Raw genomic sequence first — 69,365 nt, forward strand, 5'->3', positions numbered from 1 at the left:
TCTTAGAAAAAACATGTATGAGAAATTAACTTCATGGCTTCATCAAATGATCAGAAATCAGTATTTAGTTTTCCAGGTGATAACTGGAAAAAAAATAGTCTGAGAAGGGGACTCTCAAAAACTACAACTTACCACACTGGGTAAGAACCCTTTCCACAACACAGGTTGTCGGAGGCAATGGTTGGAAGAAACCATGTATCATCGCATCCCTGTTGTGGAACACTCGATCTTGATGGACCTTGATGTCACACTGGCCACAGAGGAAAGGGTGTGGTCGGCAGTCACAACAGCGGATAACTGCTGGATGGTCTTTACACTGTTGGCAGACTCGAGTTGCCACATGTTGTCTGCCCACCATGGTGTTGACAAGCCTGGGTCTCTCTTTTGCCCACTACCCTGAGATCAGTGTGGCTGAAACATCACCTCAAGCCTCCACCAATCGGTGGAGGCTTGAGGTGATGTTTCAGCCACATACAGGTCCTTACCCAGTGAGCGCTCAAGCTCTTGAAGGATAGACTCTGTTAAGACAATGCACAATATTGAAAGCCAATGGCTTATAACAACAAAAGATAAAGGGCATTGAATAATGGTCGTTTTGAAATGTGTACTAGCTGCCATCTATTGCTCAAACGAAAGAAAGAAAGCGTTTAGGTTTGCTGCTCCCTCTGCCTGGAACATGTTGCAAAAAACTTTGAAACATAATGAGTTGGTGTCGTTGAACTCTTTTAAGGTGAAATTGGATGACCTGGAGGCAAAAACATCTGGTCGTAGATGTTTTGCCTGAGCCTGTTATTACTGTAGCTGACATTCAAATGTTGCTGTTTTGGATGCTGAGTGTTTTTTAATGTCTTTGTCTACCTTGTGTTTGTGTGTATGTATGAATATGCTGCTGCCTGTCTTGGCCAGAACACTCTTGTAAAAGAGATTTTTAATCTCAATGAGTCTTTTTCCTGGTTAAATAAAGGTTAAATAAAAAAATTTAAAAACCACATGTACAATCCCTTCGTGCCGGATTAGGAACTGTCATCCTTCTTGGGGAAATATGGAGAGGTGGTGTCAGCGGCACGGTATGTCAACGACCCTTTGGGGTTCTGGACTGGAATGCGCCAGTTCCATGTACTCCTTTACCCAGACCCGGATGGGCCCGGTGGCCTGAAGCATTCACCAGCCTCCTTTAGCCTTGGTGGGGATCAGGGCTATCTGTATTACCCGCGGCAACCAGCTTTCTGCTGCAAGTGCAGGCAGTCAGGTCACACAGAGGCAGGCTGCAAAGGGGTCTGCTGCCACCTCTGCGGACAGGGAGGTCACGAGGCCAAAAATTGCGCTTCACCTAAAGCCTGTCATGGATGTGGTGGGCCTGACCACTTGTACTGGAGCTGTCCCAGCTGTCCCAGGAAGACCTTTGCAGAAGTGGCCAAACTCCCCGGGGGTTTACTGTAAACATGGAACCAGGGAAAGGAGGCAATCCGGCAGGCGCTACGGCGGAGGAAAAGGGTGAACACAGCGATGTGGAACAGCGCAGAGATGTTCAGGCCCCTCTCGACAACACAGAGGGTGCTTTCCCTACCCCTGCTCCCGGTGTGTTCTCCTCTAAGCCCAAGGATGGGGCACGGAGGGGCTCACAGGTGTTTGGGGCCAAGTTCTCACCCGACAAAGCAGTGTGGGGGGGCTTAGCAAAAAAGCAAAGGGTGAGGGGAAGGGGAAGATGGGGTTGCCTCTAGAGGAAAGGATAGGTGAGGGTGTAGGGTCTGAGGGAGAGGAAAAAGGTAGGCCTGTAGAGGATACAATTGCAGCAATAGAAGGAAGGTTACAGGGACAGGGGACGGGAGAAGCAGGGCAGGAGGTGGTGAACGCAGTGTTGGACCAGATGAGGGAGTTCTCGGAACAACTGCTTCCTGCGGGCAAGGGGTTAGAGTTTGATCTCTCACCAGGCCTGCTCATGCTGTCAACTCCAGTAATGGACAACGCTTATGAGTGACCCAGCAGGCTATCATAATCGCCAAACCATGTGCCATTTTACTGGGCCGAGCAGGTGGACAGCGAGGACCCTTACTCGTAGTAGGGACTGTCGAGTTTGTAAATACCTCTACCCTTGTTCATGTCTTCCTTTAAGGTTTTTTCTCTTAACGTAAGAGGACTAAGAGACTCAGTCAAAAGAAGAGTTGTTTTTGACCTTGTAAAGTCTCTGCATGTTTCTGTCTGTTTTCTGCAAGAGGTTCATTTAAGGTGAAATATAATGGTAAAATCAAAAATAGTAAAAAACGGCCAATTATACCCCAGACCCCAGAGGGTTAATGGGCCACTGTGTGACCGTTTTGAAGTGAAGCAATTACAAAATATCCAAATTTGGATACTATCTGGACTACTATTTTGAACATCTCAGACTGAATAATTTCCAAAGGGGACTGATATAAGAAAAAGGCCAGCAAAGTTCCCATAGCATCAGGTAAGAAAACTGATCGCCGTCGTTGTTGAATTTCCTCAAACATTAATGGAATTTCAATTTCCTCCACTTCTTCGCAGATGAAGAAGGCAAACACCGCAAGCTCAGCCATGTCTCGCCACGTCTACGGGATGAGAGAGTGTCCGACATCATAGCAGCATTTTTAGCCTTGCCCCTGCAGTGTCCAGCAGATCTCGCTGCTGCAGACAGTCAGCAGGAGTTCAACTTGAATGCGCCTACTGTCGACAGAAAACACTTGAGTGCTCGTCTCCAGCGCTTTCAGCCGAGACAGCCTAAGAGCTCTGTCGGACAGCTGGTTTGGGTTCCTTGCGTTCGCATTTCAATCCGTGCTGAAAGCCCCAGTGCTGCCGCACACTGGTGTCTGCTTGTCTCTGGTAGCATTCAGACTGGGCAGAGACATGGTGCCAAGCGGCCATTGGGACAGGTCGTTATTTTATTTCATTTTGCCGAGCGATGGATGGCTGGAAAAAGGAAACAAAACAGCCAGCCTTTCTGTGGACCAGTCACCCTTGTCCAATTTGCACCACTGTTTACACATTGGCAGCAACTTTTAGTGCCCAATGAGGATGAAAAAATTGCCAAAGGCACCTAACTCTGCTGTCATCAACCCATAGGCACTGTCAGCCAGGGGGCTGAGCCCAGGAATGGCCACCCTGTGTCAGACTGTTCCAACTCATACTTATCTGGCCTGGCAGGGGAGACACCATGATCAAGAAGGTGGTTCACCCAGGGCAAGGCTCAGCCATTGCATTCCGGATGTGCTGACCCCTGCGAATTACCCAAATGTGGGAATCTCGACTGCATAATTTGTGGTAGTGGTGGACTGCGTTTGCGCTCTCCCCTGATGACGATGTCGACAGAAAACACTCGATTTCTCGTCTCCCGTGCTTTCTGCTGAACCAGCCTTAGAGCTCTGCGGGACAGCTGGTTTGGGTTCCTTGCACCACCCTGTGTTAAACTGTTCCAACTCATACTTACCTGGTCGCGACCAGGCAAATTTGCCTCTTTTTTCTGACTGAGCAGAAGCGCAATGCTCGCTGCGTTTTTTTCAGCCCTCTTCTCGCTGCTGATTCTGTGTCACATTTTCCCCCCCGACTGATCTCTGAGACTGGGAGCCAACCATGGCTCCAGGAGCGACGCCAGAATGCCACCCGGGAATGTTGCCTCAAGCCCAGTCTCTTGGGCCGGTGCCAAGTTGGCCGTCACCTTTGGTCTGCATGAGTGATTGATTTTCAACAAGGAAGGAGAGGGGTGCACCGTTCCCGGCGGCACTGCAATACCGGGTCGATGCATGGAGTGAATGGAGCAAGCCCCTTTTTCAGCTCCCAAGGCTAAAATTCCATTTAATATGTTGTCCCCATATAGAGGACATATCAGATATTAAACTGGTGAGAACAGATTTTTTTTATTTATTATCAAAATAAATCCAAAAATACATCTTTACATTCAAGCCAGCAAAGGCCATGTACAAGACAATAATAAACAATCAGTACTATGCGTGGAATCAGAAACAACCCTTTAGGCGCCAGAGTCGCAAATTTGCGACACCCCGCGGTACTGAACAAAACAGCTGTTTTCTCTGAATAGAGTGTTACATGTCATTCATACTCCCCACCACTAGTTGGCAGACATCCCATACTAAGACCTTAGCTCAGAAATACATCATGCTTCAACGAAAAATGTTCGAGGAAGTCACATCCAAACTGTGGGGTGAGAGACCGGAGACAGTGCGCCACAGAGCCAGATTGCGGAAGCGGTGTTGCTGGATTTGAGCACGTAATAAACGACAATGGCAAGCAAAAAGTTGACACGTAGGGAAGTGATTGAGCTCCTATTTGCTGATTCTGATTCTGAAGGGGAAAATCTAACTTTGGGAGATGACGGTCGGTTGATTAGTGAGCTTGCTAGTCGCGGTGCGTCTTTGTTTAGCAATGGCGGTGCCGCGCAGAGCAAGGAAAATGCACAAGCACAAACACAGGACCCTTTGCCCAACATAGGTGGGAGTGGAAATGATACACACACTCGTAGTATCAGTAAGGGAGTGAATGGATGTGGTAGAAGTAGCGGGGGTGGCGAGAACAGCGCTGGGACCAACGTTAGTGTTCACTCTTTCCACCGCAACGGTCACGTAGCCTCCATCCGCGGCAGCATCGAAGCAATGCAAAAATCATAAAAAACGTCTACTGTTTACATGAGTTTTGTGGTGTAGTAATAGTTCTAGTTTATGGGGGGGGGGGGGTCTCAATATTGTTCATATTGTCTCTGTGCCTTGCAATGAGAGGTTCCACACTCTACAAATACTACACATGGGCACAGATAAGGCCTCTGCAGCTAAAAGACGCCTACTGTTATTTTTATTATCATCATATAATACTACTACTACTACTACTACTACTGATGATGATGATGATGATGATGATGATAATAATAATAATAATAATAATGATAATTATTATTATTATTATTATTATTATTAATAATAATTATAATAATAATAATAATTATTATTATTATTATTATTATTATGATAATAATAATTATTATTATCATCACCATCATCATCATCAATAATAATAATAATAATAATAATAATAATAATTATAATTATTATTATTATTATTATTATTATGATTAGATTATGATTATTATTATTATAAAGAAGAGAAGAGAAAACAAGAAAAATGGAAGAAAAAAAGAAAAGAAAAAGTGTCCTCCAGTGAGGGGGGTGGTGGGTAAAAAAAAAAAAAACGCATAGTGTTTACATGAGTTTTGTGGTGTACTAATAGTTGCAATTTACTTTTTCCCTGTTCATTTGATGTGTGGACAACATAATAAATGGATGGAGGGGATGAATCTGATGAAATAAGTTCACTTCTCTTTCAAAATATCAGGTATTTCATGGAAATTACATAATCCAATATGGCCACCGCCATATGACGTCATAATATGCAAATTAGATGGGAACATTTACTCCCTAGATAAACTTTAGGTCATTCTCAATATTTGTCTCATTTACACTTTGTCTCTATCTCAAGCCACTTTCAAGCCAGAGCCTTATGAAATTTAGATGTCAAAACCCGGCGCCTAAAGGGTTAAACATAGAACACTGATACCAGGCATCCTCACATCAATCGAGTTGAGAGGCAATCATAAGTCTGTGCCTATGGCAAAAAAATACTCAAGAAGGAAAATATTACTGTATACCTACCTACCATAGCCCACCCACACACATCTTTCCACCTCTCCAAGGCAGCGTGCTTCCCCCACTTGCGGATGTCCCTTTCTCTTCTCCCTTTGACCTCCATTTGCACACTCCTCACCACCCCTTCCATGCTGCTTTCCATGTTACTTTTTGTCAGTTCCTGCCTAGCCAACCACAAAAATCTCTTGGTCAGGCTAATAATTATCCACATGGGGGAAACCACCTTCCCTGCCCCTGACCCTAACCCTCTTTTAACCTTATACCATGTCAGATTATACCCCTAGCCATTGTCCCACTTTGCCCCATACACCCTCTGCAAAGGGACAGTCCCACATGACATGCCTAACCATCTCCTACCCTGAACAGCCGTTCCTAGGACACACAGGGGATTTTGTCAAACAATGCCGATACATTGCTTCGCGTACTGGCAGGCATTTATGGAGGCACAACCAGTTTAAGTCCTTTAGTCTATTTTCCAGACCCTTTGGTTGAATCCCCCTCCAAATGCTTGCGGGGATTCCTACCACTGGAGGCGCAACCACTCTCTGGCTAACTTCTTTATAAAGGGCCCTGTGGTTTATTCTAACAGCTGATTCAGTTGCCTCTGGATGAGCCTTCAGCCACCTCGCTGCCTGGTGGAAGTGCCATGGCTGCTGCTCCACCCGGGGCGCTAGATTACTCCAGACCATTACCATGGCCTGGTAAGCGAAATAAAGTCTCAGAAAATAGCCTGAGGGATGCACAACTGGAGTGGATAATTCCCTGCACAAGAATGAAACAAAAATGCAGTCCAACTTCAGCGGGAGGTGTAGCACATCTCTCCCCCCTACTTCAACCCCAGCCAGCATGCGAGACCTCGCCACATACTGATATCTCCCAACCCATAGGAAACCGAACACAAGGCGCATAAGAGGCCTCCTCATACTGACTGGCATTGGGTATATGTAGGCCAACTATAACAGGGAAGGCAGGATGTCTTCAGAACAAGTACCCTCCCTATTTTAGGGTAAGGGGTTTCAGGACTTAAAGCCGTAATCCTAAGCTAGCGAAGCCGTAAAAAAAAAAAAATAGTTTCCCTGCCTCCCCATTCAGTTTGCGAAGTGCGGCACTTTGGGGTCCATTGCACTGGTTGACATTAGGGACTTCCCACTGACTTGTATTGGGGCGTCCCGAATGTCAAGATCGTGCAATTATGGTCCTAGTTAGACACCAGGAATGGGTGAAGTTCACCAAGTGGCCACCAGGTGGCGCCATTTCACCAAGAAGGAGGCCATAAGTACAAGTTTCGAAGCTGTAATTACAAGGACAGTTATAGTCCATCCCTGGTTCTTTACCCAGGATGAGAGCTCTATGTGTGGGCTACAGATCTCACTCAGATTCCCACCTCCCTCTGGTTGTGTTCTTATGATCCCGGCTTCCAAACTTGTATTCATCGACTCTGGCTCCCCACCAACAGCCCCCAAGAAGCCTCAAGATTCTTTGCCCAGTATCTGAGGACTCTGTGTGGGCTACAGACCTCCAGATTCCCCCCTCTCCATCCATGGTTCTTTGCTCAGGATCTGAGGACTCTGTGTACGCTACAGACCTCCAGATTCCCCCCTCTCCATCCCTGGTTCTTTGCTCAGGATCTGAGGACTCTGTGTGGTCTACGGACCTCCAGATTCCCCCCTGTCCATCCCTGGTTCTTTACCCAGGATGAGAGCACTCTGTGTGGGCTACAGACCTCCACATTCCCCCCTGTCCATCCCTGGTTCTTTGCCAGGGATCAGAGCACTCTGTGTGGGCTAAAGACCTCCACATTCCCCCCTGTCCATCCCAGGTTCGTTGCCAGGGATCAGAGCACTCTCTGTGGGCTATAGACCTCCACATTCCCCCCTGTCCATCCCTGGTTCTTTACCTAGGATGAGAGCACTCTGTGTGGGCTACAGACCTCCAGATTCCCCCCTCTCCATCCCTGGTTCTTTACCCAGGATGAGAGCACTCTGTGGGCTACAGACCTCCCCCAGATTCTCTCCTCCCTCTGGTTGTGTTCTTCTAATCCCGGCTTCAAAACTTGTATTCATGGTCTCTGGCTTCCCACCAACAGCCCCCAAGAAGCCTCCAGCAAGCCCCAGGAGACCAGGCTTGGTTCCTGGCAGCCTTAATCCCAACCAGCCACCTCCAGGGACCTTGCACACCAGCCGGACCTGTGCACCCACTCTTAAGCACCCCTCCCCTGGCTACACACCAATAACCACTCCCCCCAGAGTTTCGTGCCCCTGGTACTCCATTCTGAGTCCACTGACTCTGAGTGAGAGTGGCTTTTGAGACCTGCAGATTCCCCCCTCTCCATCCCTGGTTCTTTACCCAGGATGAAAGCACTCTATGTGGGCTACAGACCTCACCCAGATTCCCCCCTCCCTCTGGTTGTGTTCTTGTAATCCCTGCTTCAAAACTTGTATTCATTGTCTCTGGCTCCCCACCAACGGCCACCAAGAAGCCTCCAGCAAGCCCCAGGAGACCAGGCTGGGACCAGCCTTGATCCCAACCAGGCCCCCTCCAGGGACCTTGCCCACCAGCCAGACCTGTCCACCCACTCTTAAGCACCCCTCCCCTGGCTACACACCAATAACCGCTCCCCCCAGAGTTTCGTGCCCCTGGTACTCCATTCTGAGTCCTCTGACTCTGAGTGAGAGTGGCTCTTGCTCAAGGCTGCTTGGGGGCTATGGTACAGATGCCAATCCGTAAATACAACTTTAAAGGCCGTAATTATTAGGAAATATTTCCAGCAAACTTGCAATCATGGCCCATGGCTCTTGACTCCCCCTGTTGGTCAAACAGTAGAATGCAGTTTTTTTGGAAAGCCGTAATTAAAACTAGTAAAGGCGCAAAACGGCCTGACAACCCCTAATTACGGGCCATGTTTTCTATGCAGGACAACCAAAAACCTGCAGGAAATGTGGCTCGTCATCCCACCTGGCAGCAAATTGTAATGCCATCATCTGCAGAAACTGCAAGAGCACTGCTCACAATACCAAGGACTGTAACCAGCCAATGAGGTGCAATCTTTGTAGCTCAACTACCCATACATTCAGAGGGTGCCCTCAGTCATATGCTAACTGAGCCAGACTTAACAATCCTTCATCTGACCATCCTGAGCCTCCACTAACAGAAGAAACGGAGGAACAGCCTGATTCCTAAGAGCTGGACAGAAATGTGATTGACCTAGGAACTGACAATCAGAAACAACCAGATCCTGGTGACCAGCAGCTGCAGGGTCCCGTGGTCCACGATCAACCTGAAGTTACTGGTGATGAAGATCAGCAGGGATCCATCCATCCATCCATTGGACCATCTTAAGTCTGGTGGTGAGGAGATTACACCAATCACTACTATGAACTGTAAAAACGGGTACTCTGGCACTGTAGACCATTCAGCCCCACAGGATTATGCAAACAAAAGGCAGGAACCCTCGAGAACTGGCCTCCAAGAACAACTAGACCAGCCAACCCCAGAATGCCAGGAGATGCAGCAGTCCCAAAACATACTTTCAGTTGGGCAACGAGTGCAGACCCTGATAGAGATTGCTCCTGTTTCATCGGAGGACTGCAGAGACATCCTAGACCTTAATTTTGCAAACTTACCATCTCCTGTGAGCGCAACCATGGACCCTCCGGTGGCCAACAAGTTTCCGGGCGATGAAGGGGAGGTGCCCCCCTCTTTTCCCCTGCCCCTCGACCTTCCCCTGGAGTGTACACCATCTCGAAAGCGGCCCAAAGAACCATCAGGTGACTCGTCTATTAACAGCCCGGACCAAAAGGTATGGCCTGACCCCTTGTCCATCTCTTCTCCTTTACTGGACCCTCAGTGCTTGTCTGCTTTCTCCATCACGACCCAAATGAACAGTGGTGTGGAGGAGACAGAGGGCAACCCACGCACCCAAAAAAAGAAGAAGAAAAAGGGCAAATCCCCCCATTGGCTTGAACTTTAGCCTAGACCTCTGACTCTCTCTTCTATCAAAACTGCAATGTCACCCCTCAAAATTGTCACCATTAACACTACAGATCTCAATGACCCCATAAAGTGCCAGTCGGTTTTCAGGTTTTTACACAGAAGTGGGGGGGACATAATCCTACTTGAGGAGTGCTGCATTGGATACAAAGACAATTACAAGCTGTACGAAGACAGATGGGAATATGGGCAGTCAGTGTGGTCGGGGGACAGTAAAAACAGAGCCTCCGGAGTGGCAATACTCTTTAACAACCACCTTATAATATTCAGAGGGTTGTAAGGGTGATAGATGGCAGAGTGTTACTGGTAGATGTAGAGGGAAAAGGAGGTAAATTTAGAATCATGAATATCTATTGCCCCACTGAAACTCAAGACCGAAGAGACTTCTTGTTCACAACACCAGGAGTCACACCGCTTGGCTGTTCAACAGAAGCAGTCCCTTTCTCAGACCATCACAAACTTGACTGCTCGCTAGAAATCCAGGGCTCATACAGGCTTGGTCCAGGCACCTGGAAACTTAACACAAGCCTACTTGAAAAACCAGGAGTGGTGAAAATATATAGGGTAAAACTTAACCAGTGGTCTACCCTGCAGCCTTTGTTTAATTCTTTGGGAGATTGGTGGGAAGATGTGAAAAGTAAAACAAGAAATTACTTTATGGCTGAAGGTAAAAAAGCAGCTGTAAAGAAACAAGTCCTCCAAAAGAGACTGCAAGCTAGGTTGCAACGCTACTATCTCCTTCTACTCTCTGGTTTTGAATCTTTTGGTTTTCAATCTGTGCTGAAAGCCCCAGTGCTGCCGCACACTGTTTTCTGCTGCGTTGCGCGCAGATTACCCCCGTTTCTCGCCAAAAGGGCAGAGTGGGCAGGGCCGGTGAAAGCCGGCACAAACTCAACTGAGCCTCCTCCTCTCCGAGACATTGCATAAGAAATGTGGTCTGGCTGCGTCCGTTGCGGGAATGCTGGGTCATAAATCTTCTGGTTACTTACTTACCTGGCAGGGGAGACAGCATGATCAAGAAGGTGGTTCACCCCCCAGTCTGACTCTATTGTTGTCGTGCAGTGTATGGGGCACAATAAAGTAATTTTTATTACCCGACGGGAGCACCGACATGGCACCGGCACCTAGTCACGCCAACCGCAGGAATGCAGTACACTTCGATCTTTTGGAAGATCTACAGATGGACCGGTTGCAGTTCAGCAGACAAATCCTGCAGAAAGAACTCGGCATCTCCAACAACCAGCTTGACTATCTTTTTGCCTTTCCTGTAAAGAGGAGGAGGATCACCATATCACCCTTGGCAGACATAGACCTCAAAAGTGTACATGTCATGATCTTCTCAGAAAGAGTCAGAAACCAAAATGTCTGGACATGGATGGCACGATACTGTGAGGTAATCAATGCCATGGAAGTGACGGACATCGATGGAATCAAGACAGGCACCAGGCGACTCCAAGTTCGGCTCATAAGGCGACAGGGGGTCCTACAGCATCTTCCAAATACCATCCAGTTGGGAGCCTTCAGAGGGTCTGTATTCTACCCTGGTCAGTCCAAAGAATGCCGGAAATGTGGCAGCCTAGACCACCTGGCTGCTGCATGTACCATGGACATCTGCAGGAATTGCAAAGCTTCAGACCACACAACAGCACAATGTCCAACTCCAGTGAAATGCAACTTCTGCTCCTCAGCCAACCATAGCTTTAAGGACTGCCCTCAAGCACACTCCAACCGGGTGAAACTGTCTACACTTAGATCAACGGTATCTTTAAGCCAGGATGACATGGGTGAAATACCAGTTGATGATGACCAGGCACCCATTCCTCAAGCAAACCAGGTGCAGCAGCCACCAAGCACTGCTCTCCAACAACCAAGTGAACAGCCAGCGTTTGACCTTGAAGAGGATGTGCAAGATGGGGCACAGGTCGTGGACTGGAGTGCTGAACAAACCCGAGAGTGACAGTGAAGTGTCCAACTCCTCCTCCTCCACAATGGCCCCCCTCGCCTTGCATCAAGCAGAGCACCTCTCAAGCTCAAAGATAGAATTGACACCTGCGACACTGCAGGAGGTAGGGAACCGCCTGGATAACCTGCTGGCTAGCATCCCCCTTCAAGAGTCAACGGCCGATCTTCTTTTTCAGGAATCAGAGGGTTCAACATCCCAGCTGCAGAGCATCACCATCCACCCAACACCAGGCTCATCTGCCTCCTCATCAGTGAACAGCCAACCTGTGATGTCGACATCTGCAGCCAATCTGGCAACAGTATCCAATCTCACCCCCCAGATTTCCACAGATCAGGCTGAAGAAGCCCCCCTATCAACACAAGCCTCTTTGCTCCTTCCCATCACCACCTCCTTGATACCAGACTCGGTAGGCTCTCCTACAAGGAAACGCCAAATGATTCTACAATATCAGGTGAATCTTCTCCCTTGAACCCTTCTGTGATTCCTCGTACCAACTGGCATGTTTCCTCTCCTACCTCAAACCCCTTTTTTGTGGTATTTGCCTTCTCTTCTACACAGATCAAAGACATGTCGAGAAATGCAGAAAAAGCTGCAAAACCAAAGAAAAAGAAGCTCATCAGGAAAAAGTAGATGTCCCATAATTTGTCATTGATCTATCCCTCTTGACCCCCTGAACTGCATCCCATGGCTCCTCTTTCGATAGCATCCCTCAATACTAGAGGACTCAATGACCCAGTAAGGTGTTCGTCAGCCTTAACTTTTCTACATTCAGAAGGGAATGATCTATTTTTACTTGAATGTAATTTATCCTTCAGGGAGAATTACAAGGTCTTTGAGGACAAATGGAGGCATGGCCTGTCAGTATGGTCAGGCGACAATAAAAACAGATCCTCAAGAGTTGCAGTATAATTTAGAGGGCAAGATTTTATCATTCAGAGGGTACAACGTGTAATTGATGGGAGAATTCTTTGTATTGATGTTTCGTGGTTCGGCAGCAAGTTTAGAGTAATCAATGTGTATTGTCCAGTGGAGCTTCAAGAGCGGTTAGCAGTACTCAGAGAATTACAGCCCCTTTTGTTGTGCAGCAGAGAGGTAATTCTGGGCAGTGACTTCAACTGCTTGGTAAACAAAAAGGATAAACTAACTACCTCCACAGTAAGGCTTGATTCCAGATCTGAAATCCTACAAAACTTCATTAAAGATTTTCGATTGACAGATGCTTACCGCTCAAAAAATCCGATTTTACCTGGGTACACCTGGTCCAATGGCAGAACCCATTCCAGAATAGATTTTCTGCTGACATCAATGGGGCTGCAGGTTGTCGACGCAGCAACTACTCCAGTCTTCTTCTCTGACCACCATAAAATTGAATGCTCTGTCATGCTTAAAGACATCATACAAAAAGGTAGAGGCTCATGGAAGCTGAATATATCGCTACTGCAAGATGAAAAGGTGGTCAGTGAATTTCGGGTCAAACTCAACCATTGGCTCTCCCTTAAGCCCTTCTTCAACCTAGCGGGAGAATGGTGGGAAGAAATAAAGATTAGAGCAAAACACTTCTTTATAGATTGGGGTAAAAGGACAGCAAAAAAGAGACGTCTGAAGCTACTGAAACACGAGGCAAAATTACAGAGATTTTATGTGATGTCTTATTCTGGTCTTGATGTGGCTGAGGATATAGTTAAATTAAAGGGAGAGATGTCTCGCCTCTCCACAGAGGCCAGTCGGGGACTGCTGATACGCAGCCGAGTCCACCACATTGAGAACAATGAAAAATGTTCTAGATATTTTTTTAGGAAACTAACTAAGCAAAAACATTTTATAGAGGGACTAAAGGATAAAGACGGACAAGAAAAAACAGAATTACATGATATACTCAACTGTGTCCACGCCTTCTACTCTGATCTCTACAAAAGTGAAGACTTAGATAAGGCAGCTTTAGAAAACCTTCTAAGTAAATAAACATGTTGATGAAACTAAAGGTAAACTTGATGATAAAATATCTCTGCATGAGCTCAAAAAAGCATTAGAAAGTATGCAAAAGAACAAGGCCCCTGGGGCTGATGGTTTGCCAAAAGAATTTTATACTACCTTCTGGGCAGAGTTAAAGGAGCCTCTCTTAGAGATGTACAATGAGAGCCTCCAATTGGGGTCACTGCCACCATCCTTGAAGGAAGGCACCATCTCCCTACTCTTTAAAAAAGGTGAGAAAAAAGATCTTAAAAACTGGCGCCCCCTTACACTCCTTGGGGTTGACCGTAAGATTATTGCCAAAGCTATTTTTCTTCGAATACAAGAGGTGATAGAGAGGTTGGTTGGGGTGGAGCAGACCTGTGTGGTCCCTGGTCGCTCCATGTGTGACAATCTTGCTTTAATAAGAGATTCGTACTTATATGCCATAGATCGCAATGTACCACTCTGTATTGCTGGCCTGGATTTAGAAAAGGCCTTTGATAGGATAAGTCATGAATATCTAAAGCAAGCACTGGTGAGGTTTGGGTTTGGCCCACAGTTGAGGGCATGGATGGATTTACTGTATTTTGACTGCACGAGTAGAGTCAACATTAACGGCCATTTCACTGAACCTATTAAGATTCAATCAGGGGTCAGACAAGGTTGCCCGCTATCTGTCAGCCTGTTTGTCCTAGCCATGGAGCCTCTAGCCTGTGGGATAAAACAGGACACTGATATTAAGGGCCTTCCTGTCCCTGGTAGTAATGGGAAGGAGGCTAAATTGTCGTTGTATATGGATGATTTGACAATCCTTTGTACCAGTAATAAGTCAATGGTTAAAACTCTCCAGTGGTGTGAGCAATTTTCTCAAGCGTCAGGGGCCAAAATGAACCGGGCCAAGAGCGAGATCCTCTACCTTAATTGGCGAGAAACCAACCTGATACAGGGTTAATAGAAAAAAAAGAGAGGGTAAAAATTTTGGGAGTGGAAATTGGAAAGGGGATGGAAACTCTAAATTGGGAAACAAGACTACCAGCTATCAGGGGAAAATTGCTGCAGTGGGAGGAGAGGGATCTAACGTTCACTGGCAAAATTCTGGTTATTAAGGCCGAGGTTCTGGCGTCCTTGACGTTTCTGGCGGCCACACTACCAGTGCCCAAGACCTTTCTCACCTCTTTGAGACGCGTAATGTTCCAATTCATCTGGAGCTCTCAGCAAGAACATGTTAAAAGAGACATCATGTACAAACCTCTGGTAAAAGGAGGGAAAGCTGTACCAGAGTTAGGAGCCAAACTTGATTCCTTTTTCTTAACACCAATTCTGAATGCTGTTTTAACTGAGAGTAACACCAGTCTCTGGTCTTATTTTGCCAAGTTTTGGGTGGGTCACATGATGTATAGAGGCATGGGTAAAAGGGTTTCTCTTTGTACACCCTATGCGGAAAGTAGACCAGCAATATACGAGAAGGCTCTAACACTCTTCAAGGATGCTAGGCTAGAATGGTCAACGGGTGGTAAAATAGATAGGGTTGATGTGGAGGGTAGCCTTTCACCTCTTAACTCTAGGCTTGTGCCGGTAGGCATCCTACCAGAAAACCAATGCATCAGTGTATGGAAAAATGTAAACTTAGAGTTTTTGTCAAATGTACATAAAGACCTGGCATGGAAGATAGCCCAAAGTTGTGTCCCTACAAGAGCCTTCTTGCTAAGACGGCGCTGCACACGTAGTGCAAAATGTCCAATGAGTGATTGTAATAATGACGAGGATGTGGCCCACCGGTTTTGGTCATGCTATGTTTCAAAGGCGGTGTGGGAGATTGTGAAACCATGGTTAACAGACCTTTTCAGAGCCCCAACTGAAATGGATGTTCTATATGGAAACATTGACACAAATGAAAAGGACAAAAATGAAAGGTGGTGGGCAGTAATCAACTGTATTAAAGAAGGCATCTGGAAATGCAGAAACCTAACTGCTTTTAAAAAGTTCCCTGTTCCAGCAGATTCTGTGGCAAAGGTTGGCATATCAAGTGTCAGGGATTACATCATCAGAGACAGACTTAAGTATGATGATCAAATAATGGAAAACTGGTGGAAAATAGAGACAATTCCTGTTGCTTTGATGGACATTTTTAAAATGAGAGAAAGAAAAGGAGAAAAAAAAAAAAAAAAAAAAAAAAAAAAGCTGCATGGAATGTCTATTTGATTTATGTGTCTGTCACTGAAATGTGTATTGGCAGATGTAAATGTGACTCACTGATTAGAAATTTTATGGGTGACTGGATATTGTCATTAAGTAATCCATGTATGGCTTGAACTCTTTTCATATTTCTTAGCCGGAATGCAACTGTTAACTATTGAATAGAAGTTCTGTTGGTGACGGGATATTGTTATTGTGTGATTTATGTATGACTGTAATGGCTTTGAATGAAATTAATAAAGGCTTCTAAAAAGTGAAAAAAAAAAAAAAGTGGTTCACCCAGGGCGAGGCTCAGCCATTGCACTCCAGTTGTGCTGACCCCTGCGAATTCCCAAATGTGGGAATCTCGACTGCATAATTTGTGGTAGTGGGGGACTGCGTTCGCGCTCTCCCCTGATGACAATGTCGACAGAAAACCCTCGAGTGCTCGTCTCCCGCGCTTTCTGCCGAGCCAGCCTTAGAGCTCTGCGGGACAGCTGCTTTGGGTTCCTCGCGTTCGCGTTTCCATCCGTGCTGAAAGCCCCAGTGCTGCCGCACACTGTCTTCTGCTGCGTTGCGCGCAGATTACCCCCGTTTCCCGCCGAAAGGGCAGAGTGGGCGGGGCCGGTGAAAGCCGGCACAGACTCAACTGAGCCTCCTCCTCTCCGAGACATAGCGTGAGAAATGTGGTCTGGCTGCGTCCCTTGCGGGAATGCTGACTGTTGGGCGGCACATTGTCTCTGGTCGTGTTCAGACTGGGCGGAGTCATGGTGCCAAGCGGCCATTGGGACAGGGTGTTATTTTTAGTTCATTTTGCCGAGCGATGGATGGCTGGAAAAAGGAAACAAAATGGGCGGCCTTTCTGTGGACCAGTCACCCTTGTCCAATTTGCACCACTGTTTACACATTGGCAGCAACTTTAAGTGCCCAGGGAGGATGAGAAAATTGCCAAAGGCGCCTAACTCTGCTGTCATCAACCCATAGGCACCGTCAGCCAGGGGGCTGAGCCTGGGAATGGCCACCCTGTGTCAGATTGTTCCAACTCATACTTACCTGGCAGGTGAGACACCATGATTAAGAAGGTGGTTCACCCAGGGCGAGGCTCAGCCATTGCACTCCGGTTGTGCTGAACCCTGCGAATTCCCAAATGTGGGAATCTCGACTGCATAATTTGTGGTAGTGGGGGACTGCGTTCGCGCTCTCCCCTGATGACAATGTCGACAGAAAACCCTCGAGTGCTCGTCTCCCGCGCTTTCTGCCGAGCCAGCCTTAGAGCTCTGCGGGACAGCTGCTTTGGGTTCCTCGCGTTCGCGTTTCCATCCGTGCTGAAAGCCTCAGTGCTGCCGCACACTGTCTTCTGCTGCGTTGCGCGCAGATTACCCCGTTTCCCGCCGAAAGGGCAGAGTGGGCGGGGCCGGTGAAAGCCGGCACAGACTCAACTGAGCCTCCTCCTCTCCGAGACATAGCGTGAGAAATGTGGTCTGGCTGCGTCCCTTGCGGGAATGCTGATTGTTGGGCGGCACATTGTCTCTGGTCGTGTTCAGACTGGGCGGAGTCATGGTGCCAAGCGGCCATTGGGACAGGGTGTTATTTTTAGTTCATTTTGCCGAGCGATGGATGGCTGGAAAAAGGAAACAAAACGGGCGGCCTTTCTGTGGACCAGTCACCCTTGTCCAATTTGCACCACTGTTTACACATTGGCAGCAACTTTAAGTGCCCAGGGAGGATGAGAAAATTGCCAAAGGCGCCTAACTCTGCTGTCATCAACCCATAGGCACCGTTAGCCAGGGGGCTGAGCCTGGGAATGGCCACCCTGTGTCAGACTGTTCCAACTCATACTTACCTGGCAGGGGAGACACCATGATCAAGAAGGTGGTTCACCCAGGGCAAACTTGATTCCCTTTTCTTAACACCAATTCTGAATGCTGTTTTAACAGAGAGTAACACCAGTCTCTGGTCTTATTTTGCCAAGTTTTGGGTGGGTCACATGATGTATAGAGGCATGGGTAAAAGGGTTTCTCTTTGTACACCCTATGCGGAAAGTAGACCAGCAATATACGAGAAGGCTCTAACACTCTTCAAGGTTGCTAGGCTAGAATGGTCAACGGGTGGTAAAATAGATAGGGTTGATGTGGAGGGTAGCCTTTCACCTCTTAACTCTAGGCTTGTGCCGGTAGGCATCCTACCAGAAAACCAATGCATCAGAGTATGGAAAAATGTAAACTTAGAGTTTTTGTCAAATGTACATAAAGACCTGGCATGGAAGATAGCCCAAAGTTGTGTCCCTACAAGAGCCTTCTTGCTAAGACGGCGCTGCACACGTAGTGCAAAATGTCCAATGAGTGATTGCAATAATGACGAGGATGTGGCCCACCGGTTTTGGTCATGCTATGTTTCAAAGGCGGTGTGGGAGATTGTGAAACCATGGTTAACAGACCTTTTCAGAGCCCCAAATGAAATGGATGTTCTATATGGAAACATTGACACAAATGAAAAGGACAAAAATGAAAGGTGGTGGGCAGTAATCAACTGTATTAAAGAAGGCATCTGGAAATGCAGAAACCTAACTGCTTTTAAAAAGTTCCCTGTTCCAGCAGATTCTGTGGCAAAGGTTGGCATATCAAGTGTCAGGGATTACATCATCAGAGATAGACTTAAGTATGATGATCAAATAATGGAAAACTGGTGGAAAATAGAGACAATTCCTGTTGCTTTGATGGACATTTTTTAAAATGAGGGAAAGAAAAGGAAAAAAAAAAAAAAAAAAAAAAAAGCTGCATGGAATGTCTATTTGATTTATGTGTCTGTCACTGAAATGTGTATTGGCAGATGTAAATGTGACTCACTGAATAGAAATTTTATGGGTGACTGGATATTGTCATTAAGTAATCCATGTATGGCTTGAACTCTTTTTCAAATTTCTTAGCCGGAATGCAACTGTTAACTATTGAATAGAAGTTCTGTTGGTGACGGGATATTGTTATTGTGTGATTTATGTATGACTGTAATGGCTTTGACTGAAATTAATGAAGGCTTCTAAAAAGTGAAAAGTGTTCACCCAGGGCGAGGCTCAGCCATTGCACTCCGGTTGTGCTGACCCCTGCGAATTCCCAAAATGTGGGAATCTCGACTGCATAATTTGTGGTAGTGGGGGACTGCGTTCGCGCTCTCCCCTGATGACAATGTCGACAGAAAACACTCGAGTGCTCGTCTCCCGCGCTTTCTGCCGAGCCAGCCGTAGAGCTCTGCGGGACAGCTGCTTTGGGTTCCTTGCGTTCGCGTTTCCATCCGTGCTGAAAGCCCCAGTGCTGCCGCACACTGTCTTCTGCTGCGTTGCGCGCAGATAACCCCCGTTTCCCGCCGAAAGGGCAGAGCGGGCGGGGCCGGTGAAAGCCGGCACAGACTCAACTGAGCCTCCTCCTCTCCGAGACATTGCGTGAGAAATGTGGTCTGGCTGCGTCCCTTGCGGGAATGCTGACTGTTGGGCGGCACATTATCTCTGGTCGTGTTCAGACTGGGCGGAGTCATGGTGCCAAGCGGCCATTGGGACAGGGTGTTATTTTTAGTTCATTTTGCCGAGCGATGGATGGCTGGAGAAAGGAAACAAAACGGGCGACCTTTCTGTGGACCAGTCACCCTTGTCCAATTTGCACCACTGTTTACACATTGGCAGCAACTTTAAGTGCCCAGGGAGGATGAGAAAATTGCCAACTTTAGAGCTCTGCGGGACAGCTGCTTTGGGTTCCTTGCGTTCGCGTTTCCATCCGTGCTGAAAGCCCCAGTGCTGCCGCACACTGTCTTCTGCTGCGTTGCGCGCAGATAACCCCCGTTTCCCGCCGAAAGGGCAGAGTGGGCGGGGCCGGTGAAAGCCGGCACAGACTCAACTGAGCCTCCTCCTGTCCGAGACATTGCGTGAGAAATGTGGTCTGGCTGCATCCCTTGCGGGAATGCTGACTGTTGGGCGGCACATTGTCTCTGGTCGTGTTCAGACTGGGCGGAGTCATGGTGCCAAGCGGCCATTGGGACAGGGTGTTATTTTTAGTTCATTTTGCCGAGCGATGGATGGCTGGCAAAAGGAAACAAAACGGGTGACCTTTCTGTAGACCAGTCACCCTTGTCCAATTTGCACCACTGTTTACACATTGGCAGCAACTTTAAGTGCCCAGGGAGGATGAGAAAATTGCCAAAGGCGCCTAACTCTGCTGTCATCAACCCATAGGCACCGTCAGCCAGGGGGCTGAGCCTGGGAATGGCCACCCTGTGTCAGACTGTTCCAACTCATACTTACCTGGCAGGGGAGACACCATGATCAAGAAGGTGGTTCACCCAGGTCGAGGCTCAGCCATTGCACTCCGGTTGTGCTGACCCCTGCGAATTCCCCAAATGTGGGAATCTCGACTGCATAATTTGTGGTAGTGGGGGACTGCGTTCGCGCTCTCCCCTGATGACAATGTCGACAGAAAACACTCGAGTGCTCGTCTCCCGCGCTTTCTGCCGAGCCAGCCTTAGAGCTCTGCGGGACAGCTGCTTTGGGTTCCTTGCGTTCGCGTTTCCATCCGTGCTGAAAGCCCCAGTGCTGCCGCACACTGTCTTCTGCTGCGTTGCGCGCAGATAACCCCTGTTTCCCGCCGAAAGGGCAGAGTGGGCGGGGCCGGTGAAAGCCGGCAAAGACTCAACTGAGCCTCCTCCTCTCCGAGACATTGCGTCAGAAATGTGGTCTGGCTGCGTCCCTTGCGGGAATGCTGACTGTTGGGCGGCACATTGTCTCTGGTCGTGTTCAGACTGGGCGGAGTCATGGTGCCAAGCGGCCATTGGGACAGAGTGTTATTTTTAGTTCATTTTGCCGAGCGATGGATGGCTGGAAAAAGGAAACAAAACGGGCGACCTTTCTGTCGACCAGTCACCCTTGTCCAATTTGCACCACTGTTTACATATTGGCAGCAACTTTAAGTGCCCAGGGAGGATGAGAAAATTGCCAAAGGCGCCTAACTCTGCTGTCATCAACCCATAGGCACCATCAGCCAGGGGGCTGAGCCTGGGAATGGCCACCCTGTGTCAGACTGTTCCAACTCATACTTACCTGGCAGGGGAGACACCATGATCAAGAAGGTGGTTCACCCAGTTTGACTCTATTGTTGTCGTGCGGTGTATGGGGCACAATAAAGTAATTGTTTGGGTTTTTATACCAAACACCCCCCACCTGACTGGAGGACCAACATGGCATCGGCACCTAGTCACGCCAATCGCAGGAATGCAGTACGCTTCGATCTGTTGGAAGATCTACAAATGGACCGGCTGCAGTTCAGCAGACAAATCCTGCAGAAAGAACTCGGCATCTCTACCAACCAGCTTGACTATCTTTTTGCTTTCCCTGGAAAGAAGATCTTTGAGGTAATATTCACCACCACGCAACACTATGAAAGTTGTCTCGAGAAGTTTGAGAAGAAGAAGTCAGCGCCAAGCTTCAGGAGGATCACCATATCACCCTTGGCAGACATAGACCTCAAGACTGTACATGTCATGATCTTCTCAGAAAGAGTCAGAAACCAAGATGTCTGGACATGGATGGCACGATACTGTGAGGTAATCAATGCCATGGAAGTGATGGACATCGATGGAATTAAGACAGGCACCAGGCGATTCCAAGTTCGACTCATAAGGCGACAGGGGGCCCTACAGCATCTCCCAAACACCATACAGCTGGGAGCCTTCAGAGGGTCTGTCTTCTACCCTGGTCAGCCCAAAGAATGCCGGAAATGTGGCAGCCTAGACCACCTGGCTGCTGCATGTACCATGGATGTCTGCAGGAATTGCAAAGCTTTAGACCACACTACAGCACATTGTCCAACTCCAGTGAAATGCAATCTCTGCTCCTCAGCCAACCATCGCTTTAAGGACTGCCCTCAAGCATACTCCAATCGGTTGAAGCTGTCTACACTTAGATCAGCGGTATCTTTAAGCCAGGAGGTCATGAGTGAAATACCGGATGATGACCAGGCACCCATTCCACACGCAAACCAGGTGCAGCAGCCACCAACCACTGCTCTCCAACAACAAAGTGAACAGCCAGCATTTGACCTTGAAGAGGATATGCAAGATGGGGCACAGGTCGTGGACTGGAGTGCTGAACTATCCGAGGATGACGATGATGTGTCTAACTCCTCCTCCTCCACAACGGCCCCCCTCGCCTTGCATCAAGCAGAACACCTCTCAAGCTCAAAGATAGAATTGACACGGATGACACTACAGGAGGCAGGGAACCGTCTGGAGAACCTGCTGGCTAGCATCCCCCTTCAAGAGTCAGCGGCCGATCTTCCCTTCCAGGAGTTAGAGGGTCCAACATCCCAGCTGCCAAGCATCACCATCCACCCAACACCAGGCTCATCTGCCTCCTCATCAGTGAACAGCCAACCTGTGACGTCGACATCTGCAGCCAATCTAGCAACAGCATCAAACCTCACCCCCCAGATTTCCACAGAACAGGCTGAAGAAGCCCCCCTATCCACACAAGCCTCTTTGGTCCTTCCCTTTGCCACCTCCTTGATACCAGACTCGGTAGATTCTCCCACAAGGAAACGCCAAAATGAGTCTACAATCTCAGGTGAATCTTCTCCCTTGAACCCTTCTGTGATTCCGCGTACCAACTGGCCCGTTTCCTCCCCTACCTCAAACCCCTTTTTAGAACAAGATGTGGTAGTTGCCTTCTCATCGACTACACAGATCAGAGACATGTCGAGGAATGTAGAAAAAGCGGCAAAACCAAAGAAAAAGAAGCTCCTTAGGAAAAAGTAGATGTCCCATAATTTGTCACTGATCTAACCATCTTGAACCCCCTGAACTGCATCCCATGGCTCCTCTTTCAATAGCATCCCTCAATACTAGAGGACTCAATGACCCAGTAAAGTGTTTGTCAGCCTTCACTTTTCTACATTCAGAAGGGAATGATATATTTTTACTTCAAGAATGTAATCTATCCTTCAGGGATAATTACAAGGTCTTCGAGGACAGATGGAGGCATGGCCCGTCAGTATGGTCAGGCGACAATAAAAACAGATCCTCAGGGGTTGCGGTATTATTTAGAGGGCAAGATTTCATCATCCAGAGGGTACAACGTGTAATTGATGGGAGAATTCTTTGTATTGATGTTTCGTGGTTCGGCAGCAAGTTTAGAGTAATCAATGTGTACTGTCCAGTGGAGCTTCAAGAGCGGGTAGCAGTACTCAGAGAATTACAGCCCCTTTTGTTGTGCAGCAAAGAGGTAATTCTGGGCGGTGACTTCAACTGCTTGGTAAACAAAAAGGATAAACAAACCACCTCCACAGTAAGGCTTGATTCCAGTTCTGAAATCCTACAAAACATCATTAAAGATTTTCGATTGAGGGATGCTTACCGCTCAAAAAACCCGATTTTACCTGGGTACACCTGGTCCAATGGCAGAACCCATTCCAGAATAGACTTTCTGCTGACATCAATGGGGCTGCAGGTTGTCGACGCAGGAACTACTCCAGTCTTCTTCTCTGACCACCATAAAATTGAATGCTCGGTCACGCTTAAAGACATCATACAAAAAGGTAGAGGCTCATGGAAGCTGAATATATCGCTACTGCAAGATGAAAAGGTGGTCAGTGAATTTCGGGTCAAACTCAACCATTGGCTCTCCCTGAAGCCCTTCTTCAACTTAGCGGGAGAGTGGTGGGAAGAAATGAAGATCAGAGCAAAACGCTTCTTTATAGATTGGGGTAAAAGGACAGCAAAAAAGAGACGTCTGAAGCTACAGAAACACAAGGCAAAATTACAGAGATTTTATATGATGTCTTATTCTGGTTTTGATGTGGCAGAGGATATAGTTAAATTAAAGGGAGAGATGTCTCGCCTCTCCACAGAGGCCAGTCAGGGACTGCTGATACGCAGCCGAGTCCACCACATTGAGAACAATGAAAAATGTTCTAGATATTTTTTTAGGAAACTAACTAAGCAAAAACATTTTATAGAGGGACTAAAGGATAAAGACGGACAAGAAAAAACAGAATTACATGATATACTCAGCTGTGTCCACGCCTTCTACTCTGATCTCTACAAAAGTGAAGACTTAGATAAGGCAGCTTTAGAAAACCTTCTATCTAAAGTAAATAAACATGTTGATGAATCTAAAGGTAAACTTGATGATAAAATATCTCTGCATGAGCTCAAAAAAGCATTAGAAAGTATGCAAAAGAACAAGGCCCCTGGGGCTGATGGTTTGCCAAAAGAATTTTATACTACCTTCTGGGCAGAGTTAAAGGAGCCTCTCTTAGAGATGTACAATGAGAGCCTCCAATTGGGGTCACTGCCACCATCCTTGAAGGAAGGCACCATCTCCCTACTCTTTAAAAAAGGTGAGAAAAAAGATCTTAAAAACTGGCGCCCCCTTACACTCCTTGGGGTTGACCGTAAGATTATTGCCAAAGCTATTTTTCTTCGAATACAAGAGGTGATAGAGAGGTTGGTTGGGGTGGAGCAGACCTGTGTGGTCCCTGGTCGCTCCATGTGTGACAATCTTGCTTTAATAAGAGATTCGTACTTATATGCCATAGATCGCAATGTACCACTCTGTATTGCTGGCCTGGATTTAGAAAAGGCCTTTGATAGGATAAGTCATGAATATCTAAAGCAAGCACTGGTGAGGTTTGGGTTTGGGCCACAGTTGAGGGCATGGATGGATTTACTGTATTTTGACTGCACGAGTAGAGTCAACATTAACGGCCATTTCACTGAACCTATTAAGATTCAATCAGGGGTCAGACAAGGTTGCCCGCTATCTGTCAGCCTGTTTGTCCTAGCCATGGAGCCTCTAGCCTGTGGGATAAAACAGGACACTGATATTAAGGGCCTTCCTGTCCCTGGTAGTAATGGGAAAGAGGCTAAATTGTCGTTGTATATGGATGATTTGACAATCCTTTGTACCAGTAATAAGTCAATGGTTAAAACTCTCCAGTGGTGTGAGCAATTTTCTCAAGCGTCAGGGGCCAAAATGAATCGGGCCAAGAGCGAGATCCTCTACCTTAATTGGCGAGAAACCAAACCTGATACAGGGTTAATAGAAAAAAAAGAGAGGGTAAAAATTTTGGGAGTGGAAATTGGAAAGGGGATGGAAACTCTAAATTGGGAAACAAGACTACCAGCTATCAGGGGAAAATTGCTGCAGTGGGAGGAGAGGGATCTAACGTTCACTGGCAAAATTCTGGTTATTAAGGCCGAGGTTCTGGCGTCCTTGACGTTTCTGGCGGCCACACTACCAGTGCCCAAGACCTTTCTCACCTCTTTGAGACGCGTAATGTTCCAATTCATCTGGAGCTCTCAGCAAGAACATGTTAAAAGAGACATCATGTACAAACCTCTGGTAAAAGGAGGGAAAGCTGTACCAGAGTTAGGAGCCAAACTTGATTCCCTTTTCTTAACACCAATTCTGAATGCTGTTTTAACAGAGAGTAACACCAGTCTCTGGTCTTATTTTGCCAAGTTTTGGGTGGGTCACATGATGTATAGAGGCATGGGTAAAAGGGTTTCTCTTTGTACACCTTATGCGGAAAGTAGACCAGCAATATACGAGAAGGCTCTAACACTCTTCAAGGTTGCTAAGCTAGAATGGTCAACGGGTGGTAAAATAGATAGGGTTGATGTGGAGGGTAGCCTTTCACCTCTTAACTCTAGGCTTGTGCCGGTAGGCATCCTACCAGAAAACCAATGCATCAGAGTATGGAAAAATGTAAACTTAGAGTTTTTGTCAAATGTACATAAAGACCTGGCATGGAAGATAGCCCAAAGTTGTGTCCCTACAAGAGCCTTCTTGCTAAGACGGCGCTGCACACGTAGTGCAAAATGTCCAATGAGTGATTGTAATAATGACGAGGATGTGGCCCACCGGTTTTGGTCATGCTATGTTTCAAAGGCGGTGTGGGAGATTGTGAAACCATGGTTAACAGACCTTTTCAGAGCCCCAAATGAAATGGATGTTCTATATGGAAACATTGACACAAATGAAAAGGACAAAAATGAAAGGTGGTGGGCAGTAATCAACTGTATTAAAGAAGGCATCTGGAAATGCAGAAACCTAACTGCTTTTAAAAAGTTCCCTGTTCCAGCAGATTCTGTGGCAAAGGTTGGCATATCAAGTGTCAGGGATTACATCATCAGAGACAGACTTAAGTATGATGATCAAATAATGGAAAGCTGGTGGAAAATAGAGACAATTCCTGTTGCTTTGATGGACATTTTTAAAATGAGGGAAAGAAAAGGAAAAAAAAAAAAAAAAAAAAAAAAAAAAAAAAAAAGCTGCATGGAATGTCTATTTGATTTATGTGTCTGTCACTGAAATGTGTATTGGCAGATGTAAATGTGACTCACTGATTAGAAATTTTATGGGTGACTGGATATTGTCATTAAGTAATCCATGTATGGCTTGAACTCTTTTCAAATTTCTTAGCCGGAATGCAACTGTTAACTATTGAATAGAAGTTCTGTTGGTGACGGGATATTGTTATTGTGTGATTTATGTATGACTGTAATGGCTTTGACTGAAATTAATAAAGGCTTCTAAAAAGTGAAAAAAGTGGTTCACCCAGGGCGAGGCTCAGCCATTGCACTCCGGTTGTGCTGACCCCTGCGAATTCCCCAAATGTGGGAATCTCGACTGCATAATTTGTGGTAGTGGGGGACTGCGTTCGCGCTCTCCCCTGATGACAATGTCGACAGAAAACACTCGAGTGCTCGTCTCCCGCGCTTTCTGCCGAGCCAGCCTTAGAGCTCTGCGGGACAGCTGCTTTGGGTTCCTTGCGTTCGCGTTTCCATCTGTGCTGAAAGCCCCAGTGCTGCCGCACACTGTCTTCTGCTGCGTTGCGCGCAGATTACCCCCCGTTTCCCGCCGAAAGGGCAGAGTGGGCGGGGCCGGTGAAAGCCGGCACAGACTCAACTGAGCCTCCTCCTCTCCGAGACATTGCGTGAGAAATGTGGTCTGGCTGCGTCCCTTGCGGGAATGCTGACTGTTGGGCGGCACATTGTCTCTGGTCGTGTTCAGACTGGGCGGAGTCATGGTGCCAAGCGGCCATTGGGACAGGGTGTTATTTTTAGTTCATTTTGCCGAGCGATGGATGGCTGGAAAAAGGAAACAAAAGGGGCGACCTTTCTGTGGACCAGTCACCCTTGTCCAATTTGCACCACTGTTTACACATTGGCAGCAACTTTAAGTGCCCAGGGAGGATGAGAAAATTGCCAACTTTAGAGCTCTGCGGGACAGCTGCTTTGGGTTCCTTGCGTTCGCGTTTCAATCCGTGCTGAAAGCCCCAGTGCTGCCGCACACTGTCTTCTGCTGCGTTGCGCGCAGATTACCCCCGTTTCCCGCCGAAAGGGCAGAGTGGGCGGGGCCGGTGAAAGCCGGCACAGACTCAACTGAGCCTCCTCCTCTCCGAGACATTGCGTGAGAAATGTGGTCTGGCTGCGTCCCTTGCGGGAATGCTGACTGTTGGGCGGCACATTGTCTCTGGTCGTGTTCAGACTGGGCGGAGTCATGGTGCCAAGCGGCCATTGGGACAGGGTGTTATTTTTAGTTCATTTTGCCGAGCGATGGATGGCTGGAAAAAGGAAACAAAACGGGCGACCTTTCTGTGGACCAGTCACCCTTGTCCAATTTGCACCACTGTTTACACATTGGCAGCAACTTTAAGTGCCCAGGGAGGATGAGAAAATTGCCAAAGGCGCCTAACTCTGCTGTCATCAACCCATAGGCACCGTCAGCCAGGGGGCTGAGCCTGGGAATGGCCACCCTGTGTCAGACTGTTCCAACTCATACTTACCTGGCAGGGGAGACACCATGATCAAGAAGGTGGTTCACCCAGGGCGAGGCTCAGCCATTGCACTCCGGTTGTGCTGACCCCTGCGAATTCCCCAAATGTGGGAATCTCGACTGCATAATTTGTGGTAGTGGGGGACTGCGTTCGCGCTCTCCCCTGATGACAATGTCGACAGAAAACACTCGAGTGCTCGTCTCCCGCGCTTTCTGCCGAGCCAGCCTTAGAGCTCTGCGGGACAGCTGCTTTGGGTTCCTTGCGTTCGCGTTTCCATCCGTGCTGAAAGCCCCAGTGCTGCCCCACACTGTCTTCTGCTGCGTTGCGCGCAGATAACCCCCGTTTCCCGCCGAAAGGGCAGAGTGGGCGGGGCCGGTGAAAGCCGGCACAGACTCAACTGAGCCTCCTCCTCTCCGAGACATTGCGTGAGAAATGTGGTCTGGCTGCGTCCCTTGCGGGAATGCTGACTGTTGGGCGGCACATTGTCTCTGGTCGTGTTCAGACTGGGCGGAGTCATGGTGCCAAGCGGCCATTGGGACAGGGTGTTATTTTTAGTTCATTTTGCCGAGCGATGGATGGCTGGAAAAAGGAAACAAAACGGGCGACCTTTCTGTGGACCAGTCACCCTTGTCCAATTTGCACCACTGTTTACACATTGGCAGCAACTTTAAGTGCCCAGGGAGGATGAGAAAATTGCCAACTTTAGAGCTCTGCGGGACAGCTGCTTTGGGTTCCTTGCGTTCGCGTTTCAATCCGTGCTGAAAGCCCCAGTGCTGCCGCACACTGTCTTCTGCTGCGTTGCGCGCAGATTACCCCCGTTTCCCGCCGAAAGGGCAGAGTGGGCGGGGCCGGTGAAAGCCGGCACAGACTCAACTGAGCCTCCTCCTCTCCGAGACATTGCGTGAGAAATGTGGTCTGGCTGCGTCCCTTGCGGGAATGCTGACTGTTGGGCGGCACATTGTCTCTGGTCGTGTTCAGACTGGGCGGAGTCATGGTGCCAAGCGGCCATTGGGACAGGGTGTTATTTTTAGTTCATTTTGCCGAGCGATGGATGGCTGGAAAAAGGAAACAAAACGGGCGACCTTTCTGTGGACCAGTCACCCTTGTCCAATTTGCACCACTGTTTACACATTGGCAGCAACTTTAAGTGCCCAGGGAGGATGAGAAAATTGCCAAAGGCGCCTAACTCTGCTGTCATCAACCCATAGGCACCGTCAGCCAGGGGGCTGAGCCTGGGAATGGCCACCCTGTGTCAGACTGTTCCAACTCATACTTACCTGGCAGGGGAGACACCATGATCAAGAAGGTGGTTCACCCAGGGCGAGGCTCAGCCATTGCACTCCGGTTGTGCTGACCCCTGCGAATTCCCCAAATGTGGGAATCTCGACTGCATAATTTGTGGTAGTGGGGGACTGCGTTCGCGCTCTCCCCTGATGACAATGTCGACAGAAAACACTCGAGTGCTCGTCTCCCGCGCTTTCTGCCGAGCCAGCCTTAGAGCTCTGCGGGACAGCTGCTTTGGGTTCCTTGCGTTCGCGTTTCCATCCGTGCTGAAAGCCCCAGTGCTGCCGCACACTGTCTTCTGCTGCGTTGCGCGCAGATAACCCCCGTTTCCCGCCGAAAGGGCAGAGTGGGCGGGGCCGGTGAAAGCCGGCACAGACTCAACTGAGCCTCCTCCTCTCCGAGACATTGCGTGAGAAATGTGGTCTGGCTGCGTCCCTTGCGGGAATGCTGACTGTTGGGCGGCACATTGTCTCTGGTCGTGTTCAGACTGGGCGGAGTCATGGTGCCAAGCGGCCATTGGGACAGGGTGTTATTTTTAGTTCATTTTGCCGAGCGATGGATGGCTGGAAAAAGGAAACAAAACGGGCGACCTTTCTGTGGACCAGTCACCCTTGTCCAATTTGCACCACTGTTTACACATTGGCAGCAACTTTAAGTGCCCAGGGAGGATGAGAAAATTGCCAAAGGCGCCTAACTCTGCTGTCATCAACCCATAGGCACCGTCAGCCAGGGGGCTGAGCCTGGGAATGGCCACCCTGTGTCAGACTGTTCCAACTCATACTTACCTGGCAGGGGAGACACCATGATCAAGAAGGTGGTTCACCCAGGGCGAGGCTCAGCCATTGCACTCCGGTTGTGCTGACCCCTGCGAATTCCCCAAATGTGGGAATCTCGACTGCATAATTTGTGGTAGTGGGGGACTGCGTTCGCGCTCTCCCCTGATGACAATGTCGACAGAAAACACTCGAGTGCTCGTCTCCCGCGCTTTCTGCCGAGCCAGCCTTAGAGCTCTGCGGGACAGCTGCTTTGGGTTCCTTGCGTTCGCGTTTCCATCCGTGCTGAAAGCCCCAGTGCTGCCGCACACTGTCTTCTGCTGCGTTGCGCGCAGATAACCCCCGTTTCCCGCCGAAAGGGCAGAGTGGGCGGGGCCGGTGAAAGCCGGCAAAGACTCAACTGAGCCTCCTCCTCTCCGAGACATTGCGTGAGAAATGTGGTCTGGCTGCGTCCCTTGCGGGAATGCTGACTGTTGGGCGGCACATTGTCTCTGGTCGTGTTCAGACTGGGCGGAGTCATGGTGCCAAGCGGCCATTGGGACAGGGTGTTATTTTTAGTTCATTTTGCCGAGCGATGGATGGCTGGAAAAAGGAAACAAAACGGGCGACCTTTCTGTGGACCAGTCACCCTTGTCCAATTTGCACCACTGTTTACACATTGGCAGCAACTTTAAGTGCCCAGGGAGGATGAGAAAATTGCCAAAGGCGCCTAACTCTGCTGTCATCAACCCATAGGCACCGTCAGCCAGGGGGCTGAGCCTGGGAATGGCCACCCTGTGTCAGACTGTTCCAACTCATACTTACCTGGCAGGGGAGACACCATGATCAAGAAGGTGGTTCACCCAGGGCGAGGCTCAGCCATTGCACTCCGGTTGTGCTGACCCCTGCGAATTCCCCAAATGTGGGAATCTCGACTGCATAATTTGTGGTAGTGGGGGACTGCGTTCGCGCTCTCCCCTGATGACAATGTCGACAGAAAACACTCGAGTGCTCGTCTCCCGCGCTTTCTGCCGAGCCAGCCTTAGAGCTCTGCGGGACAGCTGCTTTGGGTTCCTTGCGTTCGCGTTTCCATCCGTGCTGAAAGCCCCAGTGCTGCCGCACACTGTCTTCTGCTGCGTTGCGCGCAGATAACCCCCGTTTCCCGCCGAAAGGGCAGAGTGGGCGGGGCCGGTGAAAGCCGGCACAGACTCAACTGAGCCTCCTCCTCTCCGAGACATTGCGTGAGAAATGTGGTCTGGCTGCGTCCCTTGCGGGAATGCTGACTGTTGGGCGGCACATTATCTCTGGTCGTGTTCAGACTGGGCGGAGTCATGGTGCCAAGCGGCCATTGGGACAGGGTGTTATTTTTAGTTCATTTTGCCGAGCGATGGATGGCTGGAAAAAGGAAACAAAACGGGCGACCTTTCTGTGGACCAGTCACCCTTGTCCAATTTGCAACCACTGTTTACACATTGGCAGCAACTTTAAGTGCCCAGGGAGGATGAGAAAATTGCCAAAGGCGCCTAACTCTGCTGTCATCAACCCATAATTTGTGGTAGTGGGGGACTGCGTTCGCGCTCTCCCCTGATGACAATGTCGACAGAAAACACTCGAGTGCTCGTCTCCCGCGCTTTCTGCCGAGCCAGCCTTAGAGCTCTGCGGGACAGCTGCTTTGGGTTCCTTGCGTTCGCGTTTCCATCCGTGCTGAAAGCCCCAGTGCTGCCGCACACTGTCTTCTGCTGCGTTGCGCGCAGATAACCCCCGTTTCCCGCCGAAAGGGCAGAGTGGGCGGGGCCGGTGAAAGCCGGCACAGACTCAACTGAGCCTCCTCCTCTCCGAGACATTGCGTGAGAAATGTGGTCTGGCTGCGTCCCTTGCGGGAATGCTGACTGTTGGGCGGCACATTATCTCTGGTCGTGTTCAGACTGGGCGGAGTCATGGTGCCAAGCGGCCATTGGGACAGGGTGTTATTTTTAGTTCATTTTGCCGAGCGATGGATGGCTGGCAAAAGGAAACAAAACGGGCGACCTTTCTGTAGACCAGTCACCCTTGTCCAATTTGCACCACTGTTTACACATTGGCAGCAACTTTAAGTGCCCAGGGAGGATGAGAAAATTGCCAAAGGCGCCTAACTCTGCTGTCATCAACCCATAGGCACCGTCAGCCAGGGGGCTGAGCCTGGGAATGGCCACCCTGTGTCAGACTGTTCCAACTCATACTTACCTGGCAGGGGAGACACCATGATCAAGAAGGTGGTTCACCCAGGGCGAGGCTCAGCCATTGCACTCCGGTTGTGCTGACCCCTGCGAATTCCCCAAATGTGGGAATCTCGACTGCATAATTTGTGGTAGTGGGGGACTGCGTTCGCGCTCTCCCCTGATGACAATGTCGACAGAAAACACTCGAGTGCTCGTCTCCCGCGCTTTCTGCCGAGCCAGCCTTAGAGCTCTGCGGGACAGCTGCTTTGGGTTCCTTGCGTTCGCGTTTCCATCCGTGCTGAAAGCCCCAGTGCTGCCGCACACTGTCTTCTGCTGCGTTGCGCGCAGATAACCCCCGTTTCCCGCCGAAAGGGCAGAGTGGGCGGGGCCGGTGAAAGCCGGCACAGACTCAACTGAGCCTCCTCCTCTCCGAGACATTGCGTGAGAAATGTGGTCTGGCTGCGTCCCTTGCGGGAATGCTGACTGTTGGGCGGCACATTGTCTCTGGTCGTGTTCAGACTGGGCGGAGTCATGGTGCCAAGCGGCCATTGGGACAGGGTGTTATTTTTAGTTCATTTTGCCGAGCGATGGATGGCTGGCAAAAGGAAACAAAACGGGCGACCTTTCTGTAGACCAGTCACCCTTGTCCAATTTGCACCACTGTTTACACATTGGCAGCAACTTTAAGTGCCCAGGGAGGATGAGAAAATTGCCAAAGGCGCCTAACTCTGCTGTCATCAACCCATAGGCACCGTCAGCCAGGGGGCTGAGCCTGGGAATGGCCACCCTGTGTCAGACTGTTCCAACTCATACTTACCTGGCAGGGGAGACACCATGATCAAGAAGGTGGTTCACCCAGGGCGAGGCTCAGCCATTGCACTCCGGTTGTGCTGACCCCTGCGAATTCCCCAAATGTGGGAATCTCGACTGCATAATTTGTGGTAGTGGGGGACTGCGTTCGCGCTCTCCCCTGATGACAATGTCGACAGAAAACACTCGAGTGCTCGTCTCCCGCGCTTTCTGCCGAGCCAGCCTTAGAGCTCTGCGGGACAGCTGCTTTGGGTTCCTTGCGTTCGCGTTTCCATCCGTGCTGAAAGCCCCAGTGCTGCCGCACACTGTCTTCTGCTGCGTTGCGCGCAGATAACCCCCGTTTCCCGCCGAAAGGGCAGAGTGGGCGGGGCCGGTGAAAGCCGGCACAGACTCAACTGAGCCTCCTCCTCTCCGAGACATTGCGTGAGAAATGTGGTCTGGCTGCGTCCCTTGCGGGAATGCTGACTGTTGGGCGGCACATTGTCTCTGGTCGTGTTCAGACTGGGCGGAGTCATGGTGCCAAGCGGCCATTGGGACAGGGTGTTATTTTTAGTTCATTTTGCCGAGCGATGGATGGCTGGAAAAAGGAAACAAAACGGGCGACCTTTCTGTAGACCAGTCACCCTTGTCCAATTTGCACCACTGTTTACACATTGGCAGCAACTTTAAGTGCCCAGGGAGGATGAGAAAATTGCCAAAGGCGCCTAACTCTGCTGTCATCAACCCATAGGCACCGTCAGCCAGGGGGCTGAGCCTGGGAATGGCCACCCTGTGTCAGACTGTTCCAACTCATACTTACCTGGCAGGGGAGACACCATGATCAAGAAGGTGGTTCACCCAGGGCGAGGCTCAGCCATTGCACTCCGGTTGTGCTGACCCCTGCGAATTCCCCAAATGTGGGAATCTCGACTGCATAATTTGTGGTAGTGGGGGACTGCGTTCGCGCTCTCCCCTGATGACAATGTCGACAGAAAACACTCGAGTGCTCGTCTCCCGCGCTTTCTGCCGAGCCAGCCTTAGAGCTCTGCGGGACAGCTGCTTTGGGTTCCTTACGTTCGCGTTTCCATCTGTGCTGAAAGCCCCAGTGCTGCCGCACACTGTCTTCTGCTGCGTTGCGCGCAGATAACCCCCGTTTCCCGCCGAAAGGGCAGAGTGGGCGGGGCCGGTGAAAGCCGGCACAGACTCAACTGAGCCTCCTCCTCTCCGAGACATTGCGTGAGAAATGTGGTCTGGCTGCGTCCCTTGCGGGAATGCTGACTGTTGGGCGGCACATTGTCTCTGGTCGTGTTCAGACTGGGCGGAGTCATGGTGCCAAGCGGCCATTGGGACAGGGTGTTATTTTTAGTTCATTTTGCCGAGCGATGGATGGCTGGAAAAAGGAAACAAAACGGGCGACCTTTCTGTGGACCAGTCACCCTTGTCCAATTTGCACCACTGTTTACACATTGGCAGCAACTTTAAGTGCCCAGGGAGGATGAGAAAATTGCCAAAGGCGCCTAACTCTGCTGTCATCAACCCATAGGCACCGTCAGCCAGGGGGCTGAGCCTGGGAATGGCCACCCTGTGTCAGACTGTTCCAACTCATACTTACCTGGCAGGGGAGACACCATGATCAAGAAGGTGGTTCACCCAGGGCGAGGCTCAGCCATTGCACTCCGGTTGTGCTGACCCCTGCGAATTCCCCAAATGTGGGAATCTCGACTGCATAATTTGTGGTAGTGGGGGACTGCGTTCGCGCTCTCCCCTGATGACAATGTCGACAGAAAACACTCGAGTGCTCGTCTCCCGCGCTTTCTGCCGAGCCAGCCTTAGAGCTCTGCGGGACAGCTGCTTTGGGTTCCTTGCGTTCGCGTTTCCATCCGTGCTGAAAGCCCCAGTGCTGCCGCACACTGTCTTCTGCTGCGTTGCGCGCAGATAACCCCCGTTTCCCGCCGAAAGGGCAGAGTGGGCGGGGCCGGTGAAAGCCGGCACAGACTCAACTGAGCCTCCTCCTCTCCGAGACATTGCGTGAGAAATGTGGTCTGGCTGCGTCCCTTGCGGGAATGCTGACTGTTGGGCGGCACATTGTCTCTGGTCGTGTTCAGACTGGGCGGAGTCATGGTGCCAAGCGGCCATTGGGACAGGGTGTTATTTTTAGTTCATTTTGCCGAGCGATGGATGGCTGGCAAAAGGAAACAAAACGGGCGACCTTTCTGTAGACCAGTCACCCTTGTCCAATTTGCACCACTGTTTACACATTGGCAGCAACTTTAAGTGCCCAGGGAGGATGAGAAAATTGCCAAAGGCGCCTAACTCTGCTGTCATCAACCCATAGGCACCGTCAGCCAGGGGGCTGAGCCTGGGAATGGCCACCCTGTGTCAGACTGTTCCAACTCATACTTACCTGGCAGGGGAGACACCATGATCAAGAAGGTGGTTCACCCAGGGCGAGGCTCAGCCATTGCACTCCGGTTGTGCTGACCCCTGCGAATTCCCCAAATGTGGGAATCTCGACTGCATAATTTGTGGTAGTGGGGGACTGCGTTCGCGCTCTCCCCTGATGACAATGTCGACAGAAAACACTCGAGTGCTCGTCTCCCGCGCTTTCTGCCGAGCCAGCCTTAGAGCTCTGCGGGACAGCTGCTTTGGGTTCCTTGCGTTCGCGTTTCCATCCGTGCTGAAAGCCCCAGTGCTGCCGCACACTGTCTTCTGCTGCGTTGCGCGCAGATAACCCCCGTTTCCCGCCGAAAGGGCAGAGTGGGCGGGGCCGGTGAAAGCCGGCACAGACTCAACTGAGCCTCCTCCTCTCCGAGACATTGCGTGAGAAATGTGGTCTGGCTGCGTCCCTTGCGGGAATGCTGACTGTTGGGCGGCACATTGTCTCTGGTCGTGTTCAGACTGGGCGGAGTCATGGTGCCAAGCGGCCATTGGGACAGGGTGTTATTTTTAGTTCATTTTGCCGAGCGATGGATGGCTGGAAAAAGGAAACAAAACGGGCGACCTTTCTGTGGACCAGTCACCCTTGTCCAATTTGCACCACTGTTTACACATTGGCAGCAACTTTAAGTGCCCAGGGAGGATGAGAAAATTGCCAAAGGCGCCTAACTCTGCTGTCATCAACCCATAGGCACCGTCAGCCAGGGGGCTGAGCCTGGGAATGGCCACCCTGTGTCAGACTGTTCCAACTCATACTTACCTGGCAGGGGAGACACCATGATCAAGAAGGTGGTTCACCCAGGGCGAGGCTCAGCCATTGCACTCCGGTTGTGCTGACCCCTGCGAATTCCCCAAATGTGGGAATCTCGACTGCATAATTTGTGGTAGTGGGGGACTGCGTTCGCGCTCTCCCCTGATGACAATGTCGACAGAAAACACTCGAGTGCTCGTCTCCCGCGCTTTCTGCCGAGCCAGCCTTAGAGCTCTGCGGGACAGCTGCTTTGGGTTCCTTGCGTTCGCGTTTCCATCCGTGCTGAAAGCCCCAGTGCTGCCGCACACTGTCTTCTGCTGCGTTGCGCGCAGATAACCCCCGTTTCCCGCCGAAAGGGCAGAGTGGGCGGGGCCGGTGAAAGCCGGCAAAGACTCAACTGAGCCTCCTCCTCTCCGAGACATTGCGTGAGAAATGTGGTCTGGCTGCGTCCCTTGCGGGAATGCTGACTGTTGGGCGGCACATTGTCTCTGGTCGTGTTCAGACTGGGCGGAGTCATGGTGCCAAGCGGCCATTGGGACAGGGTGTTATTTTTAGTTCATTTTGCCGAGCGATGGATGGCTGGAAAAAGGAAACAAAACGGGCGACCTTTCTGTAGACCAGTCACCCTTGTCCAATTTGCACCACTGTTTACACATTGGCAGCAACTTTAAGTGCCCAGGGAGGATGAGAAAATTGCCAAAGGCGCCTAACTCTGCTGTCATCAACCCATAGGCACCGTCAGCCAGGGGGCTGAGCCTGGGAATGGCCACCCTGTGTCAGACTGTTCCAACTCATACTTACCTGGCAGGGGAGACACCATGATCAAGAAGGTGGTTCACCCAGGGCGAGGCTCAGCCATTGCACTCCGGTTGTGCTGACCCCTGCGAATTCCCCAAATGTGGGAATCTCGACTGCATAATTTGTGGTAGTGGGGGACTGCGTTCGCGCTCTCCCCTGATGACAATGTCGACAGAAAACACTCGAGTGCTCGTCTCCCGCGCTTTCTGCCGAGCCAGCCTTAGAGCTCTGCGGGACAGCTGCTTTGGGTTCCTTACGTTCGCGTTTCCATCTGTGCTGAAAGCCCCAGTGCTGCCGCACACTGTCTTCTGCTGCGTTGCGCGCAGATAACCCCCGTTTCCCGCCGAAAGGGCAGAGTGGGCGGGGCCGGTGAAAGCCGGCACAGACTCAACTGAGCCTCCTCCTCTCCGAGACATTGCGTGAGAAATGTGGTCTGGCTGCGTCCCTTGCGGGAATGCTGACTGTTGGGCGGCACATTGTCTCTGGTCGTGTTCAGACTGGGCGGAGTCATGGTGCCAAGCGGCCATTGGGACAGGGTGTTATTTTTAGTTCATTTTGCCGAGCGATGGATGGCTGGCAAAAGGAAACAAAACGGGCGACCTTTCTGTAGACCAGTCACCCTTGTCCAATTTGCACCACTGTTTACACATTGGCAGCAACTTTAAGTGCCCAGGGAGGATGAGAAAATTGCCAAAGGCGCCTAACTCTGCTGTCATCAACCCATAGGCACCGTCAGCCAGGGGGCTGAGCCTGGGAATGGCCACCCTGTGTCAGACTGTTCCAACTCATACTTACCTGGCAGGGGAGACACCATGATCAAGAAGGTGGTTCACCCAGGGCGAGGCTCAGCCATTGCACTCCGGTTGTGCTGACCCCTGCGAATTCCCCAAATGTGGGAATCTCGACTGCATAATTTGTGGTAGTGGGGGACTGCGTTCGCGCTCTCCCCTGATGACAATGTCGACAGAAAACACTCGAGTGCTCGTCTCCCGCGCTTTCTGCCGAGCCAGCCTTAGAGCTCTGCGGGACAGCTGCTTTGGGTTCCTTGCGTTCGCGTTTCCATCCGTGCTGAAAGCCCCAGTGCTGCCGCACACTGTCTTCTGCTGCGTTGCGCGCAGATAACCCCCGTTTCCCGCCGAAAGGGCAGAGTGGGCGGGGCCGGTGAAAGCCGGCACAGACTCAACTGAGCCTCCTCCTCTCCGAGACATTGCGTGAGAAATGTGGTCTGGCTGCGTCCCTTGCGGGAATGCTGACTGTTGGGCGGCACATTGTCTCTGGTCGTGTTCAGACTGGGCGGAGTCATGGTGCCAAGCGGCCATTGGGACAGGGTGTTATTTTTAGTTCATTTTGCCGAGCGATGGATGGCTGGAAAAAGGAAACAAAACGGGCGACCTTTCTGTGGACCAGTCACCCTTGTCCAATTTGCACCACTGTTTACACATTGGCAGCAACTTTAAGTGCCCAGGGAGGATGAGAAAATTGCCAAAGGCGCCTAACTCTGCTGTCATCAACCCATAGGCACCGTCAGCCAGGGGGCTGAGCCTGGGAATGGCCACCCTGTGTCAGACTGTTCCAACTCATACTTACCTGGCAGGGGAGACACCATGATCAAGAAGGTGGTTCACCCAGGGCGAGGCTCAGCCATTGCACTCCGGTTGTGCTGACCCCTGCGAATTCCCCAAATGTGGGAATCTCGACTGCATAATTTGTGGTAGTGGGGGACTGCGTTCGCGCTCTCCCCTGATGACAATGTCGACAGAAAACCCTCGAGTGCTCGTCTCCCGCGCTTTCTGCCGAGCCAGCCTTAGAGCTCTGCGGGACAGCTGCTTTGGGTTCCTTGCGTTCGCGTTTCCATCCGTGCTGAAAGCCCCAGTGCTGCCGCACACTGTCTTCTGCTGCGTTGCGCGCAGATAACCCCCGTTTCCCGCCGAAAGGGCAGAGTGGGCGGGGCCGGTGAAAGCCGGCACAGACTCAACTGAGCCTCCTCCTCTCCGAGACATTGCGTGAGAAATGTGGTCTGGCTGCGTCCCTTGCGGGAATGCTGACTGTTGGGCGGCACATTGTCTCTGGTCGTGTTCAGACTGGGCGGAGTCATGGTGCCAAGCGGCCATTGGGACAGGGTGTTATTTTTAGTTCATTTTGCCGAGCGATGGATGGCTGGCAAAAGGAAACAAAACGGGCGACCTTTCTGTAGACCAGTCACCCTTGTCCAATTTGCACCACTGTTTACACATTGGCAGCAACTTTAAGTGCCCAGGGAGGATGAGAAAATTGCCAAAGGCGCCTAACTCTGCTGTCATCAACCCATAGGCACCGTCAGCCAGGGGGCTGAGCCTGGGAATGGCCACCCTGTGTCAGACTGTTCCAACTCATACTTACCTGGCAGGGGAGACACCATGATCAAGAAGGTGGTTCACCCAGGGCGAGGCTCAGCCATTGCACTCCGGTTGTGCTGACCCCTGCGAATTCCCCAAATGTGGGAATCTCGACTGCATAATTTGTGGTAGTGGGGGACTGCGTTCGCGCTCTCCCCTGATGACAATGTCGACAGAAAACACTCGAGTGCTCGTCTCCCGCGCTTTCTGCCGAGCCAGCCTTAGAGCTCTGCGGGACAGCTGCTTTGGGTTCCTTGCGTTCGCGTTTCCATCCGTGCTGAAAGCCCCAGTGCTGCCGCACACTGTCTTCTGCTGCGTTGCGCGCAGATTACCCCCGTTTCCCGCCGAAAGGGCAGAGTGGGCGGGGCCGGTGAAAGCCGGCACAGACTCAACTGAGCCTCCTCCTCTCCGAGACATTGCGTGAGAAATGTGGTCTGGCTGCGTCCCTTGCGGGAATGCTGACTGTTGGGCGGCACATTATCTCTGGTCGTGTTCAGACTGGGCGGAGTCATGGTGCCAAGCGGCCATTGGGACAGGGTGTTATTTTTAGTTCATTTTGCCGAGCGATGGATGGCTGGCAAAAGGAAACAAAACGGGCGACCTTTCTGTAGACCAGTCACCCTTGTCCAATTTGCACCACTGTTTACACATTGGCAGCAACTTTAAGTGCCCAGGGAGGATGAGAAAATTGCCAAAGGCGCCTAACTCTGCTGTCATCAACCCATAGGCACCGTCAGCCAGGGGGCTGAGCCTGGGAATGGCCACCCTGTGTCAGACTGTTCCAACTCATACTTACCTGGCAGGGGAGACACCATGATCAAGAAGGTGGTTCACCCAGGGCGAGGCTCAGCCATTGCACTCCGGTTGTGCTGACCCCTGCGAATTCCCCAAATGTGGGAATCTCGACTGCATAATTTGTGGTAGTGGGGGACTGCGTTCGCGCTCTCCCCTGATGACAATGTCGACAGAAAACACTCGAGTGCTCGTCTCCCGCGCTTTCTGCCGAGCCAGCCTTAGAGCTCTGCGGGACAGCTGCTTTGGGTTCCTTGCGTTCGCGTTTCCATCCGTGCTGAAAGCCCCAGTGCTGCCGCACACTGTCTTCTGCTGCGTTGCGCGCAGATAACCCCCGTTTCCCGCCGAAAGGGCAGAGTGGGCGGGGCCGGTGAAAGCCGGCACAGACTCAACTGAGCCTCCTCCTCTCCGAGACATTGCGTGAGAAATGTGGTCTGGCTGCGTCCCTTGCGGGAATGCTGACTGTTGGGCGGCACATTGTCTCTGGTCGTGTTCAGACTGGGCGGAGTCATGGTGCCAAGCGGCCATTGGGACAGGGTGTTATTTTTAGTTCATTTTGCCGAGCGATGGATGGCTGGAGAAAGGAAACAAAACGGGCGACCTTTCTGTGGACCAGTCACCCTTGTCCAATTTGCACCACTGTTTACACATTGGCAGCAACTTTAAGTGCCCAGGGAGGATGAGAAAATTGCCAAAGGCGCCTAACTCTGCTGTCATCAACCCATAGGCACCGTCAGCCAGGGGGCTGAGCCTGGGAATGGCCACCCTGTGTCAGACTGTTCCAACTCATACTTACCTGGCAGGGGAGACACCATGATCAAGAAGGTGGTTCACCCAGGGCGAGGCTCAGCCATTGCACTCCGGTTGTGCTGACCCCTGCGAATTCCCCAAATGTGGGAATCTCGACTGCATAATTTGTGGTAGTGGGGGACTGCGTTCGCGCTCTCCCCTGATGACAATGTCGACAGAAAACACTCGAGTGCTCGTCTCCCGCGCTTTCTGCCGAGCCAGCCTTAGAGCTCTGCGGGACAGCTGCTTTGGGTTCCTTGCGTTCGCGTTTCCATCCGTGCTGAAAGCCCCAGTGCTGCCGCACACTGTCTTCTGCTGCGTTGCGCGCAGATTACCCCCCGTTTCCTGCCGAAAGGGCAGAGTGGGTGGGGCCGGTGAAAGTTGTTCTAGTGATCTTGTCAACTGGGATTTGTGATACACCATTTGCTAGGCATGAAAAAACTGTGTTGTAAATTTTTGGCCAAGTTTGTGCATATTGGATGGTTTGTCTTGGCCTTTTGTCCCATGCTCTAAGCACACCACGCCCTACCCAAAACATGGCAAAATGAGCCCAATTTGGGCACACCTCAGGTTTCAGACAAGCTTTGATGATGGGGGTTACAAACATTGTCTTGAGTTTAATCTCAATGTCTGGGACACCTTTCCCTCCCTTTTCTAATGGCCTGTACATTATTTTGCGTTTCAGTTTCTCATGTTGCCCTCTCCATATAAACTGAAAACAGATTTTTCTGAGTGTCATCATAAATTCATGTGGAACAGGAAAAGTTGTTGCCAAATAGGTCAGGGAGGCAAGGATTTCTGCTTTTATAACCAGGACCTTCCCAGTCATCGAAAGGTCCCTGTCTTGCCATTGGATAAGCTTTCCTCTTATTTTTGCCAGTTTTGACTCCCAGTTGGTGATCTCCATGTCCTTCCCTATTTTTACTCCTAGGACTTTGATTGTGTCTTTCTTCTGTATGAGGCCTAGGTTTTCATTTGGCTCCTTCCTATTGCAGTAAAGTATTTCGCATTTTTCTTTGTTGACTTTTGTTCCTGATGCAGCAGTAAAATTGTCACAAAGCAACAATGTATCTCTTACTGACTTATTGTCTGTGAGGAGAAGAGTTAGGTCATCCATGTATAAACTGAGCTTTGCTTCCTTGCCTGCTGCCCCTGGCATTGGGAGGCCTGCAATGTTTTGTGCCTGTCTTAAAGCACATGCCAGAGGCTCGATTGCTAAGATGAACAAGGTAGGGGAGAGTGGGCAGCCCTGTCGTACACCTGACCTTACCTGCAACGGGGCTGTACGCATTCCGTTTACCAGAACTGTACTAGTAATGTCAGCGTACAGCAGCTCTACCCATCCTATAAACTTATCCCCAAAATTGAGGTGGGATAGGACGGTCTTAAAGTACTGGTGACTAATACTATCAAAGGCCTTCTCCAAATCCAACCCCAGAATACAGAGTGGAAGTTGACGATCTTGGGCGAATAAGTAAGAATCTCTGACTAAGGCTAAGCTGTCGGACATGGTCCGACCTACGACCCCACATGTTTGGTCTATGCAGATCAGCTGGTGAACTACTGGTTGCATTCGGGAAAAAAGGGACTTTGATAGTATTTTAACATCAACTCCAAGCATAGTCAACGGTCTCCAGTTCTTTAAATCCCTCCTGTCTCCCTTTTTAAAAAGAAGGGAGATAGAGCCTGCTCTCAGTGATGGGGGAAGTACACCTTTAGAGAGACTCTCTTTGAACACTTGCAGCAAAGGGTCTTTAAGTTGGTCCCAAAAGGTGTTGTAAAACTCTTTGGGCAAACCATCCAGACCTGGAGATTTATTACTCTGCATACTCAGCATAGCTTTAGTTAACTCATTGATCGTCAAGTCTCTTTCAAAGGATTCCTTGTCTGAATCATTTAATTTTGTGGTCTGGTGTGAAAGAAAAAAATTCACTGACTGTTCAGATATGGCTTTGTCTTCATAAAGGTTGCTGTAAAAAGTCTTGACAATATCAAGTATATCTTGAGGATCTTCCTGCACTTTTCCATCTCTATCTAGCACACCTTCGAAACAGTGCCTAGACATGACCAGTTTGTTAAAGAAATAACGGGTACACTTTTCATTTTCTTCTAGGTGTTTAACTCTGCTCCTTGTGAGCAACCCTCTACTCTTTTCGTTATGCAGCTTGTTCATATCTTTTTTCAGTTTTGCTATATCCTCAAACACCTCAAAACCAGAGAGTAGAAGGAGATAGTAGCGTTGCAACCTACCTTGCAGTCTCTTTTGGAGGACTCGTTTCTTTACAGCTGCTTTTTTACCTTCAGGCATAAAGAAATTTCTTGTTTTACTTTTCACGTCTTCCCACCAATCTCCCAAAGAATTAAACAAAGGCTGCAGGGTAGACCACTGGTTAAGTTTTTCCCTATATCTTTTCACCACTTCTGGGTTTTCAAGTAGGCTTGTGTTAAGTTTTCAGGTGCCTGGACCAAGCCTGTATGAGCCCTGGATTTCTAGCGAGCATTCAACTTTGTGGTGGTCTGTGAAAGGGACTGCTTCCGTTGAACAGCCAAGCGGTGTGACCCCTGGTGTGGTGAACAAGAAGTCTATTCGGGAGAAGGTTCTACCATTAGTCCAAGTATACCCTGGGGTAAAGGGGTTTTTCACTCTATATACATCCACAAGTTTACAGTCTTTGATGATGTTTAGGAGTAAGTGAGAACTAGCATCCAGTTTCACTGAAGAAGTAGATCTCCTGTCTGCTACATCCAAAATACAGTTAAAATCACCACCAATGATAACTTCCCTCCCACAGTGAGTTAGGATTTGAATGGCCTGCAACATCATTGTGCGGTCTTGAGTTTCTGTGGGGCAATAGATATTTATGATTCTAAATTTACCTCCTTTTCCCTCTACATCTACCAGTAACACTCTGCCATCTATCACCCTTTCAACCCTCCGAATATTAAAAAGGTGGTTGTTAAAGAGTATTGCCACTCCGGAGGCTCTGTTTTTATTGTCCCCCGACCACACTGACTGCCCATATTCCCATCTGTCTTCGTACAGCTTGTAATTGTCTTTGTATCCAATGCAGCACTCTTGAAGGAGGATTATGTCCCCCCCACTTCTGTGTAAAAACCTGAAAACTGACTGGCACTTTATGGGGTCATTGAGGCCTCTAGTGTTAATGGTGACAATTTTAAGGGGTGACATTACAGTTTTGATAGAAGAGAGAGTCAGAGGTCTAGGCTAAAGTTCAAGCCAATGAGGGGGGTTTACCCTTTTTCTTCTTCTTTTTTCGGGTGCATGGGTTGCCCTCTGTCTCCTCTACACCACTGTTCATTTGGGTCGTGATGGAGAAAGCAGACAAGCACTGAGGGTCCAGGAAAGGAGAAGAGATGGACAGGGGGTCAGGCCATACCTTTTGGTCCGGGCTGTTATTAGACGAGTCTCCTGAGGGTTCTTTGGGCCGCTTTCGAGATGGTGTACACTCCAGGGGAAGGTCGAGGGGCAGGGAAAAAGAAGGGGGCACCTCCCCTTCATCGCCCAGAAACTGGTTGGCCTCCGGAGAGTCCACGGTTGCGCTCACAGGAGATGGTAAGTTGGCAAACATACGGTCTAGGAGGTCTCTGCAGTCCTTCGATGAAACAGGAGCAATCTCTATCAAGGTCTGCGCTTGTTGCCCACCTGAAAGTAAGTCTTGGGGCTGCTGCATCTCCTGGCATTCTGGGGCTGGCTGGTCTAGTTGTTCTTGGGGGCCAGTTCTTGCAGGTTCCTGCCTTTTGTTTGCATAATCCTGTGGGGCTGAATGGTCTACAGTGCCAGAGTACCCATTTTTACAGTTCAAAGTAGTGATTGGTGTAATCTCCTCACCACCAGACTTAAGATGGTCCAATGGATGGATGGATCCCTGCTGATCTTCATCCCCAGTAGCTTCAGGTTGATCTTGGACAACGGGAACCTGCAGCTGCGGGACATCCGGATCTGGCTGTTTCTGATTGTCAGTTCCTAGTTCCATCACATTTCTGTCCAGCTCTTGGGAATCAGGCTGTTCCTCTGTTACTTCTGTTAGCTGAGGTTCAGGGTGGTCAGATGAAGGATTGTTAAGTCTGGCTCGGTTAGCATATGACTGAGGGCACCCTCTGAATGTATGGGTAGTTGAGCCACAAAGATTGCACCTCATCGGCTGGTTACATTCCTTGGTATTGTGAGCAGTGCTCTTGCAGTTCCTGCAGATGATGGCATTACAATTAGCTGCCAGGTGGGATGATGAGCCACATTTCCTGCAGGTTTTTGGTTGTCCTGCATAGAAAAACATGGCCCCTAATTGGACCCAGCTGGATGGTGGAGGGCAAGTGGTGCAGTCTCCCAGAAGACTCCTCTCTTCTCAGCTGCACATAGAAACGTCTAGCCCCGGTTCTTATGCCCTCTTCATCTTTAAGCTCCATGCTTCGCAAAACAGAACAATGGAAAGACAACCATGTGCAGATGTCTTCAATTGTTACTTTCTCAGAAAACATCATGACAGTAACCGTTTTGGGTTCTCTCTCTGAAAGAGGGATGAGACGCACTTTGTCAAGTCTTGGATTGTTGTCCTTTTTCTGGTGAAAACGATCCAGACACTGTTCAAACAAGGCAAAGGAAGAAAAGATCACCTCAAATGTCTTCCTTCCAGGCAGAGCAAAGACGTAGTCGAGTTGTGCAGGAGTGAAACCAAGCTCTTTCTGGACGACATTCCGGCTGAACTCAATCGGTCCATTTCCAAATCTTCTTGAGGCTTAAAACGGACTGCATTCCTGCGGGAACCAGCTGAGGCCATGTCATGGAAGTGGTCAAAAAAAGCTTCCAAAACAAAGAGCAAAGGCCAATGCAACCATCCAGGTATGATACCAGAAAAGCGTGGTGGGGTGAACCACTTTTCACTTTTTAGAAGCCTTTATTAATTTCAGTCAAAGCCATTACAGTCATACATAAATCACACAATAACAATATCCCGTCACCAACAGAACTTCTATTCAATAGTTAACAGTTGCATTCCGGCTAAGAAATTTGAAAAGAGTTCAAGCCATACATGGATTACTTAATGACAATATCCAGTCACCCATAACATTTCTAATCAGTGAGTCACATTTACATCTGCCAATACACATTTCAGTGACAGACACATAAATCAAATAGACATTCCATGCAGCTTTTTTTTTTTCTTTTTTTTTTTTTTTTTTTTTCCTTTTCTTTCCCTCATTTTAAAAAATGCCCATCAAAGCAACAGGAATTGTCTCTATTTTCCACCAGTTTTCCATTATTTGATCATCATACTTAAGTCTGTCTCTGATGATGTAATCCCTGACACTTGATATGCCAACCTTTGCCACAGAATCTGCTGGAACAGGGAACTTTTTAAAAGCAGTTAGGTTTCTGCATTTCCAGATGCCTTCTTTAATACAGTTGATTACTGCCCACCACCTTTCATTTTTGTCCTTTTCATTTGTGTCAATGTTTCCATATAGAACATCCATTTCATTTGGGGCTCTGAAAAGATCTGTTAACCATGGTTTAACAATCTCCCACACCGCCTTTGAAACATAGCATGACCAAAACCGGTGGGCCACATCCTCGTCATTATTACAATCACTCATTGGACATTTTGCACTGCGTGTGCAGTGCCGTCTTAGCAAGAAGGCTCTTGTAGGGACACAACTTTGGGCTATCTTCCATGCCAGGTCTTTATGTACATTTGACAAAAACTCTAAGTTTACATTTTTCCATACTCTGATGCATTGGTTTTCTGGTAGGATGCCTACCGGCACAAGCCTAGAGTTAAGAGGTGAAAGGCTACCCTCCACATCAACCCTATCTATTTTACCACCCGTTGACCATTCTAGCCTAGCATCCTTGAAGAGTGTTAGAGCCTTCTCGTATATTGCTGGTCTACTTTCCGCATAGGGTGTACAAAGAGAAACCCTTTTACCCATGCCTCTATACATCATGTGACCCACCCAAAACTTGGCAAAATAAGACCAGAGACTGGTGTTACTCTCTGTTAAAACAGCATTCAGAATTGGTGTTAAGAAAAGGGAATCAAGTTTGGCTCCTAACTCTGGTACAGCTTTCCCTCCTTTTACCAGAGGTTTGTACATGATGTCTCTTTTAACATGTTCTTGCTGAGAGCTCCAGATGAATTGGAACATTACGCGTCTCAAAGAGGTGAGAAAGGTCTTGGGCACTGGTAGTGTGGCCGCCAGAAACGTCAAGGACGCCAGAACCTCGGCCTTAATAACCAGAATTTTGCCAGTGAACGTTAGATCCCTCTCCTCCCACTGCAGCAATTTTCCCCTGATAGCTGGTAGTCTTGTTTCCCAATTTAGAGTTTCCATCCCCTTTCCAATTTCCACTCCCAAAATTTTTACCCTCTCTTTTTTTTCTATTAACCCTGTATCAGGTTTGGTTTCTCGCCAATTAAGGTAGAGGATCTCGCTCTTGGCCCGGTTCATTTTGGCCCCTGACGCTTGAGAAAATTGCTCACACCACTGGAGAGTTTTAACCATTGACTTATTACTGGTACAAAGGATTGTCAAATCATCCATATACAACGACAATTTAGCCTCCTTCCCATTACTACCAGGGACAGGAAGGCCCTTAATATCAGTGTCCTGTTTTATCCCACAGGCTAGAGGCTCCATGGCTAGGACAAACAGGCTGACAGATAGCGGGCAACCTTGTCTGACCCCTGATTGAATCTTAATAGGTTCAGTGAAATGGCCGTTAATGTTGACTCTACTCGTGCAGTCAAAATACAGTAAATCCATCCATGCCCTCAACTGTGGGCCAAACCCAAACCTCACCAGTGCTTGCTTTAGATATTCATGACTTATCCTATCAAAGGCCTTTTCTAAATCCAGGCCAGCAATACAGAGTGGTACATTGCGATCTATGGCATATAAGTACGAATCTCTTATTAAAGCAAGATTGTCACACATGGAGCGACCAGGGACCACACAGGTCTGCTCCACCCCAACCAACCTCTCTATCACCTCTTGTATTCGAAGAAAAATAGCTTTGGCAATAATCTTACGGTCAACCCCAAGGAGTGTAAGGGGGCGCCAGTTTTTAAGATCTTTTTTCTCACCTTTTTTAAAGAGTAGGGAGATGGTGCCTTCCTTCAAGGATGGTGGCAGTGACCCCAATTGGAGGCTCTCATTGTACATCTCTAAGAGAGGCTCCTTTAACTCTGCCCAGAAGGTAGTATAACATTCTTTTGGCAAACCATCAGCCCCAGGGGCCTTGTTCTTTTGCATACTTTCTAATGCTTTTTTGAGCTCATGCAGAGATATTTTATCATCAAGTTTACCTTTAGATTCATCAACATGTTTATTTACTTTAGATAGAAGGTTTTCTAAAGCTGCCTTATCTAAGTCTTCACTTTTGTAGAGATCAGAGTAGAAGGCGTGGACACAGCTGAGTATATCATGTAATTCTGTTTTTTCTTGTCCGTCTTTATCCTTTAGTCCCTCTATAAAATGTTTTTGCTTAGTTAGTTTCCTAAAAAAATATCTAGAACATTTTTCATTGTTCTCAATGTGGTGGACTCGGCTGCGTATCAGCAGTCCCCGACTGGCCTCTGTGGAGAGGCGAGACATCTCTCCCTTTAATTTAACTATATCCTCTGCCACATCAAAACCAGAATAAGACATCATATAAAATCTCTGTAATTTTGCCTTGTGTTTCTGTAGCTTCAGACGTCTCTTTTTTGCTGTCCTTTTACCCCAATCTATAAAGAAGCGTTTTGCTCTAATCTTCATTTCTTCCCACCACTCTCCCGCTAAGTTGAAGAAGGGCTTCAGGGAGAGCCAATGGTTGAGTTTGACCCGAAATTCACTGACCACCTTTTCATCTTGCAGTAGCGATATATTCAGCTTCCATGAGCCTCTACCTTTTTGTATGATGTCTTTAAGCGTGACCGAGCATTCAATTTTATGGTGGTCAGAGAAGAAGACTGGAGTAGTTCCTGCGTCGACAACCTGCAGCCCCATTGATGTCAGCAGAAAGTCTATTCTGGAATGGGTTCTGCCATTGGACCAGGTGTACCCAGGTAAAATCGGGTTTTTTGAGCGGTAAGCATCCCTCAATCGAAAATCTTTAATGATGTTTTGTAGGATTTCAGAACTGGAATCAAGCCTTACTGTGGAGGTGGTTTGTTTATCCTTTTTGTTTACCAAGCAGTTGAAGTCACCGCCCAGAATTACCTCTACAATGAATTCTCCCATCAATTACAGGTTGTACCCTCTGGATGATGAAATCTTGCCCTCTAAATAATACCGCAACCCCTGAGGATCTGTTTTTATTGTCGCCTGACCATACTGACGGGCCATGCCTCCATCTGTCCTCGAAGACCTTGTAATTATCCCTGAAGGATAAATTACATTCTTGAAGTAAAAATATATCATTCCCTTCTGAATGTAGAAAAGTGAAGGCTGACAAACACTTTACTGGGTCATTGAGTCCTCTAGTATTGAGGGATGCTATTGAAAGAGGAGCCATGGGATGCAGTTCAGGGGGTTCAAGATGGTTAGATCAGTGACAAATTATGGGACATCTACTTTTTCCTAAGGAGCTTCTTTTTCTTTGGTTTTGCCGCTTTTTCTACATTCCTCGACATGTCTTTGATCTGTGTAGTCGATGAGAAGGCAACTACCACATCTTGTTCTAAAAAGGGGTTTGAGGTAGGGGAGGAAACGGGCCAGTTGGTACGCAGAATCACAGAAGGGTTCAAGGGAGAAGATTCACCTGAGATTGTAGACTCATTTTGGCGTTTCCTTGTGGGAGAATCTACCGAGTCTGGTATCAAGGAGGTGGCAAAGGGAAGGACCAAAGAGGCTTGTGTTGATAGGGGGGCTTCTTCAGCCTGTTCTGTGGAAATCTGGGGGGTGAGGTTTGATGCTGTTGCTAGATTGGCTGCAGATGTCGATGTCACAGGTTGGCTATTCACTGATGAGGAGGCAGATGAGCCTGGTGTTGGGTGGATGGTGATGCTTGGCAGCTGGGATGTTGGACCCTCTAACTCCTGGAAAGGAAGATCGGCCGCTGACTCTTGAAGGGGGATGCTAGCCGGCAGGTTCTCCAGACGGTTCCCTGCCTCCTGTAGTGTCATCCGTGTCAATTCTATCTTTGAGCTTGAGAGGTGTTCTGCTTGATGCAAGGCGAGGGGGGCCGTTGTGGAGGAGGAGGAGTTGGACACATCATCGTCATCCTCGGATAGTTCAGCACTCCAGTCCACGACCTGTGCCCCATCTTGCAAATCCTCTTCAAGGTCAAATGCTGGCTGTTCACTTTGTTGTTGGAGAGCAGTGGTTGGTGGCTGCTGCACCTGGTTTGCGTGTGGAATGGGTGCCTGGTCATCATCCGGTATTTCACTCATGACCTCCTGGCTTAAAGATACCGCTGATCTAAGTGTAGACAGCTTCACCCGATTGGAGTATGCTTGAGGGCAGTCCTTAAAGCGATGGTTGGCTGAGGAGCAGAGATTGCATTTCACTGGAGTTGGACAATGTGCTGTAGTGTGGTCTAAAGCTTTGCAATTCCTGCAGACATCCATGGTACATGCAGCAGCCAGGTGGTCTAGGCTGCCACATTTCCGGCATTCTTTGGGCTGACCAGGGTAGAAGACAGACCCTCTGAAGGCTCCCAGCTGTATGGTGTTTGGGAGATGCTGTAGGGCCCCCTGTCGCCTTATGAGTCAAACTTGGAATCGCCTGGTGCCTGTCTTAATTCCATCGATGTCCATCACTTCCATGGCATTGATTACCTCACAGTATCGTGCCATCCATGTCCAGACATCTTGGTTTCTGACTCTTTCTGAGAAGATCATGACATGTACAGTCTTGAGGTCTATGTCTGCCAAGGGTGATATGGTGATCCTCCTGAAGCTTGGCCTTGACTTCTTCTTCTCAAACTTCTCGAGACAACTTTCATAGTGTTGCGTGGTGGTGAATATTACCTCAAAGATCTTCTTTCCAGGGAAGGCAAAAAGATAGTCAAGCTGGTTGGTAGAGATGCCGAGTTCTTTCTGCAGGATTTGTCTGCTGAACTGCAGCCGGTCCATTTGTAGATCTTCCAACAGATCGAAGCGTACTGCATTCCTGCGATTGGCGTGACTAGGTGCCGATGCCATGTTGGTCCTCCCGTCAGGGGGGGGGGTGTTTGGTATAAAAACCCAAACAATTACTTTATTGTGCCCCATACACCGCACGTGGTGGGGTGAACCACCTTCTTGATCATGGTGTCTCCCCTGCCAGGTAAGTATGAGTTGGAACAGTCTGACACAGGGTGGCCATTCCCAGGCTCAGCCCCCTGGCTGACGGTGCCTATGGGTTGATGACAGCAGAGTTAGGCGCCTTTGGCAATTTTCTCATCCTCCCTGGGCACTAAAAGTTGCTGCCAATGTGTAAACAGTGGTGCAAATTGGACAAGGGGTGGAGGACAGGCACCAGCCCCTGATGGTGGTCGGCCTCGACCAGGCAAAGGCCTTTGACAGGGTCCACTGGGGCTTCATGTTGGCTAGGTGTTTCGCTATGGCTAGGTTTAAGACGTGGTTTTGTTGGGTGGTTGCGTGTACTATATACTGGTGTGGGTAGCATGGTGTCAGTTAATGGCCACCTAGGGGATTTTTTCAGGTTGCACTCAGGGGTGAGACAGGGGTGCCCACTCTCACCACTGCTCTACATTCTGTACATGGAGCCCCTTGCTGCAGCCATTCGGGCTGATCAAAGAGTAAAAGGCCTCCTGATTCCCGGTAGTGGAGGTTTGTGGGTCAAGCTGTCCCAGTGCTGTTGGACAGCGACGCTTGCGTGATGCGATCCTTGGAGATTTTCCAGGATTTTGGTCGGGTGTCCGGAGCAAAACTTAATTGTTCCAAGTCGTCGGTCAAGTTTTTTGGTTGCTGGAAAGAAAGGACGGATGTTCCAGGAGGACTGTCGTTGGGCAGGGGAGCGCTGACACTATTTGAGTCAGTCCATAATGCCACAACCAATTGGACCGCGCGTTTGGTGGCAGTTCAGAGAAAGCTGACACTCTGGAAGAGCAGCCTTACCCTTATAGGGAGGGTACTTGTTCTGAAGGTAGACATCCTGCCTTTCCTGTTACATTTGGCCTACATATACCCAATGCCAGTCAGTATGAGGGGGCCTCTTATGCGCCTTGTGTTCGTTTTCCTATGGGGTGGGAGATAGGAGTATGTTGCAAGGTCTCGCATGCTGGCTGGGGTTGAAGTAGGGGGGAGAGATATGCCACACCTCCCGCTGAAGTTGGACTGCATTTTTGTTTCATCCTTGTGCAGGGAATAATACGCTCCAGTTGTGCATCCCTCAGGCTATTTTCTGAGACTTTATTTCGCTTACCAGGCCAGGAGGCTGATGGTCTGGAGTAATCTAGCGCCCCGGGTGGAGCAGCAGCCATGGCACTACCATCATGCAGCAAGGTGGCTGAAGGCTCATCCAGAGGCAACTGAATCAGCTGTGAGAATAAACCACAGGGCCCTTTATAAAGTAGTTAGCCAGAGAGTGGTTGCGCCTCCAGTGGTAGGAACCCCTGCAAGCATTTGGAAGGGGATTCAAACAAAGGGTCTGGAAAATAGACTAAAAGACTTAAACTGGTTGTGCCTCCATAAATGCCTGTCAGTACGCGAAACAATGTATCGGCATGGGTTGACAAAATCCCCTGTGTGTCCTAGGAACGGCTGTTCAGGGGAGGAGATGGTTAGGCATGTCATGTGGGACTGTCCCTTTGCAGAGGGTGTATGGGGCAAAGTGGGACAATGGCTAGGGCAGATGGCCCCGGGGTATAATCTGACAATCTGACCTCCACATTCCCCCCTGTCCATCCCTGGTTCTTTGCCATCCTGGGTAAAGAACCAGGGATGGACTATAACTGTCCTTGTAATTACGGCTTCAAAACTTTTACTTATGGCCTCCTTTTTAGCGAAATGGCGCCACCTGGGGGCCACTTAGTTAACTTCACCCATTCCTGGTGTCTAACTAAGGCCATAATTGCAAGATCTTGACATCCGGGACGCCCCAATACAAGTCAATGGGAAAAGTCCCTAATGTCAACCAGTGCGATGGACCCCAAAGTGCCACACTTCGCAAACTGAATGGGGAGGCATAGAAACTATTTTTTTTTTCACGGCTTCGCTAGCTTAAGATTACGGCTTTAAGTCCTGAAACCCCTTACCCTTACCCTTATCCTAACCTTAACCTCCCTCCCTCCCTCCCACACCTAATCCCAACCCATCTTCCCCACACTTAACCCTTAACCTTACTATATGTCAAGTGACATAGTGGTCAGTTGACATACTATCATACTGATAGTATATTATGAGATTTACTTGTATAAATAAAGATTAAATAAAAATCAAAATGAAAGAATTTCATGACAATTGACATGGTCATTTTGCATGTTCCTCATCTATATATATATATAAAGGCAGGAATTTCTGACTGTCTTTATGTGGCTCAATTATCTTGAGAACTGGGCACTGCTGTATGAAGTTGAAATTCAGCAGGTGATTGCCAGTGTTGGGCAAGTTACTGAAAATTAGTAATTAGTTACAGTTACTAGTTGCTTCTTTTAAAAGTAATTGAATTACTTTACCAAGTAATGTATATCAAAAGTAATTAGTTACTAGGGAAAGTAACTTTTAAGTTTTTAAAAGTAAATATGAACAGTACTGAAGAGTCAAACACAATAAACATAATTTTTAGACATATCTATTGTGATCAACAGGGCATCAGGCCTTCAAATCAAGCAGTACTTATATCAACTGTATCAGTCATTTGATGTGGATAGGTTCTTTACACCTGCACATGATTGGCAACTCAGCACTACATTTTTGTCTTTAATTTTGACGAGTGAAAAGTAATGTCCATACTTCCATGAGAGAAAGCTCATTCTATCCGCACTGTCGGCCATGATGTGGTTTAATGCTGATTGATTGATTCGATCGGTGTATCATTGTGTCACCATAAGGTCCTGCGATGTTAGATCAGAAGCAGCTAAAGTAGGCCTGTCTTTTTTTCTGTGGCGTAGCCCCTTTCAAGAATAGGGTGGTGCGTGAGGTGTGAGTGCGTAAGGTGTGAGTGGGCAGGTGAGAGAGAGAGAGCGTGCATGCGTGCAGTAGATGAATGAATGGGAGAGGAAGGAAAGCGAAGCAGGTAACAGTAGTAGATCGAGCTGTTAATGTACAGTACAGGCTGCAGTTTCGCTGTGGAATAAAGGCAACGGCTCCACAAAATACAGCAAAGCTCCCTGATATTATTTCCCGACCAGCTTAACACATGAAAGGGGTTCAATCCGGAGGTAAACATAAACTTCGGCCCTGGAGGAAATCACTGTCTTCGTGTCTGCAAGTGTTCATTTTTCACAAAAGAGAGTAACACGAGTAACAAACTCATTTAAATTTCAGTAATTGTAATTGCGCTACTTGATTAAAAAAAATATTTTGCTACATGCTCATTACCGCTAAAAGTAGTAGAGTAAGGCGTTACTTTGTAGCACATTACTCCCAACACTGGTGATTGCACAGGAGAAACAATTCTAGAAATAGTCTAGTCACATAGTAAAGTGACCAGATTTCTTAAGTGCTGTGTTCATGGCCCCATAGTATAAAATTGGAAGCCCAAACCAGGATGTCTTTTTGGAGGCAATCTCCATTTATTAACAAAAACATGATACACGTTAATGACTTGAATAAAACAATGCTGTAATGTCTTTGGTAGCATCAGACTAGTTAACAATGGTTCATTGAACTTACTGTAAAGCAAATATAAATTCTAGAGGTTGGACATCTCACGAATACCAATTAAAAACATAACCAGTCAGTCCAGCAGTTTCAGAAGTAACATATGCAAGGTGGTGATTCATTCAAACAACATAACTGAACCTTTAGAAACCCAGCGTTGAAGTGTGAGCTTTTGGGAGACTAGAGTTCACATCACATCGCTTACACTTGCAGTGCTGAAAGAGTCATTTAATTTTTACCTACCAAAACTAAGATTTTTGAGCACAAGCCATGCTTTCATCCAATCTGTGTGTGTAGAGAAGAGCTGTTTGATTCGAAGTGACAAGCCGCTAAAGCGACCAGATGATTTATACAGTTTCATTACATTGATGGTCGGTTCATTTTCCTGGTCCAATTTCAGACTGGCAGTCAATGCATCTTGCATCTCTCACTAGCATGTAGCCACATGGTCAATAAAAACTAGTCTAAAGCCTACCACTATCCTACCATTATCAAACTTTTTCTGGTATACTACAGAAATCTGAAGGTATTGATGCTGAGACATTGTATACACACTTACTAAGTGATCATATAAAGGGATAAAGCTTCAATGCTGCTGGACATATTTTCAGCTAGCACCACTGAAAGAGACACTGATTGTGTTCTCCCATGCAGGTGCTCTAGTGGCCAGGATGCCAGCGTCCCAGATTAATTAACATATCAAAAGCATAATTTTTATAACGAAACTACATTATAACGAAACTACCATGTATGCAGGTGTTATGAATGCTTATGTATACCCTCGTCAAATGAAGTGTTACTGAAAGATGTTTTGTTGGTTTGTGGTTGTTTTCATGAAGTAGTAATGTGTTGGAAATCTGTGGAGTGAAGAAATACGTTTGGGGAAGAGTTACCTGGGGTCTCCTGTTCTGCTCAGAAGCTTATATCTGAGCTGGAATTCTGGTCTCCCAAGCAGGTAAGTCCATCACCCACTCAGGAGGACCAGGATGTAGTTGCTTGTAGCTGTATAGCTCAGTCGGTAGAGACTTGGCTTGGGGACCGGAGGGTGGCCGGTTCAAGTCCAGCTACCGACCACAATATGGAAGTTCACTTCCTTGACTACTGCTGAGGTGCTCTTGAGCAAGGCATCAAACCCCCATATGCTCCCCGGACGCTGTCACAGCAGCCCACTGCTCCTAGCTTAGTGTGTGTGTGTGTGTGTGTGTGTGTGTGTGTGTGTGTGTGTGTGTGTGTGTGTGTGTGTGTGTGTGTGTGTGTGTGTGTGTGTGTGTGTGTGTGTGTGTGTGTGTGTGTGTGTGTGTGTGTGACCACAGCCTATTAAAACTCTACACAGGCAATCTATGATTCCTGTTCATGGATCAACCTCCATCTTACATCAGCTTCATATTAGGTTGCTGTTGTTGATGAATCATCTGAGCAGACCTGTCCCTCTCAGGCAACATACATTAAATGGAAACTAGTCAAACACAAAGGAAATACATACAAGACAATGGTCGTCATTATTGATCAGACAAAAACTTAGATTGTCAAGACTTCACATCTGAATCCTCATATCCCAATTACCACTGCACTGTTGGGGAGTGTCGTTGCCATCAGGGTTATATTTGCCTGAAACAATGATTGGATGGATGGTATGCAATGTTGGACATTGACTGTACATGCGCATATATCTGTGAACGGTGAACTGAATACTGAATATGTTTGCAACTAAAGAGTGTGAATGTGAGCGTTTTTAACTGTCATGGGAGTTTGTGACACTCAGATTCACACTCTTTCGTGTTAATGCACATATGTACCTTGTTAAATGGAAGAGGGCAATGTTTAAAACATAGTGGCACTATCATGGATATCACTGCTTTTTCTTGAAAGTACCTGCTCTACTCTGCCTTTGATTGGCTGACATGTCATGAACACAGCCTTTGATTGATCAGACTCAAGCCATTTATTCCACAAGGTCCCCCAAAAAATAGCACAGTTCAAGGTGGGATTACAAACCTTCTCAAAGTGGCACCATTGCACCAAAGCCCTCGTTAGCATGGCTGTATCCTTCAGGGTGAAGAGAAAACTAAGTCAGTAACATGCAGCCTACCAGAGATAGTTAGCATGTCACATAAAATACATTTTGATATAGCAAGAATTGTGTTTTTAAATTTGTGCAAGCAGGACATTTGGGGAGATCAAATTTCCAGTTTGAAGTGAGCCACAGCTCTGCTTTGTTTGAAAAATAACAGTAGCCAAGTCATACCTTTATACACAATGCTACAATTGATATAATGAGGAAGCTCAGCTAAAAAGGCAAATAATGGAGAGAAACACACACTAACAGCATCCCACAGAAAAGAAACACTGCTGCCTCAAATTTAACCAAGCATTACAGGTTTGCCTAACTGAGTAGGTTTACTAAGAAAATAATAAACAGAACATGGAGATGTAAGATTAGATGAGACATCAAAACATAAAAAAATACCTGAATAGTTTTAGATTTAAACCCTTATCCTTGAACACTGACATTCACTTCTGAGTAGCCTTACTTGTACTGAAAACAGTATATTTTGTGCCGTTGCTATGCCCTAAACCTGTAACTAAAACAGCTGAGGCTTAGTACTTATAAAATAAGAAATACTTTGTGCAAATATAACATTTGAGCCATTTAAAGATTTTCCTTAGGACATATGAAACATGGGCTGATGGGGATCATGTAATGTTATCAAATTCAGCAACTAAACAAATTGGACCTTGGGGTAGGATTGCTTTCCCAGGTGCTCTTTCAAAGGTCAATGATGAACTTATCTCATAATAGACTCAGGCTACTAGTCTTAATGAAGTTTTATGGATGGAGTTAAGTCGGTTTGAATGTAATTTGTCATAGGCATGTGATACATTTGCGTATTTACTTTTATTCCATCTTTCTTGTAACTTTATTCTTCAGGCAGCAATGTACAACTACACTTCCGACACAGCAGCCTAAGAGCAGGAGAAGTGTTTCCAGAAAAGCAGACAGAAGTGAAACCCTGTGTTGATGGATTTTTTCCACCACAAGATCGACAATGGGCTTCCTCCGTAATGCTTCCAGGATAGCAATGGTGAAGCAACTGCCCACTAATGAAGGTTCTTTGAGAGGCTTTTGTGGTCGAATGTGTCCTTCCCGGACTGAGCATGGTGTAGTTTCTCTGATCCATTACCCTTTACTCCCTTGTGTCTGCTTTGACTTGACGTCTGGCGGCTTGCTCTTAATCTGTTGGATGTGAAACATTAACTCACACGTTCGCCGCCTCCTCCAGGGTGTCTCTGCTCCTCTCGCCCTTGACCAGGGAACACGAGTAAACACTAAACTGATACTCCCTAACACTCCGTCAGCCTCAGGCACTTTGTGTTATTGTGTGTTTATATGATGTGTGGAAGTTGCTGGTACGTTACATTGACTACTACTGCAAGTATATACCTTATAATTGGCAACAGTGAGTGCCACTTCTGATTTTACCAGTTTGTATTTTTATAGTTACAGTTATTATTGAATTTTTAAATATATGGCTGGTGTGTTTTTCCTTTTCTTGGCTTTATTGTTTCTATAGGTGAGTAACAGGAAGGTGAGAGGGGAAGATTTGCTGCACAGGAAGGCAGCCACTATATGTACATTACATGACTGATTGTTTTCAAATTATTAGTCAGAACGCTTTTAATTCCATGGAAACAGAGATAATGAACGGGCCAATGAACTGAACCTATTTTTCAATAGGTTTGATACTGCGGCCCCTCCCCCACAAGACTCTGCTGCTGGCTGCCCAAGAACAACTGCCACTTTTCCTCCCCCTTCTCCTCCACCTTACAGACCCCTTGTCTGCCCCCCACCACCTCAATTCACACCCACCTACTCCACCCCTCCCCCCTGCTCTGCATCATGTCCTCCACAACCTGAGGACCTCACCCCTCCCCCAACTATCAACTCTACAGTGTTCTTCATATCTGACCTGGTGAGAAGACAGCTGACGAGACTCCACTCCGGCAAAGCTGGACCGACGGTGTTCTTCCCAGGGTGCTTAAAGCCTGTGCCCCCAAGCTGTGTGGAATACTCAGTCAAGTATTCAGCCTGAGCCTGCACCTCCAGAGGGTCCCTGTGCTGTGGAAGATGTCCTGCCTCGTTCCTGTGCCAAAGACGCCGCGTCCCAGTGACCCTCAGGACTACAGACCGGTGGCCCTGACGTCCCAAGTCATGAAGACCCTGGAGAGGCTCGTCCTGGAGCAGCTTTTGCCTATGGTCAGGCCCTTCACTGATCCACTACAGTTCGCCTTACCAGCCCCGCCTGGGAGTTGAGGACGGCATCATCTACCTGCTGAACAGAGTCTACACTCATCTGGACAAGCCGGCGAGCACTGCGAGAGTCATGTTCTTTGACTTCTGTGATTTCAATTCCATCTGTCCAGTTCTACTGGGTAAGAAGGTGGCTGCGATGCAGGTTGAGGCCCCCATCGTGTCCTGGATTGTTGATTTCCTGATGGGCAGACCACAGTGTGTATGCCTACAGAACTGTGTCTGACAGGGTGGTCAGCAACACTGGGGCCCCACAGGGGACTGTTCTCTTCACCCTATTCACCTCAGACTTCAACTATTGCACTGCCACCTTCAGAAGTTTTCTGATGACTCAGCAATAGTTGACTGCATTGAGAATGGTGATGAGAATGAATGCAGGACTGTTATGGACAACTTTGTCACTTGGAGTGAATGGAATCATCTGCAGCTCAACGTGACAAAGACAAAGGAGCTCATAGTGGACCTGAGGAGGGCGAAAACACCAGTGACTCCTGTTTACATCCAGGGGGTCCCTGTGGACACTGTTGAGGAATACAAGTACCTGGGGGTGTACTTTAATAATAAGCTGGACTGGACTAGAAACACTGAGGCGGTCTACAAAAAGGGCCAAAACCGACTCTTTTTCCTAGGGAGGCTGAGTCCCTTTAACATCTGCTGGACGATGCTGAGGATGTTCTATGAGTCTGCTGTGGCCAGTGTGATCTTCTCCGCTGTCACATGCTGGGGCAGTGGGCTGAAGGTCGCAGATAATAACAGACTAAACAAATTGATCAGGAGGGCGGTGATGTCGTGGGGGAGGAGCTGGACACTCTAACGACCGTGGCAGAGAGAAGGATGCTGTCCAGGCTTCAGTCCATCTTGGATAATGTCACACACCCTCTCTATGACACACTGGCCCAGCAGATGAGCACATTCATTAATACATTCATTTTTAAAACTAATTGCCTCTCAATTTCTGTTAGTAGCAATTTTATCTTCAATAATAAAATTGAGTGTGAGGTTTTATGTCATTGGTGGCACAACAGGGATGCAGTCAAGAGGGAGGCACTTCTTTAAATCAATCATTTGTTTGAAAATGTGTTTTCTTGCCTGAAAACAATGAACAATATTGTTTTCTGAGACCGGGTCAATTCAGGAGATGAAGGATTTAGATGATATTGAGAACCAAAAAGCCAGAAATCTAGGTGTCATAATTGATTCAGATCTTTCATTTGAACGAAAATCATTGATCACCTTAGTCTTGACTTTGGAATATCATTTCCAAAGTCAAGACTCAAGGTGACAGCTCTCTGGCCATTGTGGCCCCTCGACTTTGGAATGACCTACACTGTAAGAAAAAAACATTGTTTTTACGGAAAAAAACTGGCAGCTGTGGTTGCCAGAATAATATTGTAAAAAATACAGCAGAGTGTAAAATACATTACAGAACAACCTGTAAATTTTACAATTTAAAACTGTAATCCTTTACAAAATAACATTATAAAAATCACATGCTAAACTGGTTAATTCAACATCCCTCTTCAGCCAAATTAGCATGACTATGCCTTTATTAAAGCCATTTTTTCCCTGTACAATTTGAATTCTTTGAGGAATGTCTTCATTAAATGAGTATTAAATATAGACAGACTCACAAGACACACCAACACAAACTGACACAACGTCGAACGTCGTCCCTGCTCCTCTGCTTCTTGCTGCTAATTGTTTCTGCTCCTCCTAGCTGCTCCTCACTACTCCTGGCCTCTGCTCACACAATTCCAAGTCCGCTGCGCACAAGTGCTCCCGCGATAACGTAGCGTCCAATGACAGAGGAGTTCACAAACGGTGCTGCTCTGTGATTGGTACCTGTAGTTTGAAATTCTAACAAGCCGTTTATGTCTCCAGGTTAAAAAATAATCTACAGCTTATAGTACTGACCTAAATTTACGGAAAAAATTGATTTGGACGTTGATATGTCCCCTAGGGAGTTGCGTATTCAACCAGAGACTGTATAAACTAAAACTAAACACTAAATACCTGATAAAATAATATTATAACCTTAATGTAATTATGATATGATACAAAAAATAGGGAACTCCTAACAGCTGTCAATCTAGTGTCAAAATCTATTTTTGACCATAACTACAGTTCTACTAGCCTATAAGTCTCAGTTCTAAACATGTTTATATTGATTCCAACTTCTTCATGTTATCATATAGCATTTAACTGGAAATCACAAAATATGAATTTGTAACATGGTATACAGTTTATTTCAGTTATTTAAAACAAGCCATATTATAATTTTAACTGTATTGCGTTGGTTCAAGTATTACAATTTGTCTATGTTTATAATACAGTAACATATAAATTCTACAAGGAAATATGATCCTTTTCAAATATACTAACTGTAAAATTAACAATTATTCATTGTTCTGTTTTTTTTTTTTTTTTTTTACAATATATTGCTTTAAAATATACACTGATTAATTGTTTTTGTTGTTACAGATTTTTGATGTCATGATTTTACGGCAGGCCCGGTTCTAGACTGCCTTGAATTGGGGGGGGGGGGCAGTAAGAAATGTTGATGGGTCACCAACTGCTACTGTTTTGAGTGCCATAGAGATGACGTTTTTTTGGTATGCCTACCAGTCTATGATGCCAACCCAGACGTAAGCATCGCAGATTCGCCGTGGTTCCATCGGAACCGGGAAACGGGAATTCTTTTTCTGGATTGATGAAAAAAACAAATTCTGTGGCCAACAAATTATTGATGTCAGTCTACTAACATATTTTCTATTTCAATTTGAAGCTACAATGTAATTAGCATTTTACATTTTAAGCCCACCTCCACCTCCCCGATGTAGGACAACTTTATCAATGCCCAATTATAATTTGTTATCTAATATTAAATGGAATCTAAACCTAAATATTGCGCAACTGGCAGATAGAACTTTTGAAGCAAGGAAAGAACACACACTGTTGAGCCCCAGTGATGCTATAAACAAGTGCACCAAAACATGGACATATCAATGCACAACCCCAATGCATAACTAAATCATCAGAGCCAGCCGTTCCATGATAAAAATGTCTTGCCATCATTCGTTATCCATTTTTACCTCTTCTAGATGAAGCTGCACTTGATTTTAAAAACAAATCAATCGGTTTGCAGCATTTTTCACCGTCAGCCTACAGTGCTCTCAGATTTCTCTCTCTCTCTTTTCTCCGCTCACCCCTTGTGTCGCTTGATGCCTCGATTTTTTTTTTTGCTAGCTTAATCTCAGTCAGTTTCCAATTTTCAATCTCCAACTTCCAACAACCACGCAGACACGGTCCACTCGATTCAGTCTTGAAATTCCCAGAAGGCATTGCTTCATTTCTAACTTTTGCAAACAAATAATCAAATAAAAAAATGGAGGTAGATTTGTATTATTTCAAACCATGCACGTTTTTGAACATCTGAATAAGAAATTTGTTACAAAAGAATGCAGACTGATGTAAAAGTTTGTGACTGTAGAGGGTAACTATGACTGTGATATAGAGACTTGTATGTGGTATGTAAATAGTGATGAGATTGTTATTTTAACAGATGTGAAGGAATTGAAGAGGCTAAATTGCCATTTAGTTTTTGAATAACGCTACACAGGTAATAGAGTGATTAGTCAGCCGACCCATAAGGACTTGTGGTACCTCTGGCATCTGCCAATGTTTAAGATTAGAATGTGTGTTGTTTAATCCTGTCGGCGGGGGTGGGTGAGGCTCGTGGGCCAACAGGACTAACAGCGGGGCTGGCAAGGGTTGAAAGTTGAAACCCGCTTCACAACCGGTACGTAGCCTGCCCGTGTGACGCTTCCCTTGCCGCGGAGACAGAGACAAACTCGGCAGCAGCCGCCGATGGGACTAGGCTACTACAAGCAGTTGCTAGCTGACATGCTAACAACTAACAAGCCTGGAGTGTCCGTTGTATCTAATGTGATGCGAACTGTGAGAAGCTGCTACTGACTTTATGCACGGTACAAGAGAGAGAGAGACACCGGCTCTGTTGGCAGAAAAGCCATGGACTGTGATTACTCTGAGCAGCATTTATTGGAATACGTTGCAATATTATATATTTGAATATACTTTTTTTTTTTTTTTCTTTTCGGAATGAAGCAGGGTCGGTTTGGTGGGGCAGCCGAAGCATTTGGGGGGGCATTGCCCCCCCGTGCCCATGCCTAGAACGGGCCCGTTTTACGGTACATTAATGTTAATTTCACAGACATTTCTTACAGTGTAGCTGAGGAGATAGGGCTTGCAGAATCAGTGACCTCTTTTAAATCACTTCTTCAAACCCATTTTTATAGACTTGCTTTTATGGAAAGTCATCCTTTTTTAAAAGAATTTCCATATTTCCATATTCTATTCCTCTTGCTGCTCTTAGACAACTTATCTCTTTTTAATTCCTACCTTGTGATATATTTTCCCTTTCTTCTTACTGTCCTATATGTCACACAGCAGTGAGGTTTGTCTCGTACTGGGTATTTGTCTCTTGAACTTCCTGTTTTAATTTGAAATATAACTCTTCTCTCGTTTCAGGTCACTTGCCCTTCCTCATGTGTCACCGGTCTGAGCGTCTCCCCTAATTCCTGATTGTGTCCACCTGTTCCCCATTACCCTCATGTGTTTTAAAGTCTCCCTTTGTCTTGTGCCAGTGTGTCTCGTTCCTTTGTGCACCCCAACCTTTCGCCACAGTCCTAGTCTTGTCCAAGCCTTCTGATCATTGTTGGTAATTGTTAATTTTTCACAGCTTAGTCTGTTAGTGTAGAATTGTTTCATAGCTGTTTTGCCCTCCTCTGTTGGAGTGATTTTATGTTGTACCTTTTCATAGCCAAGTCTTGTAGTGTAGTCAGATTGTAGTCTTTTTGTTTTCCTCCTCTGGAGTGATTTTTTGTTTTCTCTAGTTGAGTTCCTTCCATTGGAGTAGTTTCTTTTTAGGAGTTTTGTTTCTTTTTCTTCTGCTTTTCTCTAGATCAGTGAGGTAATTTTTCTCAGCCTGTTTATTTGTCACTCAGTCTAAGAGCAATTGAATTTCAGAATAAAAGCCTGTTGATCTGATTCCACTCTGCAACTGAGTCCTCATTCTAGCCAAGGCCTGACAGTACACACTGGCCAGTATGGACTCAGCAGAGATGAGATGGTGGAGATCCTGCGAGCCCAAGAGGCCCGCCTAACCTGCCAGGAGGAGTTCCAGACGGCGATGGCGTCTCACTTGGGTCTCAGCCCAGATTCAGGGGCACGCTGCTTGCTCCACCAACCCCAGCAGCTCCACCTCCGGCGGGTGCTGCTGCGGCAGTTCAGACTAAACCGATCGTAGGGGTAGGCAGTAAGTTGGTTCCACCAGCGGAATTTTCTGGGGAACTGGGATTATGCAGGACCTTCGTCATTGACTGTTAAATTCATTTTGAATTAACCCCTCATGCTTTCCCTACTGACCGATCCAAGATAGCATTCATGATCTCCCACCTGACCGGAAGAGCCAAAGCCTGGGTATCAGCGGAATAGGCCCAGAGCACACCACTCTGCAGCTCCCCCACAGATTTCTAGGCCGCATTAAAAAAGACCTTTGACCCAGTAACGACCAACCGGGAGAAGGCACAGGAGCTGAGTGGATTGAGACAGGGCGGCAATTCCGTTTGCGACTACACCATCCGCTTCCGCACCCTGGCAGCGGAGAGCGGGTGGAACTCCACAGCCCTCGACGTGTTCCTGAAAGGGCTGGCAGCCCCTATTCAAGACTTCCTCGTTCCCTTGGATTTACCCAAAGATTCTGACTCCCTCATCGCGCTCGCCATTCAGGCCGACAACAGGATCAGTCAGCTCAGACAGCAGCGAAGCGGAGGATACACGGCGACAGAGAGAACCTCGCACTCACAAACACCGGGCCGGCCAGTTCCCCACCTTTCGTCACTGGAGCAGCGCCGTCATTCCCCCTCGGAAGGAGAAGGGGTGCCCATGCAGCTGGGAAGGGCCCAGCTGACAAAGGAGGAACAACGCAGGTGACAGCTGGAAGGCCGCTGTTTTTACTGTGTGAAGTCTGGTCATCTCGTCGCCATCTGCCCAGCCAAGAGGTCCGTGGTGAGTCAATTCACGGCTTAAGACTCCATTTCATGCACCCTCACAACCATCAAGGTAACCCACCACACCACCACAGAGCTTGAGGCGCTCATAGACTCAGGGGCCGACGCGAGTTTGATGAACTGGGGCTTAGTGGAGGACCTGGGTCCTAAAACTGAACTTAGTTAAGCCCATCGAGGTCAAGGCGCTCAATGGAGAGGAACTGTTTTCCATCACTCGTATCACTGAGCCTATTCAATTACACATAAACAATCACAGAGAGCACATCCACTTTTATTCATTCAAATCGCCTGTTCATGCAGAGAGGAATTATGATGTGGGAAACCGGGAGTTGTTGCGGTCAAGGTCGCTTTGGAGGAGTGGAGACACTGGTTGGAGGGCGCAAATCATCTGTTCATCGTCTGGACGGACCAAAAGAACCTTGAATGCATCAGAAAAGCCAAAAGACTCAATTCTCGCCAGGCCAGGTGGGCGCTTTTCTTTAAGCTTTTCTTCTTTTCTCTCTCTTACAGGCCGGGGTCCCGGAACATCAAACCAGACGCCCTGTCCCGATTATTCGACCCTGAGCCTGTTGCCAAGGAACCAGAAAATATCCTTCCACTGACCTGTGTTGTTGGAGCGGTGACTTGGCAAATAGAAAAAGAGGTTAAGCAGGCTAATGGTGGGGCTCTGCCACCTAGTGGGTGCCCAGAGAATTGATTGTTTGTCCTGGTTGAGTTGCGCCCACAGGTGATCCACCGGGCCCACACCACACTGCTTACATATCACCCGGGAGTACCGAGGACAAAGTTCGCCATCTCCCGATGGTTTTGGTGGCCATCTATGGAGCTGGAGGTCCGGGAGTACGAAGAGGCATGGTCAGTCTGCGCCAGAACGTTTTCAGGGTCTATACTGCTTTTATTTTCTTATTATTATCTATTATTTATGAATCTGTTCTTAATTATTCCGATGTGATGTCGTCTTCTAATCCTCTTTTATTTCTTTTATTCTTTTACTTATTAATTTTTTTTGCATTTCCTTTTTTAAATTATCTTTCTATTTTTATTTAACTATTTTATTTCTCTTTTCTTTCCTCTCCCTCTCTTCATTTTCTGTGAATTTGCCTCCACTATCCTTTTTATTCCTTTCACTTGTAATAAATCATTTAGATTTGTTTGTTTTCCTATTCACTGTTCTGCCTTCTTGTTTTAACTTCACCTTATTCGCAGACAACTGCCTCCTGTTCAGTGTGTCAGCCATGTTAAAGATGACAGCGAGGGAAATAGGCAGGATGACCTCTTACCTTTTTCCAGGGTTTCGGCAGGTTTGAACAAGTCAAATTTCAGACTTTTTAAGACCTTTTTAAGACCAATTTGAACTAAAATTAAGACCTACACGAAGTATGAAAAGTAAGGAAAAAATGCAGTCCCAGAATTACTTTCAAAAATAACCAAATTTATTGCTATTCACAGACCAGCTCAAACAATGAAGAATGGAGTGAGTTAGTGTGTATCAGGGTCATTTCCATAATTTTTTCATATATATTTCATTAATTTTTATCGTAATTTAGTTTTTCAGTTTGTTTTTTATTTCAGTTTAGTTTTAATAAGTTTAACACATGATTAAGTAGTTTTAGTTTAGTTTTTATCTGGGAATTTCAATTTAATTTAGTTAACTATAATAACCCTGGTGTGTGTGTGTGTGTGTGTGTGTGTGTGTACGTGAGAAGTTCCACTCAGTTTATTCAACAGTGGAAGACAAGAAGCTGCAGGAAAGGACAGGACAGGAGAGGCTGTCACATACCTCCCCTTACATCAAACTGGAGGAGAGAGGGGTACAACCTTTTACATCCAAGTCTGTTGCCAAAATGTTTAGCAACAATATTCAAAATCCAAAGCACCTCCGCTTTCAACATTGGAGTTGAGCCGAAGATGGTTTGAATGTTGCTTGACTGCAAAACTGTGCAGAGTTCGGGTTGAGCAGAACTGGATGAACTTGGACCGGGAACTGGTGATAAAGGCGTACAAAAGTGAGACTTTTAGAAGTTAACTGGTGTTTTTCTGATTTTGTGTGTAACACCAGCGCTTTCACACCAAGTGTGCCCAAGTTGAGGATCCTCTTGCAGAGCGTACACTGCGCTTCAAATTCATTATTAGGTAGTCGAAGTCTTTCCGGAACTGGCGAAGTGTACAACGACAAATTCCGGCCGGGCTGTTGGCAAAATGCCACAACGTTCCTGGATACTTCAGAAAGAAGTACAACACACGGAACTAACGATGGAAGTGGTAAATGAATGTACATATTTTAGATCTAACTAAATGTTATTTAAGACCTATATGCAAAATATGGACATATTGTCAAATTTTTGACTTTAATACTTTTTAAGACCCTGCAGAAACCCTGTTTTTTATACGCAAGGTGGTGAGCAGACTCCAAGAGGAGGGATGTCTCACCCAGGCTGAGAATTTAAGTGTAGCCTTTTCTAAGGGTTGAGTGATTTATATGATGTGCTGAAGCATCCCTACATTTATAATGATCACAAAAATCAGTTTATGATGACTGAAAACTTTTACTTCTCATTTTATTTATTAAAAGGGACAATAAGATAAAAAATGACTTCACCACATGAGATTTACTGGCATCTTGTTGATAGAAGAAGTAAGTAAAGTTACACTTTTACTGTTTGACAAAAGTTATAATTGTCAGAAAATGTATTTATAAACTGTAGCATTGTTATTAGCTTGTTGGCCAGCAGAATATAATGTAGGGTTGTTTATGTTGAACTAATCACTTCTTGCATGATACTGTACATTCATTAGATGTCGGCATTGTCTTGCTAACTTAGTATCTTAGTCAGCTCATAAATTCTTGAAAAATAGTAGTTTTACTTTTCTGTAACCAATACATATACTACAGTATTTTCCGGATTATAAATCGCTCCAGAGTTGCATCACTCAAAAAATGCGTCACATAGAGGTAAAAACATATATCAGTCGCACTGGCTATAAATCGCATTTATTTAGAAATGTATCTCACAAAATCCAAGACCAAAAAACAGACATTTAATCTGGAAAGGCAATTTATTCAACTACACAATGGTACACAGAACAACAGGCTTAATAGGTGTCCGGTATGTTAACGTAACACATTAACTGTTATTCAGCTACACAATAGCATAAAGAACATAGCTGGGAGGCTCAATAGGTTTGATTATCGTTTTCGGCTGCATATTTTACTACCTGCAGTTTGTAGTCTGCAGAATAGAATAGAATTTCATTTGGGGGCATTTTGTTTGTGTTCAGTCTTTTTCAGCTGTGTTAAAGTTAATGTTTCAGTTAATTTTTTCAGTGGTACAGGAGCAGCATATAGTTGACACAAGCCTAGAGCGCCCTCTCACGGCTGTACACGGTAATGTTTACTCCTTGGTTCATGTCAGTCAGTATAAATTAACATTTAAAAACATGTTAAATTATATATATTTTGATATATAAGTCCCACCTGACTATAAGTCACAGGACCAGCCAAACTATGAAAAAAAGTTCTTACTTACTCTGACTTATAGTCCGGAAAATAGGGTACTTATATTTATTTTATCGTTATTGTCAATCAACATACATCAAATAGTGAATGTATCACAATAAAACTTGTTTTGTGTGTACATTTTCACTGTATTTATTTCAGGATCCCAGTCCTTAAGTCTATGCAGCAGCTTGACAATAGAGAGTATTGTTACAGTGCATGCCGCCTGTTCACCATGTGGCAACACAGACGTGTTGGGAGTCTGAAACCAGGTGATGATACCAAGCTGCTATGTCCGGCGGATAAGAGACAAATTCCGTGACACCTTTGGCAATTACATTGGCATTAAAGAGGCACCCTTTAGGTGAAATCAAAAACCGTTTTCCTGTGACCTTGATACCTCAAGGGAAAAGTAAAAAAAAAAGTGTAGTGAAAGAAAATAAAAAGTAAAGTATGTTAAAAATGTGGAAAAAAAAACGTACTTTTGTCATATCTTTACAGTCTCGACTTCTGGTTCACAGTGTTTCTCTATTCCAGCTAATCTGTATGCTAAAATATGTTTCTAGAAACATTTAAAGTTATAAATAGGTAGTATAGTGACAGACTATTTGTAGATAGAAATACATCATCAGTATTGTCTAGTTTAGACAATTTGATCAAAATGTGGTGGGACGCCTGACGCTCGATTCAACCATACAAGAGCCCTTAGGCTTACTAGATGATGCATTTTGCATCATTTGTAAGATTTGGGGTTCATGTTTGTTCATGTTCATATACTACCAATGCAGATGCAGAGCTGGCCGAAAATTGGAAAGGTTTCCCTTCAAGCACCCAAAAAAGCAAGAGCTGAACAGCCCTGGGAACAAAGGTTACTCTCCTCTTCTGTGTGCTGCAGCCTGGGCAGCGGAGCCGGCGTTCCAAGGGGAGCCACCCAAACGCTGGGAACAGAGCATGGGAGGGGTCCTCTAGGATCTTGGGTGCTGTTCTTATTGTTTGCTGCACATGGTGGAAAGTGCTCTGACCGGCAGTCCGATAATTTTAGACTACACTTTGACTGTGGGTGTGTCCTGTTTTGCAGGCTTATGGAGAGGAACCAGTAGGTGATGGAGAATGTGGTGACACTCTCTATGATAGGAGTAATAAAATGTCCGTAGAATATTTTAATTTAAAGT

At 47.5% G+C, this 69,365-nt stretch overlaps 19 non-coding genes and 5 pseudogenes across 19 annotated transcripts; 23 read left to right on the forward strand and 1 right to left on the reverse strand.

The window, feature by feature from the left end:
* The first annotated feature begins 3,139 nt into the window (after positions 1 to 3,139).
* On the forward strand, positions 3,140 to 3,308 carry LOC115577457 (U1 spliceosomal RNA). Its single transcript, XR_003983164.1, has one exon. It is a non-coding gene; the product is annotated as a U1 spliceosomal RNA (small nuclear RNA).
* A 402-nt stretch (positions 3,309 to 3,710) lies between these two features.
* On the reverse strand, positions 3,711 to 3,890 carry LOC115577390 (uncharacterized; annotated as a pseudogene).
* Positions 3,891 to 16,027: 12,137 nt separating this feature from the next.
* On the forward strand, positions 16,028 to 16,164 carry LOC115577462 (uncharacterized; annotated as a pseudogene).
* Positions 16,165 to 16,792: 628 nt separating this feature from the next.
* On the forward strand, positions 16,793 to 16,955 carry LOC115577455 (U1 spliceosomal RNA). The gene has a single exon (XR_003983162.1). It is a non-coding gene; the product is annotated as a U1 spliceosomal RNA (small nuclear RNA).
* Positions 16,956 to 17,582: 627 nt separating this feature from the next.
* On the forward strand, positions 17,583 to 17,713 carry LOC115577374 (uncharacterized; annotated as a pseudogene).
* A 1,033-nt stretch (positions 17,714 to 18,746) lies between these two features.
* On the forward strand, positions 18,747 to 18,923 carry LOC115577461 (uncharacterized; annotated as a pseudogene).
* A 1,104-nt stretch (positions 18,924 to 20,027) lies between these two features.
* On the forward strand, positions 20,028 to 20,191 carry LOC115577454 (U1 spliceosomal RNA). The gene has a single exon (XR_003983161.1). It is a non-coding gene; the product is annotated as a U1 spliceosomal RNA (small nuclear RNA).
* A 6,091-nt stretch (positions 20,192 to 26,282) lies between these two features.
* LOC115577460 (uncharacterized) lies at positions 26,283 to 26,462 on the forward strand (annotated as a pseudogene).
* Positions 26,463 to 27,567: 1,105 nt separating this feature from the next.
* LOC115577437 (U1 spliceosomal RNA) lies at positions 27,568 to 27,731 on the forward strand. The gene has a single exon (XR_003983144.1). It is a non-coding gene; the product is annotated as a U1 spliceosomal RNA (small nuclear RNA).
* Positions 27,732 to 28,835: 1,104 nt separating this feature from the next.
* LOC115577438 (U1 spliceosomal RNA) lies at positions 28,836 to 28,999 on the forward strand. Its single transcript, XR_003983145.1, has one exon. It is a non-coding gene; the product is annotated as a U1 spliceosomal RNA (small nuclear RNA).
* Positions 29,000 to 29,627: 628 nt separating this feature from the next.
* On the forward strand, positions 29,628 to 29,791 carry LOC115577439 (U1 spliceosomal RNA). Its single transcript, XR_003983146.1, has one exon. It is a non-coding gene; the product is annotated as a U1 spliceosomal RNA (small nuclear RNA).
* Positions 29,792 to 30,419: 628 nt separating this feature from the next.
* LOC115577440 (U1 spliceosomal RNA) lies at positions 30,420 to 30,583 on the forward strand. Its single transcript, XR_003983147.1, has one exon. It is a non-coding gene; the product is annotated as a U1 spliceosomal RNA (small nuclear RNA).
* A 1,234-nt stretch (positions 30,584 to 31,817) lies between these two features.
* Positions 31,818 to 31,981, forward strand: LOC115577441 (U1 spliceosomal RNA). Its single transcript, XR_003983148.1, has one exon. It is a non-coding gene; the product is annotated as a U1 spliceosomal RNA (small nuclear RNA).
* Positions 31,982 to 32,609: 628 nt separating this feature from the next.
* On the forward strand, positions 32,610 to 32,773 carry LOC115577442 (U1 spliceosomal RNA). The gene has a single exon (XR_003983149.1). It is a non-coding gene; the product is annotated as a U1 spliceosomal RNA (small nuclear RNA).
* Positions 32,774 to 33,401: 628 nt separating this feature from the next.
* Positions 33,402 to 33,565, forward strand: LOC115577443 (U1 spliceosomal RNA). Its single transcript, XR_003983150.1, has one exon. It is a non-coding gene; the product is annotated as a U1 spliceosomal RNA (small nuclear RNA).
* Positions 33,566 to 34,193: 628 nt separating this feature from the next.
* On the forward strand, positions 34,194 to 34,357 carry LOC115577444 (U1 spliceosomal RNA). Its single transcript, XR_003983151.1, has one exon. It is a non-coding gene; the product is annotated as a U1 spliceosomal RNA (small nuclear RNA).
* A 628-nt stretch (positions 34,358 to 34,985) lies between these two features.
* Positions 34,986 to 35,149, forward strand: LOC115577445 (U1 spliceosomal RNA). The gene has a single exon (XR_003983152.1). It is a non-coding gene; the product is annotated as a U1 spliceosomal RNA (small nuclear RNA).
* Positions 35,150 to 35,777: 628 nt separating this feature from the next.
* On the forward strand, positions 35,778 to 35,941 carry LOC115577446 (U1 spliceosomal RNA). The gene has a single exon (XR_003983153.1). It is a non-coding gene; the product is annotated as a U1 spliceosomal RNA (small nuclear RNA).
* A 628-nt stretch (positions 35,942 to 36,569) lies between these two features.
* LOC115577448 (U1 spliceosomal RNA) lies at positions 36,570 to 36,733 on the forward strand. The gene has a single exon (XR_003983155.1). It is a non-coding gene; the product is annotated as a U1 spliceosomal RNA (small nuclear RNA).
* A 628-nt stretch (positions 36,734 to 37,361) lies between these two features.
* LOC115577449 (U1 spliceosomal RNA) lies at positions 37,362 to 37,525 on the forward strand. The gene has a single exon (XR_003983156.1). It is a non-coding gene; the product is annotated as a U1 spliceosomal RNA (small nuclear RNA).
* A 628-nt stretch (positions 37,526 to 38,153) lies between these two features.
* On the forward strand, positions 38,154 to 38,317 carry LOC115577450 (U1 spliceosomal RNA). Its single transcript, XR_003983157.1, has one exon. It is a non-coding gene; the product is annotated as a U1 spliceosomal RNA (small nuclear RNA).
* Positions 38,318 to 38,945: 628 nt separating this feature from the next.
* LOC115577451 (U1 spliceosomal RNA) lies at positions 38,946 to 39,109 on the forward strand. Its single transcript, XR_003983158.1, has one exon. It is a non-coding gene; the product is annotated as a U1 spliceosomal RNA (small nuclear RNA).
* Positions 39,110 to 39,737: 628 nt separating this feature from the next.
* Positions 39,738 to 39,901, forward strand: LOC115577452 (U1 spliceosomal RNA). Its single transcript, XR_003983159.1, has one exon. It is a non-coding gene; the product is annotated as a U1 spliceosomal RNA (small nuclear RNA).
* Positions 39,902 to 40,529: 628 nt separating this feature from the next.
* On the forward strand, positions 40,530 to 40,693 carry LOC115577453 (U1 spliceosomal RNA). Its single transcript, XR_003983160.1, has one exon. It is a non-coding gene; the product is annotated as a U1 spliceosomal RNA (small nuclear RNA).
* The last annotated feature ends 28,672 nt before the right edge of the window (positions 40,694 to 69,365 follow it).

This window comes from Sparus aurata, chromosome 24, assembly GCF_900880675.1.
Source record: "Sparus aurata chromosome 24, fSpaAur1.1, whole genome shotgun sequence".
NCBI classification, from domain to species: domain Eukaryota; kingdom Metazoa; phylum Chordata; class Actinopteri; order Spariformes; family Sparidae; genus Sparus; species Sparus aurata.